We start from the raw sequence: 72,089 nt of genomic DNA, 5'->3' as shown, positions 1-72,089 counted from the left end.
ACCTTTATCTTCCCATGGGGTACGTTCGCATACAAGAAGCTCCCTTTAGGCCTAAAAAATGCTAGGGCCACATTTCAACATGCAATGTCCTATGCGTTTCATGATATTTGTAACATTGTCCAACCTTACTTGGATGACCTTCCTGCCCATTCTCGTAGGCACTACAACATCTGGTTAAATCCACATAAATGTGTTTTCTACATAGAATTAGGACAACTCCTTGGCTTCATCATTTCCAAGGACGGGATCTGCCTGGATCTACTAAAAGTCGATGCCATTGTAAACTTACCCCCTCCATCTTCACTGCACCAACTCCAGAACCTCTAGGGAAAGGCCAAATTTCTTCGTCATTTTATACCCAACTACGTTGGGCTAGCTACAGGATTTACCTGGTTGTTCAAACAAGGAACACCCTTTGCATGGGACGAGATAGCCCAAAAATCTTTCGATGATCTTAAGGTTGTCCCCATAAATGCTCCTCTGTTGCATCCATCGGATTATTATCGAGATTACCTCCTTTACCTAGCCGCAGCCCCTAGCACCATAGCTATGGTGTTGGTTTAAGACGACAACAAAGGCGTTGAACACGTCATCTACTACCTGAGTTGGAATCTCCTTAACACTAAAACACATTATGCACATGTCGAGAAGTTGGCTTTGGCCATCATCCAGGCTGTTCAACATTTTTCGCATTATATTCTCTTATGGACAACTATAGTGATTTATGAATGCAACCCTATGACCTACATCATGACTCATCAATTGATGGGGGGAAATATTCTAAATGGATCGCTATCCTACAAGAATTCGATTTTGTCTTCACTACGTCCAAATCTAAGAAGTCACTTGTTTTCGCAGAATTGATCTATTCCATTCCCTCCAAAGCTCTCCCTGCTGGTGCAGATGAACAACTCCTAGATGAGACCCTTTTTTTTATTAGCTCCCTTGATCCATGGTATGGTGATATCATCGTGTATCTCCAAACCTCCATGTTTTGGTCCGCGTTGACCAAAGATGATCTTCAAAGGATTCAGCATCATTCTCAACCCTACTGCATTATTGGTGATACTTTATACTGTGTTGGTGGTGATTCTGTTCTTCACCGATGCCTCACGATTGAGGAAGCTGAAAGATTTCTCAATGATTGCCACTCCAGGGCATGTGGTGGTCATATGTTTGGTTATGCTACAACTCAGAAAATCCTTCACACTGGTTATTTCTGGCCATCCATCTTCAAGGTTTGCATTCTTGCTATCCGCAAGTGTCACGAATGCCAAATCTACCAATGCAAGATGCGCGCCCCACCCGCTCACCTACACCCTGTCATTATCGTTAGTCCCTATGCCAAATGGGGCATCGATTATATAACATGTAACCCTCGTTCAGCTGGGGAGCATGGCTACATTATCTTTGATGTGGATTACTTCACCAAATGGGCTGAAGCGATGCCTACATATTTGGCAGATGGTAAGACGACAACTCAATTCCTTTTTAACCATGTTATTTCTAGGTTTGGTGTACCCCAAGCCATTGTCACAAATCATGGCTTCCATTTCAGAGACTACATGATGGAAGAACTAACATCCGCATTGGGCTTGCGCCATGATGGCTCGACCCCATATTACCCTTAGGCCAACAACCAAGTTGAAGCTATGAACAAAGTTTTGGTCACCATGCTTCAGCGTACTATTGGGATGTACAAGTCAAATTGGCATCTCATGCTTTTTTTATCTTTGTGGGCCTACCGAACTTCAACCAAAGACACCACTAGTTTCACACCATTCCAACTGGTCTATGGTTTGGAAGCAACATTACCAATCAAATGTGAGATTCCTTCAATTAAGTTAGCTGTTGAACTCCTCCCTGAAACATCACCTCAAGAAGAATGCCTCTTATATTTGGAACAATTGGACGAGATTCACCGTCTCGCTGCCTTGGTCATCAAAGCACAAAAGAAATGGGTAAATCCCATTTCAACCAGTCGGTCTCCCCTCGCAGTTTCTCTGAGGGTGATTTGGTCCTGCTATACGACCAAGCTAATGATAAGTTGGGAGCAAGCAAGTTCAAACTTGTGTGTCACAAGCCCTATATTGTAAAACTTGTTTTGTAGAAAGGAGCCTATGAACTTATTGATTATGAAGGAAATCCTCTTGATAAGCCCCGAAACGGGTTTTACCTCAAAAAGTACTATGCTTAGGTCATCTTTCATGGTTACTTATGTACATTACTATGTGATCCATTTCTGTATAGTGTGGTTTTGTGTGGAAGTTTTCAAACAACTCTCCTGTTTACTATGCTTTTCGTGCTTTGCAGATGTCTGCAGCTCCTCACATCGGTTTCGCCTATGGTGCTTGCCAAAGTACCCAGAACCTATCATCCGTGGCATGGGCTATATACAACCCTAACAGTGAGTTGATTGACCTTCAAGGTATCTGCCTAGGTCGTACAACCAACAACATTGTTGAATACAATGCGGTCATCGAACTATTATTAGAAGCCATCGCTCTGGGCATCAGAGAATTGGTTGTCAACCTAGATTCATAGCTTGTCGTCCTTCAACTCAAAGGGAAATATTTCGTTAGGAACCCTCAAATATTACAAATGTATCTATGTATCCGTCTGTTGGAAAGACATTTTGATTATATTACATATCATCATATTCTTAGACGCATGAATACATTAACATATGCATTAGCTAATTACGTGTTGGATAGAAATTTGTGAAACATTTAAAAGATAAGACAAATAATTTGTACCATAATTGACAGGAAAATATAACATATATACATATGTGAGAATGTTTGATACATCAAAAACCCCAAAAAAATATGTATTTCCACAATAACATCGGCGGCTCGCAGGCCTCATACATCCATGGCACGTAGGCCTAAAAAAATATGTAAGTAATAGACCTAGGAACTACTCAGCATGGTGGTCATGATAGCACAAGATAGCTCATACTATGTGACTCAATAATTGGCAGATTCGATCTGAGACTCCCACTGTGTGCCTCTGGTACTGCCAAGGCATGTCTCCTATCCGAGCATACTCAGGGATACCATGAGTCAACCCCTCAAGGTTCCTCGTTATCGCTCCCTTCTTGATAAGGGGCAACAACATCAAGAGGATGGGGATAGCACTTGGCTATCGGGGACATCCCGGTTGGCCGCTCTGGTCCAACATCTGCATACACAAGAAAATGTTATAAGCATGCATATACTAAAAACAATTAAAAAACATCAAAATCAAAATTTGTTTTGGTTTTTTACCTTCGTCATCGAAGTCCTCCCCATCTAGCAAAGGCATATTCGGGTCTCCATAGAAATCAGTGCCACTACATGACCAGTCCTCCATGACGATTTTCTATCATCGTAACCATAAAAGGAATGCTAGTCAATAGGACATCTGTTGACCCCTAGTGATCCTGGGCATCAAACAACTCCAGCAGGCCATTCGTGGATTACGTGGGGCAGGAGGATCAACCTCAGTCAACTGATACTGGAACAGTGGAACTTGTTCCAGGAAAAATGTCACAAGTACTTATCCAAAGCCAAATTTCTTCAGATTTCTTTCCTTCGCCTTGGACAATTGGCGCTTGATATTCATCTTCATGGCCTCAACCCAATTGAAGATTGTAGGAGTTGTGCAGTCAATAACGTAAAGGAACTTTGACTTATTAGTCTCATGTTCCACCTGGGACCCCGCCACTTTGTTGATGGTCAACAAAAGCACCCTCAGTGTCAAATCCCATACACTGGAAATCTCAATCTTCCCACTTCTGGATTTCAAGGCCTCAAGGAAGATATGCTTGCCCCGACCGGACGTGACCCATACAAATTCACTAGCTCACGTCTACGAGATAGCCGAGTGATGAAGTAAATGTCTGAAGTTGTCAACTCTAGCTCCTGCTCCCCAATGGAAAAAATCTTACGATTGATGTCCCAAAGGCTTATCAAATACCAAAGCAATTCGGGCTGGGCTCGCATCCCTAGTGTAAGGAAAAATTTGAGGAGCCCGCAAGCCCTCAAAGCCTCTAAGAAATTTGGATCATTCATTTCCTAGGTGTCCACATCTTCGTGTTCTCTTTCCTTCCAATCCACCATTTTTGGTGATTTCTCTCCTGCAAAAGCCATTTATTTGAGACAATCATCAATTTTGGTATATAAAAATCAAATTTCAATGGTCAGTTCTTGAGAAAACTTGTTTTTTACTATCCACGACACTGGCGCGCCTGTTTTAGAAACAGTCACACCGGTTGGTGTGGATGGCCATGCAAATAACCCTTGGCCAGTGTGATCCCATGCCCGGAAATTGCGCTGACTGAGAGCAAATTTTTTTCTCAAAAACCTCCCTAAAAATCCAAAAAAAATGGTTAAAAGCATAAATAAATAGCATGAAAATGGAGCTCAAGGCTTTGGCTGTTACCTGGAACTGACGGCTCGTCGATTTACCTCCAAGATCTCCCGTAATCCACTCTAAGGAAACAAGGGCAAAAGAGGGTAAAAGTCTTCACTACAAAGGTAAAATGGTAAATGGTAAAAATATATTTAAAATATTAGGTTTTGTATATATTTTTGACCTATTTTTCCTCAAGGACTCGGTAATACACTTTGCCTTGCTTGTGCAACAACATGTAATGTATGTTCGACGATGGCAATGAGTCATACTTCAGCTCTTTTCTTGGATCATTAAACACATATGAAAATATTGCTGAGTATTTTTCCCTTTTCGACTCGTTAAAGAGAATACAAATGGGGGGTCTAGTTTCAACTCTTTTCCAACCCTTTAAAAATGAAAAGATGGCAGAGCCCTTGTCGTTTCAAACTCATTAATGGATGTGAAACGTCATGTGCCCAATATAATTTTACCCCTTTTTCGGGCTCGGAGACACTATTTACGAAAAAGGAACTCCTTGACTGAAATGGTCAAGTGGTTCTCTCAAGTATTGTTTTCTACCTTTTTGAGCTTGAGAGACACAAATGTACGAACAAGGACCATGTGGAGTTTTCTTTTATGTGTCTTTTTCACTCTCTAAACATGAAAAACACTGAGTTACACCTTTGTCAGACTCGCTAAACTGTTAAACAACATCGGATTCGTCATCATGACGAACACAAGCTTCTCCTCCCTAGGGCTTGTTAAACTCACTAGGTCAGATTCATCCGAAGGATGAACTTACAGTACAAGCACATGCTATCCCCTTCAAGCTTGCGATAAAAAATAATTGGGGTACTTGCAAGAAATGGTGGGGGAAAATTTGGAAATCTATCGAGTAGTGTTGGCAGCTCACTCTTGAACATGACACTCTTTGCTTCGTGTCGGGTTGGGACATCCTCGTTTACATCATTGATCTTCCTAGGTTTGGGCCATTTATTTTTTGCCTTCCATCTGATCTTTGCTATGTCACCATGACCACCGATCCTATGGATCCAAAAGATACCAAACTTCCAGTTGTGTTGCCAATATGTTCAAGAGTTATCCTTCTATAGTTACACTTACCTCTGTTTCTCTATATCATCCAAAATCATTTTGCATCCTCTCGTCTCATGTCAATGATGTGGTATTCATTATGGCCCTCCTTCGACACGGTCACTTTCCATCGACATAAACTCATTATACGAGAAGTTGACCGAGAGACTACCTTCCAGTACCTTAGAGCTTGCATGCCTCAATGGCAAGTTCTTCACACTCAACGATAAGTTCACATCATTGGCTTTCAATCGAGTGATTTCACGGATGTTCGACTTCACTTCCTGTATTCACATTCCGTGAATTGTGCTAAGAATAACTTGAGGGACATTGTCATTATTGGTGGTTTCTCTCGTGCATGTTAACAATTTACGTGATTGACTGGTAATCAAGTGACTTTCTAGCATGTTCGACGTCAACACATCTACTCGCATGTTGGAATCTATACTTTGATCGGGTCGTTTTGGAGCACAAGACCCTGGACTCAGATTACAAATAGTCCAGGTTGCGAAGTGGTGTGACATGGTTATGATGATATGCATGTCTCTTTCAGATGGCTGGCTATTACCAGACCATGAGTTATCGTATGTGATCCTTCTCATTATTGGATGGTTGTGACCATACCTTAGTTTCATTATGATCCTATTTGATGGATGGCTGCACCTTGTTGTGCTATACAACAACCCTCGCCATTTCAAAATTTTCATAAAAAACTTTAATAAGAAATAGGTACCCTTTTATAAATATAAATAAAATCAATAAAACGTTTAAAATTAAATTTTTATAATAGGTCTTTTGATTTTAGGATAAGTTAAATAATAATCGCAATGTGCAAATCTATTCAACCCATGAAAGTCCTCTTGATAAGGTCTGATCCGATTTAAATTATAATAAAACCTTATCATAAAACAAATATAAAAGGAATATGTCGCATCGCGCAAATCCTTTGTTTCAATGGTGGACTTAAGGTGTTTCATTGACATTTTCCGATGCAATAAGCTGATCGCTATCACGCATCGCTGAAATCATAAAACACGTCCCAAAAGACCCTTTGAAATCTTCGGATGAGATTTCATTATTGAAAAGTGCGCTTTTCGATAAAGGTGAAATATGAGCTATTACAAAAATTTGCAGGTTAAAGTTATAAATCAATTATAAAGAAAAAAACAAACGATTTATCAATTTTAAAAGTCATCTCGCCTTCCCATGACAACTCACCATTAATCGCAATCGTAACTATGCAAAGGAAACATTTAAGCATAATGCTTGTACCTCCCAATCTGCGACATGTGATTATTGCTAATCAGTGATCAGGAAGTCACGATACTCATTTTAAAAGGACTGTTATAAATTTGTGATGTGACATGTCATTACAGCATTAAAGTGTCACGTTGGAAGTTACGGGAAATCATTAAGAAAGAAGTTATGGTTGAATCCTTCAAGGATTTCATCTATGGTAGCTTAATATATTAAAAATCCGTATCACCCATTTGCGCTTAATTGATGTTAGTCTTGTGTCCTGTGTATTAGCTTTGAACATGTTTTTTCCACTGTTACGTCCTTTTGTTTCATTTTACAGCACGCATCTGAACTCACCAATTCAGCAAAAATGACTAAGAAATCTCAGAAAGTGAAGGTCCCCATCATAAAAAAAGATAAACCAGTAAAATTGGCACTGATAGCTGATACTACCTGTGCAGGCCTCGACAAGAATTCATGGGAGAGTATATATAATTTACTCGAAGCCGAGGACCCAAGTGAAGTTGAAGAAGAAGGAGCAATGGCTGGTTCAACTGATAAATCAGAAAATACTCTATATGATTTAGCCAGCTCCTTCCTCCACAAAATAGCAGCTCGAGCGAAAGTGTTACCATACAATGACATGGTGATATGGGTTATAGAAAGTATCAACATAACCGACAGGGCCTTCTATACAGCGATGGAAGGATGTTCGAGACATTCAAGGCAGAAGATATCAAGAAGATGTATCAATTGTCGGACCCCCAGAAGCATTACAACAAGGCATTTTTAGAAGCTTTCGCCAAGGAAAATGATGTGGAGTTGGACCCTATCAAGTAGTGGAGGCATTTCCTGAACAAACATAAGCATGAATCTTCGGGTATGTACTCCATAGACTCCTTAGCATCTCCTTATTGCTATGCTAGCGCTATGATATGTAGACTCTTTGGAGTCTCTGATTCAGCTAGGTTTTCTATAGAAATGGTGCCCTTAATGGAAGTTGCAATTAATTCTTATATCATGGATTTGGCAACCATTTTATCAGATAAAATGGCCAACCAAATCCTTGATTATAGAAGAAACAGGTTTGTGACTACCCGGATAATACCCCCATTCTATATGAGCACCTACATCATGGATACCATCTGTTTCAATTCTGATTACCCCATTTTAGGATGGAAATGGACTCCTCAAGACCCAACTCCTATTCATATCTATCATAAGTATTTATGGAAGGCCCATTATAAAGATCATCTATATAGAATTTGCCATGGTTTTGTTTTACCAGTTCATCAGGCCATATTCGACAAACCTGCTCCTCGGTTATTCGATGAGGCCAGTATTGACCTAACATCAATCGATAGTTGGTTTGTTGAAGAAAAGTTCACCTAGATCAGACTTTTTTGCAACAGCACAGATCCACATGTTCTCCCCTTGTACATTCTTGATAATATATTGGCCAGAGAAATAGCTTATCATATAACATAAACATGGATGTCCAGGAACCTCAAGGATCCCAAGAAGCAAATGTGGCCTTCATTCCCCCTTCGATGTGGTACTTACACACTGCATGACTTCAAACATACAGAGAAAGAAATAGATAAGATAAAAATTTTAAAGTTAGCAGTCATTCCCAAGAGACAGTATTATCCAAAAGCAGTGGCTTACAACTTTACCTCTCATGTGAAACTTGCCAAGTTTGAACATGAGAAAGATGATTATGATGATCTGTTCACTTCAGCTGAATTATTTTCTCAAGTAAAACTTCTAGCAAATATCAAACTAGAATTAGAGGGTTTAGATAGATTTATGAAGTTCAGGACACAGAGGTTACAAACACTACCTCTAGACTTGTTAAACACTACCCCTATGGTGCAGAAAGAAGGTCACAATGAAGAACAAACTACTGAAAAGGAGAAGACTCTTGAAAATGAGAAGAGTCCTGAGAAGGAGCAGACAAACGAAAGGACCATTTAGATCCTAGATACTGATGTAAATATTGATGCCACCTTAATCAAAGAATGGGAGCAGTTAGATCAAATGATCAAGAACCAGAATGACTCCCAAAACCTCACTACACCAAAATCGCCCCCAACGCAGGAGCCCGTTGTTACTAATATTCCAATTGAAGGGGCAACCGGCACACCCAACATTCAGCAGGATATTGAAATAATTCCTGAGAATCCTATAGAAGAGATTGTATTAAAGGTAGAAGAAATACCACCCCTGGATGTATTCTACAGTCCAAAGCATAGGGATGTGATCAAAAGGCAAAGAAAAAGGAGGAAAATTGACCAAGGACCTCTCTCAACTCCTCATGATGAACTGATGAATGTGGTATGGAAAGACTCAAAAGTCAATCCTTCTGAGGATTTAACCAAGCTATCTCAGTATGTAGGTGCTTATACAGCCGCAACAATGGAAAAAGCCTCCGAATTCAGTCAACTAATTAGGGAAAAGGATCTAAGGATCACCCAACTCTAAGGGAAATCAGCAGAAGAACAACAAAGGATTAGTCAGCTTGAGTAATAGCTAGCAGAGCAAAGACAAAAAAATGAGCAACTAAAAGAACAGTTGAATTTGGAGAAGAAAAATATTGATCAGCAAGCTCTCTAGAAACAACAGAAGTTGTCTCAAGAACTCATCAAGCTTGAAATGGAAATTCAGCAGGAAAGGAAGGCTAAAGAAGATGAAATTGCACAGCTGCAATTACAGATAGAGAAATTCAAGGGTTATCCGAAGGTTAGTGAATTCAAGAAAGAAGCCCTAGAAGTAAACAAAGCCTTATCTCGGTAGCTAAACATCCTTTGCCATAAAATATCATTATTCGACCCATTGTGGGCTATCTCTGCATCAATTATTGAACAGGCAGTTGACACCAGACTAGAATTTGGAAAAGATGATGATAAGATAACAAATTTTCTCTCTTGGAAAAATTCGGAAGAAGGCATGGCTGCCAATTTACTGAAAATACAAGAATCACACAAGGAAATCTTGTTTTCAGAATGGGAATCACAGTTAATAAAAGCCGAAAGAGCGACTTCTAGAGCCAAGGCTACAATGAATGGTGTAATTGAGTTAGTAAATGACAACTTGTATATGGCTAACTTGATCTCTGATTGCTCTCTAGGAAAACGCCCAAAAGCAAAATCATTAGAAGATTAATGGAGACAGGAGCTGGCAAGCAGAGAAGAACAAATCGGCAAGGTGCAAAACTTGACATGGGATGAATTCTGGTTTTTCCTAGTCAAGCCGCATAGCCAATAGATGGCCATGAAATGCCTTTCCGACACAGTCAATCTCATGGTTCCCGAACTCTCCGATGCTACGTACACAACCCAACTACATTCCAGGATGAGTCACCCTCCGGAAATTCAGCCAATGCTCTCAATTTGTCAGCTGCAAGTGCAAGAGAAGAAGTAGATACAATGAATCAGTTCAAAGGCTATCGCACTATTATTTTCATGAATCAAATCCCAGATTTTCATGTTTGCAGTTTTAACAGTTCATAGTGATTTTTATTGACAATTAGTTTTTATTTTGAGTATTTAAACTCCTTCACGTCTTTTAAGAAAGGGTCCTCAATTTGTATAAGATTTGACTTAAGAAGTTTCACTTTTGTACTTCTAATTTTTTTTATCAATAGTGGATCAAGGTTCTACATTTTTGTGAAAGAAGCTTTTTCAAGACCTGCACTTCTGTATTTCCCTGGAAGTTTTCTCAAATAAGAAAGTGGAATCGAAGTGTTATTTACATTGGAAGGATTCAAATGCATGCAGTATTCCTATCACTATTTTTGTCTTATTTCCTTATGTGATGAAACATTTCTTTTAAAAGTTTCTATTGTTGATATATATGTATGTTTTTTCAAATAATTCTTTATCATATCATTTCTGAAGATTTAGAATTGTTATCCTTTGAATATATATATGTCAGCGATATACATTTTTATGAATGCGATATGATTTTATTATTACTTCATTTAACTTTTTAAATGAAGTAATCGTTATATGAGTGCACCTTTTCTATTGATAAGTAAGCCATCTATATGATTATTTGTCTATTAGAAATAATTAGAAATTGAATTGTTTAAAGAATACCCGAGTTATATAAATATATTTGTATATTTTGAATTATAGGTTGAAAAATTTACCCTCTCCATTATACAGTACAAAACAACCATCCATTAAACCATTTATTAAGGGAAACTGGTCCTGTAATTATCCAGTCGGAGCCACCACACCAAATGGAAAAGGAGTTGTACTAAGGTCCGGATCGGGTGGTTATCCCTAATGTTGGTGCTATGATTTTAGAGGCATCAACATTTTTGGCACTAGAAGGAGGGTCTGAGCTGTGAATGGTGAGTAAATCCAAATCCATAGGCCATTCTAAGATTAAAACCCCCTCACCATCTCCTCCAACTTCTCCTTCGCATTCTAAATCTCCTATTTTTAAACGAGAAGTTGAAAGGGAAAATACAACACCCACTGCTGAAAACTTAAACACACCTGACAATTCTTCTCTTGAACCCCCTGAAGTTCAGACCTTGATTCATAACTCCAAGGGTTTTCAATATCCCAAGAACAATTTGAGTTATCCCAAGGCAGGTGACTTCGCAATATATTCCATCCCAGCCTCTTACAAGATCCTAGAGTGAAAAGCTTGGTATTCCACCAATTGGATTCCCTCTGCCAAGTAGAAAAATAGCTAGGAAGACACCTTTAGATTCTGAGAGTGAGACTCTTTCTTCATCATCATCCATTCCATCTAAACCATTACAATGTCATCCATCTACTCCCCAACTCAAGATCATAGTCCATAAAGGTACAGGTACTCCGACATCCTCTACTCAATCACTTTTAACTACATCCTCACCTACTTCTGTTGTTAGTTCGACAATGGCACATAATCAACAACAACCAAGGCTGTGGACAAATCCAGGAGTAGTTGCAATTACCAGCCCATCCTGAAAGATGGTTGCCAAAGTTTAATCTTGACATTGGCATATTAGTAGAAGAACATATAAACAACTTTATGTTGTCAATAAAATTAAATGGGGTAATAGAAGAAGATGTCGTTGTTAGGCATTTCCCATACACTCTACAAGGAGCAGCTGGATCATAGTATTTTTCATTACCACTAGGATCCATTAATAGCTGGAATTCTTTTCAGGAGCTATTTCTAACCAAGTTTGGAGATGATAGGTCCACAACGACATTAATTAATGATCTCTCCAATCTGAAATCTGAGTCAAAGGAACCCATTAAAGACTTCAACTCGCGATTTAATAAGCTATTAAATAAAATGCCTGCTACATCCAAGCCTGGTGAAGAAGTTCGAAGCGAATGGTATATCTCTACTTTACCTTCAAACATAGCCATTTTCATTGATCGAGCTGCCAAACCCACATTAGTAGAAAATATGAAGGAAGAGATCGTTGTTGAAAAACATATCATTGCTTTGGAAAAGAAAAATGATCTTGAAGAAAGAAAGAAAAAAAGAAGTTACTTTCAAAGATGATTTAAAAAAAAAGCAGCTAAAGACCCATATGACATGGAAGGTTTACAAAAGGTTATGAAAACTATGTCTAATGAAATGGTGGAAATAAAAAAGCAGGTAGCTGAAACTTCTTCTAAAAAACCATTCAGGAACTTCAAAAGAAATCAATCGGCTGAACCAAAACCACCTAATGCTATATCTAATGCAGAATCAGATCTAGATGACAATGAATATGAAAACATAGTTTTATCATTGGAGGAAATAGAAGAAGATGAAATAGTTGAATGTCATGGGAGGTGGGACTTTATCTTGCCTAACTCTGATAATGAAAGTGAACAGGAAGCTCTCTCAGTAAATACTAGAAGTACAAATGTAGTAGAACCTATTCAAACAAATCCAAAGAAGAAAAATCCAAGCCCTGTTACCAAAGACAAGGCTCCCATGAAGAAAACTCCAATTGTGCCTACCCATAATCAACCATCACCTTCCAATCTGGCCTCATCATCTAAAACATTAGTAGTCTCTAACTCTATGGATTACAACATTGTGGAGGACATGAAGAAGACTCAAGCAAATATTTGTTTACACGAACTTAGCAAGCTAAAAAACCAACAAAAATTGTTACTTAAAGAGTCGAATGGGGTACCTTCTTTTCCTCTTCCAAATGTTGTATTATCCAAGGCAGATAAAGGGTTAGGTAAACCGCCATTGGATAAAGTCGATGCTACTGATGTTGTTTTGATCAGAGATAGGTCTAATTCTCATACTCCTCCTTTTCTCTTGACTTATGAGATCTATAACATAAAATTGCATAACTACCTAATAGATTCAGGGGCTTCATCAAATATAATGCCAGCCTCAATTTTCTCTAAATTAAACATTGAGCCCCCAAAATCTGCACTCCATATCATTCAGTTAGATCGGACTAAAGTGCAAGTTTTAGGAGAGATTAACTCAGTTACCATTAGGCTATAGACTGATCCCAGAGTAGTTCAAAGAATTGATATATTGATTGCTGACATCCCTGAGTTCTATGGTTTAATTCTAAGCATGGATTGGTCTGAGAAACTCCATGGTTACATTTCCATTGATTGGTCTCACATGTGGCTTCCTTATAAAGGGAAACCAAATAAAATCAAAATAGATCAGGGAAAACACATGACTCATACAATAATGGAGTTTGAACAAGAAAACCAACCTATAGCTTTCAATAACAACATTCTTGGAAATTACTCAACTCAGTCGTTCTTTGGAAATTTTAATTCTCAACCATCGCCTTTTCCTGTTAATAGTATCACATCACAAATTGAAAACTTCTCTCATACTGATACCTCAAGATGTGTTAGTATTGGATTTAAGACATCTGTGGTTTATATCTTCTGACTTAGTTACCAGAGAATCCACAGTAAAAACCATTTTGATGGATCAAAATCCAATGATGGTGCAGGAGCAGGATGTATTTTAGTTAGTCCAGAAGGGGAAAAACTATGCTATCATGTAGACTAGAATTTGAGTGTACCAATAACACTGCAGAATATGAGGCATTGATTAAAGGGCTCTATAAAGTAATAGGCCTGAATATTCAATATCTAAAAGTATTTGGTGATTCTGAGATGTCATCAAACATGTAAGAAACACTATCCATTGCCTTTCAAGACATCTTAACATTATCAATCCCTTTTTCAAGACCTCATAACTCATTTTCTGGCATTTAAAATTTCTCCTATTCCTAAATCTCAGAATGCAACAAATGATTTATTGGCTAATGTTGCTTCTAAGCTCCTTCCATCAGAGGATTATAGTCCAGATAGGTTTTCAATTGAATTAATTTTTTGGCCATCTATCCTAGACAATGTCACCAATTGGCGGGTATTTAATCATGATGAAGACATTTTAAATTTCTTGACTTCTGAAAAATCTTATGATGATTAGATTATTGATGAAATCGATCATGATCTTCAGTTAAAACAAAGACCAAATGAGAATTCTATTCCTAAATATGTGGTCAAGCTAGAAGATCTCTATGACATCAAAGATAGATTCAAAAAGGTCACTAATGCAAAACTTCAAAGTTTTACTTTAAAGTTTGAACTAGTAAACCTTGGCACTGAGGCCAAACCACAAAATGTCAATCTAGGACTTGAACTCACATCAGAAGAAATATTTGTTTTCATCAAATTATTGAACAAATACAAAAATGTTTTTTCTTGGAATTAAGAAGATCTGAGAACTTATGATACTTCTATCATTCAACACACAATTCCAATGATTTATGATGAGAAACCCGTACAACAAAAGTTAAGGAAAATTCACCCAAATCTGGAAAGCCAAATCAAAGCAGAGTTGAATAAACTTCTGAAAGCTAAGATAATTTTCCCGGTTAGACATTCTAAATGGGTTTCAAACTTGGTACCTGTAAGGAAAAAGAATGGTGATATTAGGATTTGCATTGATTTTAGAAATCTCAATAAGGCATGTCAAAAAGATAATTTCCCATTACCAACCATGGAGCAGATACTTCGATCAGTAGCTGGTTCAGAGTTAATGTCCTTTCTTGATGGATTTTTAGGTTATAATCAAACACTGGTGCATCCAGATAATAAACTAAAAACTACATTCGGGACTAAATGGGGAACATATGCTTATCAGAAAATGCCTTTTGGTCTGATAAATGCTAGAGCTACTTTCCAACGAGCCATGGATATAGCCTTCAAAGGTTTGATCAATAGGTCAGTTGTTGTCTACTTAGGTGACATAACTATTTTTTCCAAGAAAAGGGCCAATCATTTACATGATTTAAAACAGATCTTTAAAGGATGTAAAAGGTATGGGATTTCTCTAAATCCCAAGAAATCATTCTTTGCTCTTAATAAAGGTAAACTCTTAGGGTTTATTGTATGCAAAGATGGTATATATATTGATCCTGACAGGATAAAAGAGATTTTGATATTCCTTTGCCACATAACAAGAAATCAATGCAATCATTTTTGGGACAGATAAATTTTGTAAAAAGATTTGTTACTGATTTTTCTTATATAGTCTTACCTTTACTAACTATGATTAAGAAAAATTCATTTTTCAAATGGGGACATAACAAAAAAGAAGCCTTTGACTCAATCAAACAGAAAATTATTAGTGCTCTAGCATTGAATACTCCCAATTTTTCTAATCATTTTATTTTGCATATTTTGGCCACTGAAACATCTTATGTTGTTGTTTTAACACAAATCAATGATCAACAATAGAAGCACCTATATCTTTCTTTAGTTCCAATTTTCAAGGTGTTGAACTCAACTATTCGGAAGTAGAAAAACAAGCTTTTGCTATGTTTACATCTATCAAACACTTTAGACCATTTCTCCTAAAATCACACACAACAGTAATAGTCCCATTCTCTGCAATGAGACAATTGCTAGTGCAAAGGGAAGTAGGAGAAAAGAGAACTAATTGGGTAACAACTTTACAGGAGTATGATATTGATATTAAACCAGCGAAAATTGTGAGGGCAAGGTTTTTGCAGGTTATTAGCAGGAGCTTCTAATATTCCAGAACATGAAGATTCAAATAAGACTTTTCAAGTGAACGAGATAAGTTCATAAACTATGTATTTCAGTATGTTGATTTGATCTTCTAAATGAAAAATGGATATGATCCCCCTAATTTTAGTTACAAAAACAAATGTGCCTTAAGATTAAAAGAAAAACACTTCGAGATCATTGCTGATGTGTTATTCAGAAGAAATTATGATTCAATTTTATTAAGATGCCTAGAAAAAATTGAAGCACAAAAGGCTTTGCAGGAATTACATGATGGTCCAGCAGGTGGACATTTTGGAGGAGATACTACAGCTCACAAAATCATACATGCTGGATATTGTTGGCCCACTTTCTTTAAATATGCCCATGATTATGTCAGGAAATGCAAGATATGTCAAATTGCTAGTGGGAGACAAAGGAAACCAACCTTTCCTTTACACCCAGTAAATATTGAGCAACCATTTGAACAGTCGGGGCTCGATATTATAGGAGAGATTGTTCCACATTCTTCCAAGCAACACAGATACATCCTTACAGCCCCAGATTACTTCACAAAGTGGGTAGAAGAAAATCCATTAAAGGTAGCTAACTCGGATGCAATCATTGAGTTCATTGATCAATTCATCATTACCAGGTTTGGTGTAACTAATGCCCTTATTTTTGATAATGCATCTTATTTTCTAGGAGTAGTATAGTTGAATTTTCTCTTACGAGAGGTTTTAAATTAAAATATTCTGGAAATTACTACCCTCAAGGTAATGGTTTGGCAGAATCAACTAATAAGAATCTCATTAAGATTATTAAAAGAAATGTTGATCAAAATCAAAAGAATTGGCATAAATCTTTAATATTTGCATTATGGGCATATCGCATAACTCAGAAGGCCTCATAGGTACTTCTCCTTTTAACCTAGTCTATGGGAAAGAAGTTGTAATACCTTCAAACTTAGCACTCCCATCTCTAGCCCTAGTACAATTTATTGAAGAAAATCCTTCTTCCTCTATTCAATTAAGATTTGGTCAAATCCTAAAATTGGAGGAAGAAAGAGAGAAGGCCAAAATCACTCATGCTAAACATCAACAAGTCATTAAATCTTCTTTTGATGCAAGTTATACCAGCACAAAAACATTGCAAATTGGTGTTCTCGTGTTGAAATGGGACAAAGCACATGAAGACAAAGGTAAACATACCAAATTTCAAAAAATGTGGCTTGGACCATTTCAAATCATTGAGAAGATAGGCTCATCAACGTTCATACTGCAAGATTTATCACGAAAGAGAGATTCTTTTCTTGTGAATGGGATTATCTTAAAGAAATTCTTTTCTTAAGGAGGTAACCCCTCCTTGCCTATAAATATTCTTTATTGCAAGTTTGTTTATTTTATAGAAAATAATGTTGTAAATAGTCTTCCATTGGCCTTTTACTATTGGAAAGCTCTTTGAGAGAATACTGTGAATACTTTCTTTCAAATGCTGGAAACTTTTAAGGAAATGATTACAGTTTTGGAAAGTTGAATGAAACATTAAATTCTGAAGACCTCTTTAAAGTTTGCAAAATCTTCCAAAACCTTGAAAATGCTGTAAAGCATTCTAAGTTTTATTAAAGTTAAGAGAGGTTATTTGTAAAAATTAAATACTTTTCCAAAATTAGCATTTACAACTCTAAAATTTTCGTCCATAAATTCTTAAGGAGAAAGTCATTCACCCCATCCACTAAGTTTATGATTTTTCAGAGTGTAATTCTAAAATATGTCTGATATAAAAGATAAGAGGTCTCATCATGAGTCTGCTTACCATGATCATATGGAACTAATTAAACTGACATTACCAATAATGAATATCAAAACAGGGTAATGGCTTATAATCATAAGAGAAGGGGTCATATCAAGAGCCAGCTTGTTCAATTCAATTTCAACTAGTGAATGGCATTGTCATTAGCTGGCTCCTGTTGGCATTATGGCACAGGTTTGGAGCTATGGCACAGGTGTTGTCCTTGATGGCAACTCACTCTGGTGACAGATCTCAGTTCAGGCTCTCAGAATGAAGAAAAAGATATATACGCAGGTTCATCTAGACGAAGATGCGTATATACGCGGGTTATATGTTTCAAAGGCGCGTATGCATATTCACGCACTTTCACGCAAGGAAAAGCGCGTACATGTTGGAGAACTTACTTTTGGTCCGTGGTATTTAGTCCTTGGTAATTGAACCTATGGTTTTGGGCCATGGTATCTCGTCAGAAGTGTTGATCCCATGTATTGGGTCCATGGTATTGTTCTGTTATGGTTTTGGATCGTGGTATTGTGAAAGTTCTAAGACTATAAAAGAGGAAGGAGATCATTTGGCAAAGTATGATATGAATTATTGAATATCTGATAAAGTGATAGATCTGAAATATTGGTGATTGGGTTGTGGTACAAATCTGGATCTGAATGAAGAAGGAACCTAAGCGAAAAGATAAGGATAAGTTCTATTGATGGGTCATAATCTTAAGGCTTGAATAGTAGTATCTTTGTATGATTTCTATCCGTTATATGTGGCGCTTTCTTGATCTATAAATCTGGTAATTTGGGTTAATTAATTTCTGAATATTTGAAAGAGTGAATTATCCTTTATATATCTGTACGCAGGTTCAATGAAGCGAAGACGCATATACACGCTTGTTTTGTGAGTAAAACAACGTATATGCAGGTTGGTCCAAACACAGAAGCATATGCATGCAGGTTTCTGGGTATTGAAGTAGCGTACATCTGTTGAGTTGTGTTCTAGTTGCTTCTGTTTGTTGCTGCAGTGATCTGGGTTCAGAATTTGGTGTGTGGTTACTGTTATTGTGTTTTAGGTACAGCTATCAGAGAAGTGTCTACTTGATTCAGCTCTAATTGGTGAAAAGGAGATTGTTTGATGCAGGAATTCTTGATGATTGATTGATGTTTGTGGATCTAGTCTAAAAATTTATGAAACGTGGTCCCTGGAAGAAAGAGAAGGTTGTAGCCTTCTGTAGGCCAACACCTACGTACTAGTATCTTGGCTAGTGCAAGAGCTAAGGGGGTTGTAGCTCCCTTCTAGGAGAAGCTGGAGAACGAGAGAGGGTTTTAACTCTCTGCAGGTTGCAGTCTGCATATTGGTAAAGGATTACACTAGTACAAAATCATTGTAAAAAGAAGTTTCTAATTAAAGAAGATAGATACAAATTGCAGCAGGTGGTTTTCACCCACATTGGGTTTCCACCTTATATCTTGTGTTCTTGTGTGTGATTGTCTTCTGCTCTGTTTCATTGTTTCTGGTTACTGTTTATTTGATTCTGATACAGAGATTAATGATCAACATCTGTAAGATAAATTAAATTAGAAGTTTGCATGGTATACGTGGGTTTCCTTATATGTAGTTGCGTATATATGCGGTTTTCTCTAACTGAAGTAGCGTATATGATCTGGGTTTGAAAAAGGAAATAATTGACTTAATAATACTGATTCACCCCCCCCCCCCCAGTATTATTTCCAACAATTGGTATCAAAGCAGGTCCTTCTGAAGAAGCTTGATCGCTTGAAGGAAGATCCATCATCATGAGCAACTATGAGAGAGAAGCATCTATCAGGCCACCAATTTTTGATGGGACCAACTTCGTCTATTGGAAGGTAAGAGTCACAACCTATCTTCAATCTCTTGGTACAGAAGTCTGGGATATCATAGATACAGGGTACACTTTTCCATCCACAACTCCTACAGATTCGGCTAGTAAGAAGCAATATGAAAGAAATGCAAAGGTTTTCAATACTCTATTAGGATGTCTATCTCAATTAGAATTCATCAAAGTTATGCAGTATAAATCTGCAAAAGAAATATGGGACAAGATTGTTCTGAGCTATGAAGGAGATGAACAGGTAAAACGAGCAAAACTTCAAACCCTCAGAATTCAGTATGAAAATCTCAGAATGCATAATGATGAAAGTGTGGCTAACTATTTCCTTCATGTAGATGAGATTGTTAATTGAATGAAAAACTTGGGTGAAGACATAAAAGAGACTGTTGTGGTTGAAAAGGTTCTAAGATCTTTGTCCTCTAAGTTTGAATCTAAAGTTTCCGCAATAGAAGAAAAGGAGAATCTACGGAACCTTACCATGTCACAGCTGCACGGAATTCTAACTGCTTACGAAATGAGGAAAGGAGGACCATCAGACAGGAGAGAAGCTGCATTCAAGGCTTCAGGAAAAGGAGAATACTATGAGTCAGAACATATGTCAGAGGAAGAGGAAGAATCAAATTTTGTCAAGAACCTTCAACGGGTTGCTGGAAGATTCAGAGGTAAGTTACCTTTAAAATGCTTTGCTTGTGGAAGAGTCGGTCACTATGATGCCAAATGTCCTCATAAAGATAAGATTGACAAGGGTAAGGAACCTGTTAGATGGAACAAGAAACAAAATGTAAATAAGAAAAGCTATTACACTCATGAAGATAGTGATGGACTTTCAAATAGTGACGAAGATGAACAAGGTAATAAATATAGACTTTTAATGGCTTTTGAAGATGATGATTTCATGGATACTATAGATGAAGAAGGTATTTATGAAGAGATTTCTAAACTCAAAATTTGTTTAGAAGAGAAAAATATGATTATTGATACTCTGCAATTCCAACTGGCTGAAAGGGAAAAACACCATGAAAAGTTAGAATGTGAAATTGTGGGACTTAGAAAAGAGATTGAGAAATCTAAAGCTCTTAATCTTAGATTTGTTAAAGGATCTGAAGCATTAGATGAGATTATCAAAGTGCAGCGTTCTCCACTAATCAAGACAAGTCTGGGATATAATGAAGAAACAACTCAAGCACAGGAACCATCTACCTCCAAAAGTTATCTTGATGCAACAAAGAAAAGTGAACAAAGGCCAAATGGAAATCACCAGGTAAATCAGGGACAATTCACCTCAAGAATGAGCAAAGACTATCAGATAAATTGGGGGCAATCTACTTTTAGAATGAACAGAAGATACAACTAACCACAGGTAAAACCTTCTCAATCTGCCTCAAGAATGGATGTCAATAGGAACTACAATCATTTGGCTGGTAGATTTGATAATCACAGGAGTTTCTTCAATGGCCAATGTTTTTCTTGTCATAACTTTGGTCACAAAGCAACTCAATGTGTTGCCTATAAGACAATCATGACTAGAGAAGCTCATAAACAGAGGAGTATGACTGGGATCATGAAAAGGACCTACAATAACTTCTCTTCTCTAGAAAATGAAATAGAATGTTCTATTTGTAACAATTTCGGTCATGAAGATTCTGAATGCAGGAGCAGGTTTCGGCAGACAACACAGAAGGAGCAAGCCTCAAGTGCCAAATCATAGAGAATAAAAGAACCACAACCAGAAAGATGTGGTATAGCCTTATATGCAGAAGGGCGGGAAAATCAATGGTACATCGACAGTGGATGCTCAAAACATATGACAGGTGATAAAGAAAAACTTCAGTCATATAGTGCCTTAGAGAAGGAGAAGAAGGTCTCTTTTGGAAATGACACCCCTGCTCTCATAAAAGGAAAAGGTTTTGTTCAGTTGAAAGAAAGGGTCGAATCTGGAAATGTCATGTATGTTGATGGCTTAAAGCATAATCTATTAAGTGTTAGTCAGATGTGTGATCAAGGAACTGAGGTAATATTTCGATCAAATGGATGTAGTGTTCGTGATCTTAATACAAGAAAAACAGTGATCAAAGGCGTAAGAACTCCAAATAATTTATACATATTCAAATAAGGACAACATCAATGCTATCTAAGCAAGAATGATGAACACTAGCTATGGCACAGAAGATTGGGGCATCTTAGCTTCTCACAGATAAGGAAAGCATGCAAATACCAGCCAGTTCATGGTCTTCCAAACATCAGAATTCTAGACAATACTATATGCAAATCGTGTTAGTTTGGTAAGCAAACCAGAACTAACTTCCCTAAGAAGGAAGGATCAGCTAGTAGGCCACTTGAACTTATCCATACTGATGTATGTGGTCCATCTAGGAAAAGGTCACCCCGAGGAGAAGAATACTTTATATTATTCATTGATGATTTTTCCAGGATGTGTTGGATAGGACTTATGAAGCACAAAGACGAAGCCTTTGAAAAATTCAAATCATTCAAAGCCTTGGTGGAGAATGAATCAGATCACAGAATCAAATGCCTCAGGTCTGATCAAGGAGGAGAATTTACCTCGAATGAATTTTTCGATTTTTGTGAAGAACATGGAATAAGAAGGGAATTCTCTACAGCTAGGACTCCTCAGCAAAATGGAGTAGTGGAAAGGATGAACAGAAAAGTTCAACAAATGGCTTGTGCTATGCTTCATGATTCTGGAACTCCTGCAACCTTCTGGGGTGAAGCCGCATTTGCTGTAGTTGTTATTCTCAACAAAACAAATGTCCGAGTGAACAGCACTCAAACACCTCATGAGCTCTGGTATGGTGAGACTCCCTCGGTAAAATATTTCAAAATGTTTGGAAGAAAATGATATATCAAAAATACTGATGAAAATCTTGGCAAGTTTGAACCTAGAGCAGATGAAGGAATTCTCCTTGGTTACTCTCCCCACAACAAAGCTTACAAGTGTTACAATAAAAGGCTTGGAAAAATTGTTGAAAGTATTGATGTAGTAGTTGATGAAGAAGAAACACTCCTAGGCAGGTAAGATCTGAAGATTTCGAAGATGATGAGGACTATCCTTCAACATCAAATCAGACTTATGATGAAGAATAAGCCAAGATGCACCAAAGAATAGATAAGGATAGAAGATAAGACTCCATCCAGGTACGTTCAGAAGAATCATCCAGAATCTCAAATTTTGGGGCAAAAAGAGGCAGGTATACAAACAAGAAGAACTATTGCAGAAGCCTCAAGCTATTTGGCATTGCTCTCCTCCACTAAACCACAAAATGTAAAAGAGGCATGCCAAGATGAATGCTGGGTCAAGGAAATGGATGAAGAACTTGAGCAGATCGAAAAGAATAACACTTGGGAGTTGGTTCCTAGACCAAAAGATAAGAATGTCATAGGGACAAAATTGATCTTTAAAAACAAGTTGAATGAAAATGGGGAAGTTATTAGAAACAAGGCCAGACTTGTTTGTAAGGGGTATGCTCAACAAGAAGGGATAGACTTTGAAGAAACTTTTGCTCCAGTTGCTAGACTTGAGGCCATCTGAATGTTCCTTGCTCTCTCAAGCTTTCAGAAGTTCAAAGTATTTCAAATGGATGTGAAATCAGCTTTTATGAATGGAGACTTAGAAGAAGAAGTGTATATTGAGCAACCAAATGGATTCATCCTTGGAAATGATCCAAAACTTGTATGCAAACTTAAGAAGGCTCTCTATGGTCTTAAACAAGCTCCAAGGGCTTGGTATTATTGTCTGGACAAATATCTTCATCAACAAGGTTTCTCAAAAGGATCAGCAAATAGCAATCTTTATATAAAAATTGAAAATAACAAATTGCTAATACTTGTGGTGTATATTGATGATATCATTTTTTGCAACAATGAAGAAGCTATGAGTCAAAACTTTTCCTTGGTGATGCATAAAGAATTCGAAATGTCCTTGCTTGGAGAACTGACATATTTTCTTGGATTACAAATCCAACAAAATGAAGGCGGTATCTTTTTATCTCAAACCAAGTACCTCAAGCATATTTTGAAGAAGTATGGCATGGAAGATTCAAAACCAATATGTACCCCTATGGTTACAGGATGCAACCTCAATGCAAATGATGAATCAGCAGCAGTGCATCAACCAACTTATAGATCCATGATTGGAAGTTTGCTCTATTTACAGGTACCCGACTAGACATCATGCATGCAGTGGGAATGGTTGGAATATTTCAAGCAAATCCTAAGGAAACCCATCTTCAGGCAGTAAAGAGAATTTTCAAGTATCTTCAAGGAACTCAAAACTATGGCCTGTGGTATCCAAGAGATACAGATCTCATTCTTCATGCTTATACAGACGCAGATTGGGCTGGAAGCGTGGATGACAGAAAAATCACAAGTGGTGGTGCATTCTTTATGGGTTCCAAATTAGTATCTTGGTTCAGTAAGAAACATAGTTCGATTGCTCTATCTACAGCTGAAGCAGAATATGTGGTTGCCGCATCTTGTTGCACACAACTCCTTTGGATGATGCAAACTTTGCAGGACTTTCAAATCACTTGTACTCCACCTATCTCCATCTTATGTGATAATACAAGTGTTATCAGTATCTCAAAGAATCCTGTCATGCATTCAAAGACTAAGCACATACCGATCAAGTATCATTTTCTCTGAGAACAAGTGTTGGAACAAAAGGTCAAATTGGAGTATGTTCCCTCTAAGGAACAAGTTGTTGATATTCTCACCAAACCACTACCCAGGGAAACTTTTGAATACCTCAAATAGAAGTTGGGAGTAGTTGATGCATCATCTTTCTGTTGAAACTTGTCTGTTTCAGAGAAAAATGGGTGTACGCAAGTTGCCTGAGGAGGATCCGCGTACATACGCCGGTTTATGCAGAGACAGTTGCGTATGTCGTAGTTTGAAAGAAATCAGTGGGGACAGACTCTGATTGAAGAGATTCTGATATGGGTCTAACAGAGACCATCTGGCACAGGTTCAGGGGGAGCAGATAATCTTCTAATAATGCATTGTTGGCATTATCTTAGAAGCTTTTGGTTCTAGTACTCAGCTGTTGTTGGTTTCAAGTGGAACAAATGCAGAGGGAGAACAAAAAGAAAACATGGTTGCTGATCTGAATAGTAATTGACAGATGTTGCTGATATAAGTTATTGGTGACTTTCATAAGTCTTTCTCTAGATATTTCGTCTCTATGTCATGTATCTCTTTTATGGTGTCAAGGTCATGTAACGACCTATTTTGGTTTCCCCACTATGCTTGGGATGAATGATGTAATGTACTTGGTTGTCATATGTAAATTTCTGTTGTATCCCCACTTGGTTGGGTGATGGATGTATGTATAGAGTCTTTTGGTGATAGGAAGGTCTTTTTATGATGTATAAGTCATAGTTCTTCTTGAAGAACATCTTTTTGCAGATCTTGCCTACAGTCAGGGGAGCATGGTTAGCACAACAGAGCAAAGATTTCAGCATGTACTCAAGGGGAGCACAACACTTTGCCCTTGATGACAAAGGGGGAGAATGACTTTGAGGATCTTGGGGTTGCCATCAAGTCCAAAGGGGGAGATTGTTGGCATTATGGCATAGTTTGGAGCTATGGCACAGGTGTTGTCCTTGATGGCAACTCACTCTGATGACAAAACTCAATTCATGCTCTCAGAATGAAGAAAAAGATATATACGCAGGTTCATCTAGACGAAGACGCGTATATACATGAGTTATACGTTTCAAAGGCGCGTATGCGTATACACGCACTTTCATGCAAGGAAAAGCGCGTACATGTTGGAGAACTTACTTTTGGTCCATGGTATTTAGTCCTTGGTAATTGAACCTATGGTTTTGGGCCATGTATCTCGTCAGAAGTGTTGATCCCATGTATTGAGTCTAGGGTATTGTTTTTTAATGGTTTTGGACCGCAGTATTGTGAAAGGTCTAAGACTATAAAAGAGGAAGGAGATCATTTGGCAAAGTATGATCTGAATTATTGAATATCTGATAAAGTGCTAGATCTGAAATATTGGTGATTGGGTTATGGTACAGACCTGGATCTGAATGAAGAAGGAACCTAAGCGTAAAGATAAGGATAAGTTCTATTGATGGGTCATAATCTTAAGGCTTGAATAGTAGTATCTTTGTATGATTTCGATCCGTTATATGTGGCGCTTGCTTGATCTATAAATCTGGTAATCTGGGTTAACTAATGTCTGAATATTTGAAAGAGTGAATTATCCTTTATAGATCTGTACGCAGGTTCAGTGAAGCGAAGACGCGTATACACGCTTGTTTTGTGAGTAAAAACAACATATACGCAGGTTGGTCCAAATACACAAGTGTATGCACGCAGTTTTCTAGGTATTGAAGTAGCATACATCTGTTGAGTTGTGTTCTAGTTGCTTTTGTTTGTTGCTGCAATGTTCTGGGTTCAGAATTTGGTGTGTGGTTACTGTTACTGTGTTTTGGGTACAGCTATCAGAGAAGTGTCTACTTGATTCAGTTCTAATTGGTGAAAAGGAGATTGTTTGATGCAGAAATTCTTGATGATTGATTGATGTTTGTGGATCCAATCTGAAAATTTATGAAATGTGGTCCCTGGAAGAAAGAGAAGGTTGTAGCCTTCTGTAGGCCAGCACCTATGTACTAGTATCTTGGCTAGTGCAAGAGCTAAGGGGGTTGTAGCTCCCTTCTAGGAGAAGCTGAAGAACGAGAGAGGGTTGTAGCTCTCTGCAGGTTGCAGCCTGCGTATTGGTAAAGGACTGCACCAGTACATAATCATTGTAAAAAGAAGTTTCTAATTAAAGAAGATAGAGACGAATTGCAGCAAGTGGTTTTCACCCACATTGGGTTTCCACCTTATATCTTGTGTTCTTGTGTGTGATTGTCTTCTGCTCTATTTCACTGTTTCTGGTTACTATTTATTTGATTCTGATACACAGATTAATGATCAACATCTGTAAGATAAATTAAATTATAAGTCTTCATGGTATACGGGGGTTTCCTTATACGTAGTTGCGTATATACACGGTTTTCTCTAACTAAAGTAGCATATATGATCTGGGTTTGAAAAAGGAAATAATTGACTTAATAATACTGATTCACCCCCCCAGTATTATTTCCAACAGCTCCCAAACCAAGACAATGGCTTTTTATCATTTAAAAAAAAATAAAAATTAAAAGAATATAAAATAAAAAAATATATGTAAACATATCCTTTTGAATTTATCTTTCAAAAGTTATGCTCTTAGATGGATGGGACAATGTATGATTTATGGTTAAAAGGTAATCCTGCCAAGACTATAGATGTTTGCTGGCAGCAGAGGCACTACCTGTGACAAAAGAGTAAATTTAAAAGCTAAGTTGGAATAACCCCCTACTTTATCTTTATCAACCAATTAAAACTTGAAAAAACCAAAATGTTTTTATTTTTACGGGATTGCAAAAGAAAGTGCAAAAATTTGTATTTTATTCAGAGTTAATTTTTGTTTAGCTATTCTTAGATGGGTTTCTTTATCCTCAATTGTTTCAAAACTAAGAAATTTTAGATATTGTGTTATTTTTCAGAGATAACTATTTCTCCTAGTGAATCGCCAATTGTTGTGCTATACAACAACCCTCCCCATTTCAAATTTTTCATAAAAAACTTTAATAAGAAATGGGTGCCCTTTTAGAAATATAAATAAAATCAATAAAACGTTTAAAAATAAATTTTTATAATAGGTCTTCTTCTTTTAGGATAAGTTAAATAACAATCGCAATGTGCAAATATATTCAACCCATGAAATTCCTCTTGATAAGGTCCGATCCGATTTAAATTATAATAAAACCTTATCATAAAACAATTATAAAAGGAATATGTCGCATTATGCAAGTCCTTTGTTCCAATGGTGGACTTAAGGTGTTTCATTGACATTTTCCGATGCGATAAGCCGATCGCAATCATGCATCACTAAAATCATAAAACACATCACAAAATCCCCTTTGAAATCTTCCGATGCAATTTCATTATTGAAAAGTGTGCTTTTTGATAAAGGTGAAATATGAGCTATTACGAACATTTGCGGGTTAAATTCATAAATCAATTATAATGGAAAAAACAAACGATTTATCAATATTAAAAGTCATCCCGCCTTCCCATGACAACTCACCATTAATCGCAATCGCAACTATGTAAAGGAAACATTTAAGCATAACGCTTGTACCTCCCGATCTGCGATATGTGATTATCGCTAATCAGCAATCGGGAAGTCACGATACTCATTTTAAAAGGACCGTTATAAATTTGTGATGCGACATGTCATTACGACATTAAAGTGTCATGTTGGAAGTTATGGGAAATCATTAAGAAAGAAGTTATGGTTGAATCCTTCGAGGATTTCATCCGTGGTAGCTTAATATATTAAAAATCCATATCACCCATTTACGCTTAATTGATGTTAGTATTGTGTGTTGTGCATTAGATTTGAACAAGCTTTTTTCCACTGTTACATCTTTTTGTTTCATTTTTCAAAACAACTCTGAACTCACCAATTCAGCAAAAATGACTAAGACATCTCGAAAAGTGAAGGTCCCCGTCATAACAAAAGATGAACCAGTAAAATTGTCATTGATGGTTGATACTATCTATGCAGGCCTTGACAAGACTTCATGGGAGAGTATATATAATTTACTCAAAGCCGAGGACCCAAGTGAAGTTGAAGAAGGAGGAGCAACCACTGGTTCAACTAATAAATCAAAAAATACTCTATACAATTTAGCAAGCTCCTTCCTCCACAAAATAGTAGTCCAAGCGAAAGTGCTATCATACAATGACATGGTGAGATGGGTTATAAAGGAGGATGGGGGGGGGAGAGAGAGAGGGGGGGAGAGAGAACGAGAGGGGAGGGAGAGATGGGGGGGGAGAGAGATAGAGAGAGAGGGAGGGGTAGTTGGAGGGGGAGAGAGGGGGGAGGAGAGAGAGAGAGCGAGGGGGGAAAGGGGGAGAGAGAGAGTGATGGGGAGAGAGGGAGAGAGAGAGAGTGGTGGGGGAGGTGGAGAGAGAGAGCGGGGAGAGAGAGGGGGGAAGGGGGGAGAGAGAGAGAGAGAGGGGAAAGGGGGAGGAGGGAGGGAGAGAGAAAGAGAGAGAGATGGGAGAGGGGGGGGAAGAGAGAGGGGAGAGTGGGGGGAGGAAGAGAGAGAGAGAGAGGGAGGGAGAGAGGAGAGAGAGAGGGGGGAGGGGGAACGGGGACAAAGGTATGGAGAGAGAAAGGGGAGAGGGATATGGGAGAGGGGAGAAGGGGGAGAGAGAGAGAGGGGGGGGAGAGAGATAGAGAGAGTGGGTGAGAGGGAGAGAGAGAGGGGTAGAAGGAGAGAGAGAGAAGGGAATAGAGAGAGAGAGAGAGAGAGAGAGAGAGAGAGAGAGAGAGAGAGAGAGGAGAGAGAGAGAGAGAGAGTAACATTAGAGAAGCCTTTGAGAGATATTAGAGAGATTTTATGGACCAATATCATTGATTCCATCAATGATATTTGGTCCTTCTCTAATGTTTTGATTCTCTCAGTCATCCTTCTTTTTTTCTCTCTTCTTCAGTGTAATTAATCTGTGATAGCTCATAATTATTTTCCAAGATAGTAACCATTTCTTTTAGTTTCTTTATTTCAGTTGCTTGGATTTTCATTTCCTCCATGGACTTTATTAAGTCCTCTGTTTGCCTTGTTGAAGTTGCTACTGCTTTTGATGTACTTGCTGTTGTTGTTACTGGTAGAGGTGTTGCTAAGGGAATGTTGGGTGCCAAGGATGATGCAATAGTAGATGGAACTGCTGTAGAGATTATGGGTACTACAGTCTTAGGAATGGTGGTTGGATCACCCTGTTTGGACTGCAAAGCTATTTCTAGTTCTTGCTCTGTTTCTTTCAGCTGTTCATTCAACTTAAGGACCAAGTCCATAAGTTCTTCCTCATTTTGTTTCTCAATTACTTCTGCAGTTTGTGGATGTAGGAGGGGAGGGAGTTTGAGTTGTTTCCTGAGTGCAACAATGTCTTCATTCTTTTTCTTTATCAATATTTTAGCTGCTTTAACATCTTTGGGATCATGTCCCAACTCAATCACCAAATCTTCCAATGTTTTTATCCTGGTGTCCTTAGCCTAAGAAGAGGTTTTTTCCAACTGTAATTGTGTTGTAGTATTACTCAGAGAACTCTGCAACTGATGTGCAGTGATGGCTTTACTGGTCAATGTGGAATAGACTATCTCACCTGTTTGCTTATGGAGCTCAATCTGATCAATTGGGTAGATGTCTCTGGCAAGAACTTCAAAATTTGTTTTTAAATAATTAGCCATGGACTTTGGCTACTGTACTATTGGCTTCAAAAATCTCATCTGCATCTTTCCCTCTTTGATGTCGAAGGCTGACATCGACCTTGTTTGATTTGTAGGAGCCATTTTCAGATATTGGGCATAGGTTTGAGCTTTGAGCTTCTCATTCCTAGCTTTATTCTCTTTTTACTTTTCTTTCAAATCTTGGCTCTACCCTCAAGCTATCCTTAGTGATGACACTTATACACTTTACTGCCTGCTTAGTGCCTGTGTTTGGGAGGTAGATGGTGTCTTCCCTGCTAGTGTTGTCTGCACTGTGTCACTTCTTGTCTCTTCATATTCCTGTTCGAATAGAGGATTCAATCTCTGCGTCTTTACATATACTTGGTCCAATGGAACTATAGAGGGGCTAGCCTCATTCTGACTTCTTTTTTTATTTTTCTCCTCATTAAGACGGGTCTGCAATACTGGAGGGTTGCCCATATTTGTATCAGTCTAGGTCAATTCCTCAGAAATGCTCTGTGACCTTAAATATTTTCCCTGTCTTGAAGTCTCTGGTTGAACTGATGTTTGTGCACTATGCTCCTATGTTGGTCTCTGTGAAGATTCTCCAAGCACATGTACAAAGGAATCTAGATCAAGTCTTCTTTCCAAATTTTTCATAACATTTTCTACTTCAACTTGTGTACTATCCTGATATACAAGTGTTCGCTCCACCCATTCATCTTGGTTTTCATACTGTTCTATCTTTGGAATTCTATGATGGATGTAGGGGGATAGCTTATGCTTTTGCCTTCGGTCACAGATGAAGCTATGAGGATCATAAGGCCAGATGAAACTCTTTTTCAATCTCAATCTCTCAAGTCTTTCCGCTACCTCCTTCCTTGCTTTTCTATTGTTGCAAATAAATGGGCCTAGGTGATCCTTTATCCTTAGCTGAGCTTTATTCTTAGTCTTCATAAAGTGGATTTCATCAGAATTGATCATTTTCCTGTATTACTCCAGGGCAAATAATTGCATGGGGAGGTATTTGGGTATTTTAAAGGGAGGTAGCTCACACCCATAAATTTTGATCTCGGTATGGTTTTTGCACAAGTACCAGTCCCGAACCTTGTACTGTTTGGATAACTGAAGAATTCTTTTAATATCATCACTGATTCTGGGAGGGGGACTTCCTATCAACATAGTAGTCACTGGATGTACAAATTGGTCAATGAAAGTTGTATAAGGATGGGGAGAAGAAGGTGAATAGTGAAAAATGGAAGTCCAGAAGATGACTGACCTAGGGTTCCCTCTGGTGTCAAGCTTTTGTACAGAGAAAGGTAATTCATTAGTTTGGTAGTGGAGGAAAAGATGATACAAGACTGAAGAATATTTAAACACTCTCTCATTCTCTAATCTCATGAATTGGTCATGCATCTTATCAGCAATGAATGTAGCATAGTCAAATTTGGCTGCAGAAGGTTGGCCAGGGGTGAAAATAGACATGTAGGCAAAGGTGATTTCATCTACATACTCATTAGTGGTAAAACTCAAAATGCAAGCAAACATGGTGACAATATCCCTACCCAGACTAGTAAAGGCACATGACATGTAAGGAGGGGGGTCTTTTGATATGTATTTTTCTTCCATGAAAGTCTGACAGACTCGAGTGATTTATGAACTGGACAAATCTGAAGATTTTTCAAGTACATCGGCAATGGACAGGGGAGTGAGGTCCCAGCCAGGCTATAATTGCAACATTTCATTTATAGACTCGGCTGTAATGGTGAAAAGGATTTGTTGGTCAGGGGACATTACAGCTCTCATATTGGGGTTGTAGTTTGCATGGCATTGGTGGACAATATCTAGGAAAATATGGATAGTGGGGAATTGATATATAGGTAGGTTTGATTCCTAAAGACCTATTTTATCAGCGTTATTCAGATAATTGTCTCGATACTTGCAATGTAACTTCAAGTGGGTTTCATCAAAAGTAAGGTCCTTGATTTGAAAATCTTTATCGACCAAGGGAAGGTGGTCCAAATCCCTGTGGGGAGTAGTGATTGGTGTAACATTTAGGGCGACAGGAGCTTCCATCCTTGGTTCTTGTTATTTAAGGAAGAAAGTTGGGGGTTTCAAGGATTTTAGATAAAAAAGGTGCTTGGGGAAGCCTTGGGGTTGAGAAACAGCTTAATTGTATTGGATCACTTGAGTTTAGAGTAATTTGGTGGAGGTTTCAGTACAAAAAATAGGGTTTCTGAGAAGGAAATGCAGTAAATACCTGGTTATTTTTTACTAAAGGGACAAATGGTTGTGGTGAATGCTTTGCTGGGCACGCACAGTAGTCTACAGTGGTCTAGAGTTCATCAATTGATGGCGGTTGACGGTTGGGAGTAAGTTGTTGGTCTAGACGTACTCTGTGTGTGCATGGAAGGCAGAAGTTTCTTTTCTCGGTAAAAAGGGAAAACAATGATTTCTTTTGTTTTTATGTGCAAAGTCAATAATTTTGGCGGGTGAATGGGAAAATGACAGTTGGCATCAACTAACCGATGGAACACTTTGTCGTCTAGTGGAGGTGGTAAGCGGGATCTATCGAACCGATTTTGGGAGGTTGGTGGTTTTGGTAGAGGGTCGCGCGATGCCACAAATCGGATGACACGTAGCATCGGCGAAAAGTCAAAACAGCTTGCATCAGGTGATTAACGTTTATCCAAAAGGCCCGCGTGATATGAGCGAGATTTTTTGGATGAGGGAAGGCAGATCGAACGGTAATTGATAGCGGAAAGTGTTAGGGAGTTAATGGAGGGGCCCGATCATAATTAAAATGACTTTAATTATATCGGGGATGATATGATTGGACGAATAAAGGATTAATAACTTTAATGATATCAGGGGTGATTGTATTGGCAGAGAGGCTATTAATTAATCAGGTGATTAATTAATCCCTTTCTAACACATCGGGGGGTTTTGGCTCTTCATTAATCGTGTTTCGATTAATTAATCCAACTTTAATTAAATTTATTATAGTTTATTTTCCAAGCCATCGGGAAGGGATATTTATTTATTTTGGGATTTTTATTAATTATATGGGAAAGGTAATTTGTTTCGGGAGTTAAATAAATAATAAAAATTAAGAGTTAATATGACCATGGAAAAAGAAAATGCGCTAAGTAAATGTTTCTGAAAATACATTCATCATCCAAAATTATAACTTAGGCTAAAATGCATTTGGGGGGGGTTTATAATGAACCATGTATTTTTCCTAAGTAAAAGAGTGATTTTACCTCAGGAAAAGGGTTTGAAGGAAATGAATGAATTATGAAAGGGGGTGAATTTTGATGAAGGGGCTTTAGCACTTAGGCCTTACAAGTTATTGGGTCGATGGTCCGGTCCCTCCAGAAGTCAGAAAAATGCTCTAAGCCCCTTTAACTTTCAAGTTGTTGGTTCCTTTATTACTTAAGGGAAATTAGTAAAATTTAGGGAAAAATGAGTGAGGAGGTTAATTAGTTTTGACTTTTGTCTATGATGTAAATGTCTTCATTGTCATCCATATCTTTAAGTGCTTTTGATGATGAGAGTATATGACTTGATCTCTGGATAATCATTCATCATACACAATTCTGCAACCAATCATCTACTTACCCACCTACACATCCTACCATTTTTTCTTCTTTTATTAGGGTGCACTTAAACTGGCAAACCCTTATCAAACTTTCTTTTCTTTTACATATAGCACTCTGTCTAAGTCTAATCTTATTACATCCAAGGGCTTAGATTAAATTGTTGAGCTCCTTTTATTTACTCTACCTATCTGCTTATCTGCCAAGATTAAACAATTTGATCAAATTTTTGTTCTCTATCTCTATACATGAAATTGAAAATATGAACTAGTCAAGCTTAAACTATTTGACTACTCATGGATTGTGGCATAAGTGACAAGATGCACACAAACTTTATTATACAAAAAGTAAATAGTAGTGGCATTTGGACTTGCACACTTTCATGGTATTTTCCTTTTTTCTTTGGGGTTCATTTTTCATATTTTTTGACCTTTTCATTCTTTTTGTCCTTTTATTCTTTTTCTAGGACCTACCCTCTCTACATTTTTTAATTTTTGATTTTTTTGAATATGGAAAACATTTGAAACAAGCAAAGGTATGTACATATTTCAAAGCTAAACCAAGTCAATCATGATATATGACACCTATTAGTATAGGAACATAACAGGACACACGTTCATGGTTTGACCAAAGATCCCCTTACAGACAAATCGTATTTTCCATCAAGACTTCATCGGCCAGAGGTTATAACCAAGTACAGAGAAGACGGACACATGACTGGCCAAGCGCTATAGTGTCACAAGACTCTTTGACTTCAGCCACATACTCATTCAAAAACCAGAACATAGTGTAGGCACAACACTTATTCACGCAGTGCAAACAAACAGAAAATTCAACACGAAAGGAAAAAAAAGTTGAGAGGAAAGGCATACACAACAAGCAAATAAAACTAAAGGACAAAAAAGTAAAATTGTCAAGGCAAACAGGATGTAAAACCAGAATAAGAAAGCCATGATAGACTATGAGTGCAAAATGAGTGCAAGGAAAGGAAAAGTAAGATGCAACTAATCCTACTCCTATCCTAACAGCTAAATAGTAGGGGTTACGTGAAATGAAATTTCCAATGAAGCCACCGTAGTTGCTGCTGGCCTGTATCCACAAATATACAAACAATTAAAATAGATAAAAAGTAGTCAACAACAAAAAAATACAAAAAATTGAACAAGATGCACATGGAAATGAAGGTCATTCCTGTGGGCATAAAAATGTGTCACAACCACACAATACACATCCTTACCTCTATGATGGATACCATTATTCAACAAACCTCTGAAGCCTCTTGTGAGTGTGTCTTCATCTATGCCAAGCTTCTTAGCAAGCGTGAGGAAGGATTGAAGCTTTTTACCTGCAACATGGCTTGCCAAGTAAGATTTTGCCAGCCATTGAGCGATTAGATCATAAAATTCATGATGGTTGTTTGGACAGCCTCGTGATTTGTGAAAGGGTGAATTTTTTATTTGACAGACGGGATCACGATGGGAATCATGTAAGGAAAAATATTTCTGATCATTCTCAACAAGCATACCAAGACAATGAGGACCTGTCATAACCATTAGCACAGGATGAAGCACCTCTTCTGCTTGACGAAAATCTGAAGAGAGAGATGTCAAACGGTGAAGATCATAGAGTGCAAAGCAACTATCATTGGATTTGTTATTGGGAAAATGATAAGTTGAATGGTAGTCACCCAAGATAGAGGGATGATCAGATGAGCTGGTTGAAATATCATATTCCTAGTTTGAAATGAACAAAGGTAAATTCATTTGAACAATCTTGCGAATGCTCTGAATAATGGAACCAAGTTCGTTGTGAGATAGACATGATGGACCATCATCCTACAACTAGTGAAAAATTGTGTATGAACCATGGTCATCACAAGAATGTAAAAAGGATGCCAGAACTATGAATGCAACAAACTAGTTGGGGCATGGCGAATGAAGAGGAACTTGATTCGTGTGATAGCTTCTACATTCGTCATCACCCAGAGAAATTTTTGGTGTGACGAGTGGAAAAATTTGTAGTAAAAGGGTTGCAAGAAGACTAAGGAGCTGATCATGGAAGGGAAAATTCAATAAGTGTGATTGCGGGAAAAGACAGTATTTGAGACGATCAACTTCACAATTTCATTGAGGGACGGTCACTCCCAACCCAAGTTTGATGCAAGAGATGTGCATGAAGATGGATGTGCCATGACAGATTTGTGAATTTGATCATAAGTGACATTTTGAAAATTGGAGAGATCACATCCATAATACCACACCCTTTTTACACGTGAATTCACATCGATTGCAACCATGTGGATATATGGATTGTGCGCAAGAAACCATATCCCATTGGGTCTTACCAGAGTCGCAAAGTCGTGACATAACCATCAACAGACGTTGACGTGCCTCGACTCCCTGACACGTCCCAAAACTTTCAAGAATTGTAGAATCATATTTTGAAGCTTGAACCAGATCATGCATGGCTTGAGGATGGTTGTTGTTGTTGATTCAAAATTTCTCTCAAGATGGCATCCATCTCTATCACAAGTTGCACTAGATTTTTTAGCTTCAACAAGATGACTTGAAGAGTTGTCTTCATGCAAGAGAAGAGATGATGGGGAATGGGAAGTACACTTTGTGATTAAATTGTTTTCAACTTCATCATGGGCAGCCTCACTGCCTTGCATCAATTGAGGAGATAACTCATAGGATGAACAAGTAAGAGAACATGGAGTATCTTTGACGCATGTGGATGCATTGTGAATGGTAGGACACACATGAAAGTGAGGTGAAGAGGAGGTTTCAATATGAATGTCTTCTTTGACCGGAGCACATTCCAGATCTGAGTTAGAGTCTTCACGAGAAAACAAAAGATCATATGATGTGCTTGGTCATTTGTCACAACATATGGAAGTATGAGAGTGATGACTGCCCAAGACTGGGGGTTGATCAAAAGAATTAATTTTACAATATATTCCGCCGAGATTAGAAGATTGAGAATGGTTCAAGAATGGAATATCATTGTTTTGATGTGAAAAAGTTTGAACCAGAGATGGAAGATTGATAGTGTCCTCGCCTTTCTTCTCCTCGACCTTTGTGATGTGACTGCCTTGCACCTGATAGTAATTTGAGCTAGCATCTTTAGAATCAAGAGAATGCGAACAACTGGCTGGTGAAGTGGGTTGATCAAGTGAGTAATGGTACAAGGAGTCATGGTTTGTAGATGATGGAGGATGGAAGAGATGTAGATCATATTCGAGACTTGAGTTATGAACGATGACATCCTCTTACAGAATGGAGGAGTGATTCTTCGATATAGGCTTCCTGGGCCATTCTTGAACTTCCTCCATATAAGCTGGTGATAGGTGAGAAGATGGACTGAGGACATGTTGTGCAGATTTCTCATATTTTCAATCACCGCAAGGGGGCACCCACTGTGCATATTTCTTAGCTTTGTAATCACTGGAATGCAGCACCCACTACACAAATTTCTCAGTTTTGCAATCACCGAAAGGAGGCACCCACCTCAGGATCAAAAAGGGAAGAGGACAAGGAACAAATGAGGTGTTGAGCTCCTCCTCTGCAATATGAGGTGCCTCATGATACGCAAGAGTTGGGGAGGAAGAGAAAACAGGAGGTTCACCATATTAAGAAATATGAACCAAGCATTTAAACTCTTCACTCAAGAATTCAAAGTTCACAGGTTGTTCAGAAATTTTGTAACAGAGGCGAAGGAAATGACCAACAAAGTCCTCAACTAACTCATTAGGATCCATATTTAAACAAAATATTTTTTCACGGAAATCTGGTGGCTATACTCATCAAACTTTTTAATCATCTTTTCAACAAGTTGACCAAATGAATCGATAGATTGTATTTTCTTTCTGGTTTTCATGTTTTATTTCTTGTTGACTTGGTTTGGTTTGTTTGCTTGCTCGCTTTGTTTGCTTGTTGTATTTTAACTTTAGTTTACTATTTTTTCTTCGATTTGTTTTATTTTATTAATATCATGCTATTTTTGGGTTTGTCAATAAGTACTGTCCTCTACTGAGTTCTGGCTTTTAAATGAGTATGTGGATGAGATACAAGGAGTCTTGTGACACTTCAGCACTTGGGCGGTCATGTGTCCATCTTCTCTATGCTTGGTTTTAACCTTCGACCAATGGATTCTTGATGGAAAAGAGTCGTCTACAAGGGAATCTTGGGTCCAACCATGAACCTATGTCCACACTGGGAAACCCCGTGCTTATACTCAACCTTCTACTCTGTGTATTCAAGCTCATGCAACTAGTAGAAACAAAGAAGGGGAAAATCTAAACGAGAAAACCTATGCCAAAGGTCTTACATGCTTCTCTGAAGGAAAACCCTCTTCTTCTCTCAATAATTTGGGATCCGTCTTCCACCCCAAAAATAAATAAGTGCCTATGCACATTCCTCTTAAAAAATACAAAGGCGAAAGAGGAGAAAGGCTTCATGCGCAGAGAGGTGAAGCATGCAACTCCATTGGGGTACTGACTAGGCTCGCTAGCAGTGGAGCAATGCATGTGTTCCTACGTGACTCTGTTGGGGTAATGTTTAGACCTGTTGGCAGCAAAGCAACACCCAAAATGAAAAATTATACTCTGAATTTTTTTTAACTCGCGAGCCAAACTACCCTTCCCAATTTTGAAACATTGTGATCAAGCTAAAACTTGTTGTTGTGTTTGACTAAGTTGGCAAAAGGTGAATCATGTCTTTCCATGGGGTAATTTGGGAAGCCAAAGTAACCCACACAATGATTCAATAATCCCTGAAAGACCAAGGCCATGTGCTGTTAATGGACCAAAACAGAGAAGCTAGAGTTCAACTAGTGTGTCGCCAAGTGTTGTAGCGGCTGCAACACCCTCCAAAATTTTGGCCTGCATCCAATTTCGGATCCTTCCTTAAGTTTTTCCTTAATGTTTGCAAGCACTCGAGCTCATCCTATGAGCTCATGTTGAGTCTTTGCACCCTCCTCGCTTGACCATTCATCAGACATCTTTTCACATGTTGGTCACAATTTCATGCTCACATCCATGTTCTGGCTATGCACAAGGTCTGTCTTCGTGTGTACAAGTTGTATTCACTATGTAAGAATTTGTCACACTCACACACGAAGTTGTATGCACTATCGTGCAAGAGTTATCATGGTCATTCAACGATCTGTCACAAGTGTCACGCTTATCACTTGCACCGTTGGTCAGTCACACTGAGTGCATGTTGTCTTAATGGTTCGAGGTGCCTTGTCGTCAAGTCATGTTGAGCGTGTGTTCGCAAGGTCATGCATGAACAAAGTCACTCATTCACACACTTAGTCATTTTGCTAAAACTCGGTCGACCGGACCACCCTCCAACAACTGGACCTCTGCTCAGCTGCACTGCGCAGTTTCAACCCTCAGTGTACATGTACTACTGCCCAAAATTGTGCAGAGCTTTAGGTTGCCTCCAAGGCAGTCTACACTGCACAATCCTAGAATCGACTCGACTAACTGTCACCCAAAACAACACAAAATTTTCTCAGCAAGACATCTCATTTTGTGCTTCCTGTAAAGAAAAACCACCAAGTCTCCAGTTGGTCAACCGAAGAGTTTGACCGAGCAGTGACCTCGGGCCTCACTCCTCCAAAAAATTGCGCAGAAGATGCCAAGCATGTCCACTTTCATTGAATGAAGAAACTGCACAGATGTATTGAACATGCATCTACTTCCTGTCGTTGTACTACCCTAAAAAAGTTATGTAGTTTTCCCAACAAGTCACCCTATAAGCCGAACTGTTGCTCCTCCTGAAAATTGCACAGTTTTATAAGAAGTCTCTCAGCTACCCAACATCTCGCTCAACTCAAAACCTACGCAGGGATGTCCAGCAGGCCAGCCTCCCAGCTCTACGCAGATTTTTCCAACAACCTCCCACAGCCCACTTCCAACTCCCTGGAAAAATTGCGCAATTTTTACCAGCATCCTCCCATAGCCCAGTGCCAGCTCCATGGAGAAGTTGCGCAGTTTTCACTTCCAATATCCTTCTGCTTCGTTTGTTGTCTCCCCGAAAAAGATTGTGCACATCTTCCCTCCAACTAAGCCAGATCCCGCAGATAGTCACTGTTGATCTAGATTTCCCATCTCAACCTCCGAGTGACCGCTACGTAGTTCTCATGGACAGTGCCCGAAGCCTGCATCCCGTCTTGAAATCTTCCTTGCATAGTTGTAGAGCCTTGTCGTCTCTCCCAGTCACCTGCATCCAAAAGCAAAATACAATGCATCATGGTAGACTAGGATGTTTCTAGATTTGATGTCGTCTCATCATGAGTGATTTTAGATACATGTACATGGATGAGACATGGCATGAAGACGATCGGGATGAACAAGGAGTGCATGCAAGGAGACTTGTTCATGAACAGACGAACACATGAAGCATGCCAAAGTATAAGAGAAGGAGCGACATGCACATGGAATATCAAGTAGACACCAAGACCATCAAAGACTCCACACACCTTGCCATGCAAAGGTGAAGCTATGATACACCAAGAGCACATCCATCATTCAGCAGCACTGCAGCTCGACATGCACACCATGAACAACATGGAAATACCAGCTCTGTCGTATTGAGTCATGTCATGAGTCATCTGAGCCACATCACTATTGTGGGCCACACTATTGTAATCAATGTAATGTAACGTGGAAGTCCAAGAAACCCACATGTAAATCTGAAGATTCATGTACGTCAAATAGTCATGAGGGAAGTTGAGCAATCACAAGGGCCAGTTTTACCCTTGGCTATAAATACCCCTCATTTATACATGCAAAGGACTTTTCACCTTGGTTCCTCCCACATAGCCTTGAGAGTCTGTAATCTTTTCTTTGAGAAGCGAGCAGTGGCTCCAATGCGCCACTATCAGGGTTAGTGATGTAATGGTGTACTGATGTGTCTTACAACTTTCGCTTAATTCAGAAGCCTAATAACAGGCCATCACATTTTTACACATGTATTGTATTTGTTTGTAAGACTATCCTTTGGACACTTGTAATTCATATTGCTTTAGCCTATGTTAAAATAGTTGAACTATCTCGGTTGTTCTAATACATATGATTACGAAAATTTGTTTTATAATTTGTTAATGTTGTCTCACGCATGTGGGCTATCCCGCCAGACACTTGAGAGAACCATTACCATAACTTGTTATAATGACCATTGCACTCATGTGGACTACTCCGCTGGGTGTTGTACGTGTTATCCATTCATTGTGTGTTTGTGACTGCTGCATCCGTGTGGACTACTCCGCCGGAAGCTTTGCATGTCCTATTGTGTTGTGTGTCTCTGACAAAGTTGGGAACATTCCTTTTCGACTTGAGACTCACTTCCACCATCTCCCTTTGCAGTGAAAGAACCTTGACACAAGTAACACTAAGCACTCACCAGGCATGCAAACCTCATTGTTTGAAGACAAAGCAAACCACTCTCACATGCTAACAAGCAAGATATAAGGCAAATCTTTAAGACAATGGCAACCGGGCCATCGTACCAGATGGGACTCCTACACCAAATGGTGTGAGGTCTAGTTGGGACTTCATACCGAGGAGATCCCCTGAATGTTCGTGGGTCCAGCATCATCAAATGATACTTACCTACAGGTGTTCTCTGTAATCATGACAAAAGAGGTTTGAGGAGATATATCAAAAGAAGTTTTGCAAGAAGGCATTCTTGAATATAAATGCACCATGTTGTGATAGTTGAAGGAACGTTGGATTGTGACAATCAAAGTGACCCATGAAGACTCCATAAAATGTCTAGACCCTTTGCTGGGTAGAAAGCAAGCATAATGCAAGATTTGTACAAAGTATCAAAGACATAGTGGCAGTGTCAAAACTTCTCAAAGAACTTCATGTTACAAGTCACCGAATTCTAAGTCATCATTTCAATGACTTATCTTATTGTCGCCATAGTATGATGATGTGGAATTATTGTATTTTGGAAAATATTGTAAATGTAAATATTTGGAAAGTCTAAGTGTCACATATGGACAAAAGAGTCACTAGGAAAGGTCCAAAAGTATTGTGGAAGTCCAAATATCATATTAGAAGTCCAAGAGTCATGAGAGTAGTTCAAGAGTCATGGGGATATGAAGGGTCATCCCTCTTGTTATAAGAGAAACCTTATTACTCAAGCAAAGGAATTTTCACCTTGGCTTCTCAAAGTAGGAAATAGAGGGAAGATCATCCTTTTGAGGAGCAAGTAATGCTTAATTCTCCACTGTTGGGGCTAGTGGTGCCTCATAATAACCCTGTATCTTGGAACTTTCTCTTAATAATTGAAGCTATTTGAGCCAACACACTTTCATGCATGTATCATGAATATTGTAAGACTATTATTTAGATGTTTGTGGTATGTGTTCATGTTCTTATGTACCAAATAAATTGAGAAAATTCATTGGATTTGGTGCTTATCATGTTGAATCTATGTTGCATTTGCTTTAATGATCATCATCTCTATGTGAACTATTTCATGAGATGGTTAGAAATTCTTTCATATGTATGTGTGTGTCTTTATTAGGATGACACTACTACTTTTCTTCTAAAGACTCACTTTGTCTTCCCTCTTGATGAAAGAACCTTGATACGTATTGAAATTGAACATTTCACAAGGCTTACTTACTTGCTCATTTGAAAGTACATGTGTGTTTCTCTCTTATGCTAACTATTGCAGCCAAGGAAAATATTTAAGATTGTTGCAGCCAACCCATATTCTAGATGTGGTTCTAGGACTTAAAGTTATTATCCAAGGTAAATGGTTGTAACAACTCCTGGAAGCTTCTGGAAGAGGAAGCTTCAAGATTCTTTTTATTTTTCCCAAATTTCTAGAATCAGCGCACCCCTAGCAAGGGTCAACATGCTCTGATCAGATCAGGCACATAAATGAACAACCTGTTGCTAAACACAGGTCCCTAAATTGCTAAGTTGCATTGGGCCTTAAAATCACTAGAATGAAGTAGTCAAGGTCAGAAACTCAGGGATTTGAGAGAGTCATTCTTAGGTATTTATGTAGATATGATGACAAGGTGTTCATGGATGTTGATTGATCCAGTTTGTAGGCCTATTGACCAAATGTGACAAAATGGCATATAACATATTTCCTCCTAAAGGGAAAAGTCAAAGATGGAAACTGATGAGTGAAGTGCTTCACCTTGTGAGAAGTTCGGATCAAGAAAAACTGGTTGGATCATCATCTGTTACAATAAATTTTCATCATGATATATTTTCTTAGGGAGGCATACCCATGCTTAACACATAAGATAACATTACATGTACAATGATTAAGAAGGTGCATTCAATGATGACAAAGGGTGGACCCATAATTGGATGATTTTGTGTATGATCATAGCCATCATGCTTTGTAATCTCTCATTAATCCTGAAATCGTAGCCCAGATGGATGGAACTAAATTTGGGGTCTTCTATCTCATTCACTCGATCGTCCAACGTACGAGTATAACCATGTGAATAAGGGGGTTGGAGTTGAACGTGGTAAACACCATCTGATTATCAGCTAATGATGTAAGTCATTAACAAATGCAAGAGAAACTATTGATGAACTTAATGGATCTCAAGGTACGGTAGTACAACCTGTATGGTGTCAATAAATGAATTAAAGTTGAACACCATACAAAATATATCGGTCAAAGGCCAATGATGAAAACCTGTCGTTGAGAGAGGAAAATTTCCATTGATATATGCAAGCCCCAAGGTACTGAAGGGAGATTTTCTCAGTCAACTTCCTGGATAATGAGCCAATGTCGATAGGAAGAAACTTGTCGCAGGAGGGCCTTGATGCATCTCCCATCAAAAATAGGAAACAAATATCATGATTCAAAACATAATGAATTTAGTGTGGAACTGGTCCAAGAACAACAGACATGGACTGAAGGCTTAAGAGTATCGTAGAAGATATCAACTAAATGAATTCTCTTGAACACATCAGCGACACTGAATGGAATTGGTAGCATTGAACCAAAACTGAAAGCGAAGGCTCTAAAATGATGTGATGAACCAAAAGAGAAACATATTTCCCAACCCAATAGCCACAGAGATGAAGTGGAAAAGTGTCATGTTCAAGAGAGACTCACTGCACATAAGAGGTAGAATATTGTTGAAAAATGTGCAACAAGTTCTAAAAATAGCATTTCTGGGTCCCTTCCTATTTATAACAGTCCCTAGTCTATCTGTAGGAAGTAAATTCGAATTTGGTCTTACCAACAATTTGGAATATTAATTAATTAATTCTCCATGAGTTAATTAGTTAATGAAAAGCAAACTTGAAGTCTTTGTGAGAACATGCAATTATTTCTCCACTAATTGGGGAATGCGTCCTTGATTTGCTCCACTGGTTGAGGAATTAAGGATGAGTTCTATATTGAGAGGATCAATTGGCTTAGTTTAACTTAGTCAATTTCAGTTAGATTAATTTAACAAGTTGTTAAATTAATGAGATATAGTTTGTTGATGCTTGCATGCATGTGACAACTATTATTTTCAGATAACTATGTATTCACTCATGGATAAGTGATGCACGTCAGTTCTCTCAGAGACTCAGTTGAGATCAGATGTGGGACAATGTACTATCAGATGCTAGGATATTTTTAGTAAGTATTCCTTGCATGGGGAAGGGAAATAGGAGCTTGGACCTGAGGTGCAGCCTTTATATACAAGGCTAGGTAGTCCATGAGCTACATCATCAGAGTACAGAGAGAGTAGGATAGCTTTTGAGCTGATTCTTTTTGTATGTTGTTGAGGATTTCCACTTGATTGATAATACAGAGATGGGGTTTTAGGTTGGTTCTTTCCCCAGGTTATATCTTCTGTGTTATGGTTGATTACTTCTCATTCTCAATTATATTTGTTCATGCTTGATTGCTCATGTTGAATTAAGCTTCCACAAATTTTATGGTAGATGTAGATCTAGTCTTATGCTTTAGTACATTGCATATATCATTTTGATCTGCAGGTGAAATTTCTACATGATATGAGTGAGCTAGCTGATTTGTAGAGAAAATTCTACATGGTATCGAAGCACAGGTGATCAAGGAAGAACAGTGTACAAGAAGGGAGAAGTTGAAGTTTGTGGTTTCTGAATATTGAATTGAGTTCTTATCACATCTATTTCACCGATGGCGTTCTATGGTTTGAGACTCAAATATGCCCTTAATGGCAGTTCGAATAATATAGCCTAGAAGGATCGCATGGAGGCAGTATTAGAAGATAATGGTCTAAAGGACTTCATTGATCAGGAAGTCCAGAAGCCAACTGATGCTACTCAACTGGCGGAATGGAATAAGTGTGTGGCTAGAGCTAGGAGAATCCTCTTGGAGGGAGTTCAAGATCACATTGTCTCGATCCTCCATGGGAAGGAGGCTCCGTTTTCGATGTGGAAAACATTAAAAGATCTTTATCAGAATAGCAGTGATCAGAGGAAGATGACACTGAAGGACAAACTTCGAAAGATCGTGTGAAAGTGGGGACACGATCTCTATGTATCTGAACAAGCTCACCTCATGCAAGGATGAGCTTGGAAGTGTAGGGATCGTGACCTCTGATGATGACATGGTGAGTCCTACACTCCTCGGTCTTCCTAAAAGCTAGCATAGCTACCAGGACTCGGTTAATGGAAGAGAGAAACTTCCAAATTGGGAACGACTTTGGTCAGATTTGATGTAGGAGGAGATAAGAAGAAGCACTAGAGATGGTTCTTCATCCATGGAGGATGAAGAGAACTGTGCCTTAGCGAGTAAGGCGAAGAAGGGGAAGGAGAAGGTTTCTCTTTCCGAGTCCAATTATTCCCATGGTGAGAAGAAGTTTGACAAATCGAAAGTGCGATGCTTTCATTTCCATGAGGTGGGCCATTTTGTTACAACTTGTCCACTGAGGAAATCCAAGAAGGGATACTAGGAAGGATCTGAAGGTGAGGCACTTTCTTCACAGTTCAAGTTGGATTTCACACTATTTGCATGCATGGTTTCATCCATGGTGGGAAGTGGTTGGTTTCTTGACAGTGGAGCTTCTTTCCACATGATCGATGACAAGATTTTATTCAGTACTTTGGAGCAGAAAGGTCTCCAGATACTCATAGTGATGGGTAATGATGAAAAGTATATTGTCTCAGGTGTAAGCACGTTTATTTTTCAGAGGGAACAGGGAGCTCGCCTTACCTTGACCGATGTCAAGTATGTACCAGGACTAAAGAGAAACTTGGTGTCGATTGCGATGCTGGAAGACAGAGGCTATGATGTAGTCTTCAGTAAGGGAAAGGTTTTCCTTAGACACATCATCACTAGACAAGTGAAGCAGATTGGTTCACGGGTCAAGAACCTGTATGCTCTTGAGTTTCTAGATGCATGCAAAGCCTTGAGCAGCAAGGAAACTGATGGAGACTTGGTGGTTGAGAGGGAGGGTATATTACCTCTCAACATGCAACGCGAGAATAAGTCTCAGATGATTGTGGAGGAGCCATGATTGGTGCAGCAGCTTCAGGAGGTTGTGGAGCATCCACAATAGGAGAAGCTGAGTGGAGATCAAGTAGAGACATCTACTCATGCAGAGACCTCCGGTAGGGAGAAACTTCAATCCAGGTGGGCTGAGGGATCACATGCAGCCATACCTCTAGGTAGGAGGTGGGGCGATGTAGAGTGATCATCCAAAGGAGGAGGAGCAGGATCCTTGAGGTACCCAACCTCTTTGATTCGACTTTGCTACGAGAGCCCCGATGAGGAGTAGTAAGAACTGACTGATTGGGTAGAGACAGATGCAAATGGAGCGGCAGAGAGAGCTACAATGCAGGGAATCCCAGGACAGCACAGAGCATGCAGGCTATAGCAATGCAAGAGGCACACGTGTGTTGCACAGTGCAAGGTAGCACAGAGAAGGGTGCAATGGTGCGAGATGCATGGAGATGTTGCAGTAGTGCAGAGGTCAGAAAAGGAGCACTTGTCAACAACAAGTAGAGCTTTAGAATCAGAGTATGTTTCTAGCCCAACAGAGTGATCAGTTGGGAGTTTTTTTGTTCTGAGTGTTGCTAGGGCAACCACACTTGGTAGATATGTTGCATGCATAAAATTCCAAAGTTACAGGATCGGGTTCGAGAGGATGCCTTTCTTGTTGAGAGGGAGTGTTGAAAAATGTGCAACAAGAAATGCTAAATTTAGAAAGTGCTAAAAATAGAACTGCTAAAAATAGCACTTCTAAAAATAGCAGTTTGGCCAATGAGCATTTTGGCCACCTTGGGTGAGAGGTGAAATTGCTAAAAATAGCTTCTAAAAATAGCAATTCTAGGTCCCTTCCTATTTATAGTAGTCCCTGGTCTATCTATAGGAAGTAAATTCGAATTTGGTCTTACCAGCAGTTTGGAATATTAATTAATTAATTCTCCATGAGTTAATTAGTTAAGAAAAAGCAAACTTGAAGTCTTTGTGAGAACATGCAATTATTTCTCCACTAATTGGGGAATGTGTCCCTGATTTGCTCCATTAATTGAGGAATTAAGGATGAGTTCTATATTGAGAGGATCAGTTGACTTAGTTTAACTTAGTCAAGTTCAGTTAGATTAATTTAACAAGTTGTTAAATTAATGAGATATAGTTTGTTGATGCTTGCATGCATGTGACAACTATTATTTTTAGATAACTGTGTATTCACTCATGGATAACTGATGCATGTTAGTTCTGTCAAAGACCCAGTTAAGATCAGATGTGGGATAGTGTACTATCAGATGCTAGGATATTTCTAGTAAGTATTCCTTGCATGGGGAAGGGAAATAGGAGCATGGACCTGACGTGTAGCTTTTATATACAGGGCTGGGTAGTCCATGAGCTACATCATCAGAGTATGGAAAGAGCAGGATAGCTTTTGAGTTTTGTATGTTGTTGAGGATTTCCACTTGATTGATAATACAGAGATGGGGTTTTAGGCTGGTGCTTTCCCCGGGTTATATCTTCTATGTTATGGTTGATTACTTCTCATTCTCAATTATATCTATTCATGCTTGATGTTACTCATGTTCAATTAAGCTTCTGCAAAGTTTATGGTAGATGTAGATCTAGTATTATGCTTTAGTACATTGCATATATCAATTTGATCTGCATGTGAAATTTCTACATGATACCAGTGAGCTAGCTGATTTGTAGAGAAAATTCTACAAATATCCCATTTTCCCAATTTACCCAACCATTTCTGGTCAATACCTCTTTATTTTTAAATAAGCTTGAGGAGGATAACATATGTTTATTCTGTAAGTTCATCCTTCGGATGAATCTCTCCGAGTATGTATAACGAACCCTGAGAAGGAGTGGTTTGTTCTCATCATATTCGATGAGTCCAACATTTTTTGATGTTTTACGAGTCTACGAAGGTTTAAGTCCACATCTTTTTCATGTTTAGAGAGTTTGAAAAAGAGGTGAAAAACAAAACTCCAAAGGTTAATTTTCGTAGATAGTCTCTTGAGTCTGAAAAGGTAGAAAACAATACTCAAGAGAACCTATTATCCATGTCTAACTAAGGTATTCCTTTTTCTTAATTAGTCTATCTTAGTCTAGAAAAGGGTTAAAATTGTACTAAGTAGACGTCTTTTCATTTACTTTAACGAGTTTGAAAAGACAAGTGCTTGACAATATTTTCATGTTTAGGGAGTCTGAAAAGAGCTAAAAGAAGACTCCACCTAGAGGAACGAGTCGTATAAGAGCATAGAAACTAGTTTCGTTCATGATGGAATTGCTCAAAACACGTAGATGTCAAGAGGAAATCTAATAATACCACTCATCGTAGCGGTTCCCCATGAAAGGGTAAAATAACCAAGTCAAGCAGAGAAAACCAAGGCTCATCTAGTAGAAATAGGATGATAAAAAATGGAAATCACGAGGGATAACATGAAAATGGTGTCATTTTTACACAAGATTGAAATATGGGAAATTATGCTGGAAATTGGTTTCATTTTTATACAAGCTTGAAACAGAGAAAAACTAAGCTTGAAATAATTTTGCATGCCCCCAACATAATGACTCAATTCAAGGTACATGCCCCCTAAGCTTCATTTCATTCACCTAAGTAGACTATGGGTTAATGGGTGGATGGAATTAAGGTTAATTTATGAGATCAAGTTAAAGACTCGACTCAGAATTTACGATATCTAATGAAAGACTTGAATTGGAAGTGGATTTGTTTCATTTTTTAATGAGCTTGACACAATAAAAGAACTATGCTCAGAGACCTTGTTTCATTTTTTAACGAGCTTGACACAGGAAAAGGAACTCTTCTCATGAAAGCTTGTTTCATTTTTTAAGGAGCTTGACACAAGATAAGGAACTCTGCTCCAGGATCTTGATCATGACCTCCAAAAGGCCATGGCTTCCAAGAGGTTCTCATCATATGGGAGAATAACACTCTAGAAGATATCAAAGGATCCAATGGAAAGATAAGACTCCAATTCCCCCACTAAATGATGCATCGCAACACCTACTATATCATCAATAGTTTTGAGCATGAAATAGGTTGCCTCATAATTAATCTGTGGCAAGGGAAATACCACTTGCATATAAGGACCATTTAGGGAAGATGGTTGATTGGGATTCAAATTAGGACTAACAAATGAAAGTTGGTCAATGGTCATGATTCTTCCTTCATGCAAGTAACACATCACATGTAAGAGTAAAGAGACAAGAGCTCCCATGTCATCAACATAGTCGTGCCCAAGGAGTAAATTAAAATCCAAAGGGCCTTGGATGACCATCACAATGATATAGACAATATTTCCTCCCAAAGTAATAGGAAACTGAGGAGGGATCCCTAACAGTTTATTGGTTCCTCTGTTAAAGGCCAACAAATTATGGGTAATGGGCACAAGTTGTAGAGAACCTAAATCTTTCAAAGTAGTTGAGGAAAAATACTAACATATGTGCCTTCATCTATAACTATGCTAGGTACGGGCATATTATAAGCATGTACTATGATTTGGAAGGGCACATAAGGAGGAAGACGATATCCTGTCAGTGAAATCCAATCAAAGGAAGTGACCATACTACTTGGAGGGGGTGTCGTGGGAATGGGAGAACCGTCCTCTTGTGCTATGGGAATGGGAGGATTTCCCCCCTATGTTGTGGGAATGAGAGGATTATTCCCTATGTCGTTGTAACAAGATGATTTATCTCCAGTTCATTGGAACCTGAAGAAACAAGAAGAACTTGAGGGGTATGAGACTCACTCTCTACAAGAAAGGTATGATAAACTGAAGGGGGAATCAAGTCAAATATTTTATCTACCAATCATTGGTCGAGAATGGACTCGTGGGATTCACATTCAAAGAGAGTGAGATTGACTGGATATGGATTATGATTAATCATTGCATCAAATAGTGGAGGATTAGCAGAAAGCTTCTGGTAGCTAGTCATAAGTTGCGGTTGAGAAACAGTAAGGTTGTCCAACACTTTTGAGGCTTCATCCATATAAGGAAAAAGATGAATATGATGATTCCCTTCACATAAAATATAGGGAAACTTAACTTTACCCTTCTTTCTGTGAACCTTATTATCACTAGTTGAAGGTTTGTCATCAACATGATCTCCAGAAGCTGACGACAAAGGCTGATGTGAGCCTATGGACCACACTTCTAATACCTTAGGAATACCAGGACAATATCTAAGAAGGTGGTCACCCTTACATAAATTGCAAGGGAATTTAACTTTGAAGGGTTGATTGGAATATTTTTCCATACTAGTTGCATCAATAGCAACGGTTTCTTGGTTGCCCCCTACTTATTTCGCTTTTTTCTCTTCATCCCTTTCTTCTTCTTCTTCTTCTTAGCTTCCTAGTTACTAGAATCAAGAATTTCACCAAGTGAGGAGGAAGAAAGGGATGAAGAAACAACAAATGAAGAAGGAAAAGAGTCAACTTTAGGATCAACTTGAGTTTGATGTTTTTGAGGTGGAGGAGAACTTGGTTGAGGAGCATTTTGGACATTCAGAACCATAGTTGTAGAAAACAGCCAAATTGGAAAATCAATGGTGATTTCGAGAAGGGACAACATTTCATATAAGGAGCACCAATATTTCCAAAAGGAGGACAAGGACTAGGATTCCCGTCAGATGGGTTTCTGTGATTGGTAGACACGAGACTTGTCGCCATTAATCTCAACCTAAGATCCACTAAGGATTTTTTCCATGGGGAGGATGTTGTTCTGTGGTCAGTTAATTGATTTTAGAAATTAAAGACACAAAATAGAACAGAACAAGGGTAACTAGGTAAAAGCGTTTAACAAGCAACCATGAACTGCAATATACCACCTTGGAGAACCAAGGGTTTACGTATGGGCAGGAACTCTCCCCGAATGTTGTGTTCGGTGAATCACAGTGTCCAAGGCGATCGACTCAGTTACCTATAGCAAGGATAGCAACCTATGGTAGACTTCCAAATTATACGTGATGGTAAATGGAAGTGCAATATGTGGTAGTGTTATCTAATGCGTAACCATTCGATGATATTTTTCCCATATAATTATCATGCGTGGAGCACTATTTCATATACCCGGAGCTATGTGGAGAGCAATCTGATACACTTACATACGTGGAATGAGTTATCACCCCCATAATACAATGTTGTAAAAAATGCTAGCACCTACGTTTGAAGACGATGGAACACGTCTCTAGCCTAGAAAAGACCCCTAGATATATATATATATATATATATATATATATATATAAAGTCTAAATATATCATGAGATTGTGATTTCCATTTCTAGGAACTGGTTCTTGAACCACCCTTCTATAGCTCAAGTATGTAGAACCGAGCCTCTCTACTCTAGTCAAGGTCTATAGTTGAAGCTGGAAAGCGTTGTTGGAATGGAAAGGAGGAATTGGAGAAAAAATCATATTCTCCTCTATGTGTTTTGTTAAGTTTCAAATGATCCTTAGGTTAATTGAATGAATTTTACAGTTTATCTTGAATTATGTTTTGATTTCAAGACTCAAAACTCGATGTCACATGAACACACCTATAATGCAACTAATATGACAAAAATAACTCTTTTCATTTTCCTTTTACAATGAAAGGCCTAACTAAGTAGGGGAAGACGAAATCAATCAATAATGCATGAAACAAGTGATGCAACAATCTATCTCATCAATGCCACTATTCCAATCAAAATCAAAGCCCTATATGCAATGCAAATAATTGTTTTTCTTTTATTTTATTTTAATGTCTCAAATGCAAAGAAACATATGAATGCAACTTGATTTTCGACACAAATAAACGACACAGACTTTAACTGTAATGTAAAATTTAATTTTCAAACTCAGCAATCAATCTATGCATGCAAGCCCAAATTGACAAGAAGAAATAAAGAATGAAACAAAATCTTATAAAAAACGTGATGATACTCAGAGGTGATTAACACTCATACATAATTTAGCACCCCCCAACCCCACCCCCCTCCAGCAATTGAGGGAGGGAAATTTTACAAAAATTAAAGAAGCAACACTAAAAAATTGTTAAGAAATTGAAACAACCTATGAATAATGACAGAAGGCAAGTTCACTCAATTTCACACATAATCAAGTGTTTTTTTGGCTTCAAAGATAAAAGGGCACACTCAGAGACACAAGGAAAACAAGCTGGACCAAAGAAAATCAGAGAGCAAGGCAAGAAAAGCAATTTTTTGCATCTAACAAGGGTCATCGCAGGTGCAGAAAGGCTATCAGTGCTCTTTATGTAGGTGCAGAGAAAAGGGAGTTTTCGACACAAAAATCAAATGCAGCTCAATGAAAGGTCTTCCTAGGTTCAATTAAGACTGAGTGAGGCACTGTAGGTCTGTTTAAGAGGTGTAACAAGGGAAAAATTCAAGGAAACCACTAAGGGAATGAATCGATCCCCAATGGAGTCGCAATTTTTTTATACATAATCTATAATTACAGACATAAGTATCTTCCCTAGACCTAGTGGCCTGTTCTAGAACAATAAAAATCAAAGACTACAAAGTTCTCGTTAGAGAAATTCGAGAATAGAAAGATGCGTACTTGTGATCCGTCACAAGATCTTCTATCCTCTTCGCTTGTAAGCTCTAACTGTAACTTTGATCACTATAATTAGAACATGCACAAAAAAACAACACAAGCCAAATATCTATGACATCTATGTAGCATTATCCAATCACTCTATTCAATGGATCAACATAGCATTGAAATATATGAATGTAAACATAACATAACACATATAGGAAAACAATATACTATTTGTATTAATATTAAAGGAAGAGAGTTTACAACCAAAGTGGAAGTTGATCTTGTAGAGATCCTCCAAAGTTGACTTGTCCTTCCTTGCCACAATGTACACCTCAAAGCCACCTTAATGCATGGGAATGATAAATACCTTATGATCAAAGCAGCAACATAAGGGTATGATTGGTCTCCAAAAGCCAACCTCTAGCTTGTGGATGGTAGTAAATATATAGGAGAGGATGGTAGTTTATGAATTCTTATCCATTTACCAATATAGGCTTGAGATCCACTCTTGATGGGAGGATGAGCTCAAGGGATAAGAGGTGAAAACTCCAAGGTAGGATGTGATAGGATTCAAAGTTATTATCCAAGGTAAATGGTTGTAAAAAATCCTCAAAGCTTCTAGAAGAGGAAGCTTTGGGATTATTTTTATTTTTCTTGAAATTATAGAATCAGTGCACCCCCAGCAAGGGCTAACCTACTCTGAATGGAGCAGATGCATAATTGAGTAGCCTTTTGTTGAATGGAGGTCCCTAAAGGTCCAGTGTGCGCTGGGCCTTAAAATCACTAGAACGAAGAAGTCAAGGTCATAAACTTAGGGATTTGTGAGAGTCGTGCTTAGGGCTTTGTGTAGGGATGATGACAAGGTGTTCATGGTTGTTCATTGATCCAGTTTGTAGGCCTATTGAACAGTTGTGAAAAAATGGCCTATAATAAATTCCCCTTCCTCTTATGATAGTGGAAGCTTAGTAGAAGTGACTACATGTTATCCCAGGTCCTTTCCAAGGCTAGAAGCATGGAAAAATTTGTGAATCTTACGTCCCTCTTGGAGCTCTATCTCATAGGCCACCTCCCCTACATGCCTCACAATCTTGTAGGGTCCATAGAATCTAGGTTTTAGCTTCTCTACCCATTTCATTTTGAGTGTAGACTTCCTATAGGGCTGCAAACGGAGATACAAAAGGTCCCCAACCTTAAACATACACTCTACCCGATACATGTCTGCATAAAAATTTTGTTGGTTCTGAGCCATGTGAAAATTGTCTTTGAGGACCCATACTATGCCTTAGCTCTCCTAAACCCAATCCTTAGCTAGAGTGGCTTGGTTATCCCAAAATACCTGATCCATGAATATTGGATATCAATATCCATATAGGGCCTTGAAAGGTGTCATTTTGATTGATTCATGATAAGTGGTGTTATAACAATGCTCTCTGACGTGTAACCACTTTACTCACTCTTCTTGTTGGTCAGATACATAGTTTATGAGATAGTCCTCTATCTGTTTGTTGACTATTTTGGTTTTCCCATCAATATGTGGGTGGTAACCAGTACTAGGCGATAGCTTCATCCCAACTAGCTTGAACAATTCTTGCCAGAACCCTCCCATGAACTTATTGTCCTTATCACTCATAATGGTCTTCGACAACCCATGCAATTCAAATACCTCCTTGAAGAACAACTCTACCACTTGTAATTTTGAATATTTGGAAGGTATGGGAAAGAATTGTGCAAACTTCATGAGTCTCTCCATCAACACATAAATATAGTCCTTCCCTTGTTCCTGGGGTAATATTGTGATGAAATCCATGGAAATTTTCTCCCATTTTTGTTTCGAGATGGGAACCAACAAAAGAAACTCTACTAGATGAGTATGATTATTTTTTTGTTGGCAGATGTTGCATTCTCTCACAAAACTCAACACATCCATCTTGAGACCCTTCCACATGAACCTCTCCCTAATATTCCTATAGGTATTCAAGTACACCGGGTGCCCTACTAGGGATGAGTTGTGTGCTTCCTGCATGATCTTTTCCTTGAGTTGAGACTCCATTACCATGTAGATATGACCTTTGTAGTAAATAATGTCATCAACAACAAGGTACCTATCATCCTAGATTAGCCCATCGACAATCTTGCAAGAAAAATTGTTTTTAGAGTACTCCACCAGCATGAGGTATTTCCATTCACCCATAATCTCCTTGAGAGAGAGGGTGGATGGCATTCGATAAATGACATATACTACCACATTGTTCTTTCCCTTCACATACTCAATCTCAAAATCATATGCATGTAGTTTTCTAATCCATTTATGTTGCCTCTTGCTCAACTCTTTTTGCTCCATGAGGAATAGTAAGATATTATGACTACTCTTCACTTTAATCTTGTTCCCCACTAGGTACTATTTAAACTTTGTTAGTGCATGCATAATGGCTAACATCTCTTTATCATATATAGAGTAATGCCACTCATAATCCTTGAGTTTTGGCTCTCAAACACAATGGGGTGGTTATTTTGCATTAACACTGGTCCTATCCCTGTCCTCAAATCATCACACTCAATGAGGAATGGTTTAGTGAAGTTTGGTAGTGCTAGTATAAGGCATGAAAGCATTACCTGCTTCATTCTCTCAACGGTTGCATGTGCCTTGTCAGGCCAACTAAAAAATCCTTTCTTTGTGAGGTCTGTAAGAGGTGTTATCAACTCTGAGAACCCCTTAACAAAATTCTTATAATATGTACAAAGGCTCAAGAAGCTCTTTAGTTCAATCATGTTATTTGGGGTAGGACACTCAATAAATGCCATGATCTTATCCTGGTGGACCTTAACCCTATTTTCCTCGATCACATGCCCCAAATAGAGCATCTCAAGCATACCAATCTTTCACTTGTACTCCTTTTCATAGAACTCCTACTCCTCCAAAATTTCCAACACTTCATCCAAATTCCTAAGGTGATCCTCCCAAGTTTTGTTGTAGACGAGAATGTTTCCAAAGAAAACCCAAAAATACTTCCCCAACTATTTTTTGAACACATGGTTCATGCAAAACTGAAATGTTGCAGGACCATTGGTTAGCCAAAATGGCATAACCATAAAATCATAGTGCCCATAGTGGCACTTAAAAGCCGTTTTCAAGATATCTTGCTCTTGAACTTAGATCTGATTGTAGCCCAAGAAAAGATCTATCTTTGAAAAATACTTTTGTTACACAAAAATATCGTCACCATGATTATTTGCAGTCAGTATGGGTCTATCATCACTTGTACCGTCCTCCTAAGCAAGTCTCAGACCTCAGCTCTTCAAGTCAAGCTTTGAAAATGAGAGAAAGACATTGAAAATCAACAAAGCTCTGGTTCCGCACTTTCTCTCACTCTTGCCTGCGGTCCCGCACCCCCTGTTCACAATACCTGCAGACCTGCCCGCCCTGTCCCTAAAGGAGTGGGTGCAGACCCCTGTGAAAGTCAAAAAGGCGCAAGTTTATTCTAAAAAATTCACTTTGGGTTAATTCTAGATGATTCTAGAAGGAATTTTGACGTGGATTGTTCGCTCTTAGGTGGTTCATGCATCCCAAAAGAGAAGGAGCTAATCCCTTGATGAGAAGAGCTATCCATTTGAAGGAGGAATTTATCCCTTTGAAGGAGGACCTAGTAACTTCCCTCCATTGCACTATAAATTAAAGCATTGGGCTGGTTGCTGGAGAGGTTAGAAGCTGAACATTTTTTAGGGTAAATGCTGGTGGAATTGAGACTTCCTAGTTAAGCTTGAGAGGAGAGATCACATACCTTTTTGGCTTCATTGGGAAGAGAGTGAAACTTGTCAAACTAGAGGAGACTTCTTGTTGGACCCTGGGAGGAGCTTGTACAGCATCAAGGCACAGGTTGTAAAGTTCTTCTTTGATTTGAATTAATACAATTAGATTCATTTTTCTCAACAAATTATCTTATGTCATTTGTTTCATGAATTCCTTGATCATCATGATAAGTATGCTTTATGATATTGGCTTTTCAGGTGCTATTTAATTTGTTTGCTTGTTTTTGTTTGTAGATTCGCTACAAGGGAGCTCATTTGGATCAAAGGAGCGAGGTTTCCACAAACTTGCATTGGACCCAAGGTAGGCCTAAAACACTTGTTTGCCTTTGTTTATGAATTGCATATTTAGAGAAAGATAGTTTTTGATTGGCTTGCTTGTCACTAGATATCGTTAGATACTAGGGAGGTCTATCTTGTCCGCAAGATCGACTCATTCCATGTGACAAAATGGTGACTCCGCTGGGGACTTGATTTCTTTATTTGCTTTACTTTGACCTGAGAAACTGTGTTTTTGTTTCTGTTTTTGGCTTGTTGTGTGTGGAATTGGGTAGATTTAGTAGATCTAGGATTATTTTTTGTTTTTCATAACTTTGGGAGAGGACCGCACCCTCGGCTTGCAACACAGTGCGGACCTATCCGCACTTTTGCTTTTAGCACAGAGCGGTACCGCACCTGTGTGAACTGTGGGCCTGCGGACCCTGCTAAAATTTTGAAAAACTTAAGATTTTCTCTTTCAGTCAGTTTAGTTTTTGTTTAGATGTTGTTATCCCCTACCCAGACCTACATATGACTTGTTAAGAACTTTTCTTAGGTTAATTCCATTGGTGTTAGGGTTTTAGGTGAAATTCCTAGAAGTTTTGGTTGCCGGGCTTGATTTTTATTTTGGTCTTGTAGTAGCTCAGAGCTTAGAAGCTGTAGAAGCCTCAGATCACCTTGGTTTTTACTGGCCTTCTTATGAGTCTGACCATTTGCAAAATTTGCCTTTGTTGAGGAATCCATATTGTATTTTCTCTTTGCGAAACTTCGAAAAGGCTTGTGTTAAAAGTTTGGATTTCATTTTTAGAAAAGAAAACAAAAATTGGTTGTTTTTTGACTGATTTGTGAATCTGGACAAATTAGTCCTTAGTTTGCTTATAGCTAAGTAAAACATCCTTGAAAAAGACATCTTGTAAGCTTTGACTTCAAATAGTTTTTTATAGTTTATAGATCTCGAGATTAGTTATTCCCATAGTTTTGAGTGTTTTATAAAAAATATAAAAAAATCTCTTTTGGAAAAAGTCTGTTTTTGTAGTGTTTGAATGTTTGAAAGAAAAGGGAAATTTTTGTGAAAATAACTAGTTGTCTCTTTTGAGTGCATTGGAAAAGACAAAAAGCTCTTCTTTTAATTTGTTGGTTAAGAAATATTTGTGTTTACAAGCATTTGCATTCTCAAACTCTTTCCTAGCTAGAAGTTCATTGAAGGGAAAAGATTGCTTAATCATCTTAAGTGCATTTTTTAGTGATTTCGAGTCGAGTCTTCACACCACAAGTTTCATCTCTGCACCTCTTGACTTAAACAAAAACCAATAAAAATAACGCTTAAAGTAAAATCTATCTAGTAATATTTTTGTTTCTAGGGCTCTAATACACCAACATAGCTTAGGCTAGTGTCTTGGAGTAGGGAGTAATTAACTCTCCAAGACAGTAAAAAAAGCAAGTAGCTATATCTTGCGGTAGGAGAAAAATCCAATTGTTGCATCTATGCTCTGGGAAAGCTCCTCTTAAAGGAGAAGCACGAGATCGTGTCCGAACCAGTGTGGGAATCAATCCTTCCTCATTGGGAACGACACCAGATATTCACGTATTAAAAACAGTAAACCTCGGATTAACCATTGTCGAGGAGCCTGGGGTCACTTGTTGGTAAACCTTGGATTATGTCAAGGAGCCTTCAAGGGGATTGAGCTTGTTACTCTACCCTTGCGTCCGTATCGGATCGTAGACTGTTCCCCCAGGTATATTTGTTTCTGTTGGTAACCATAGTGACCATATTCTACAGGATTCTTCCTAAGGTGACAGTGGTGGGAAGATCCCACTATACCTGGAGTAGACATCGGCTAGACTCACTCGGATTTTCTGGGGGGTTCTCTTCACTCGAGATGGTTTAGTGGAGGAACTTGTGCTAGTCTATTCATTAAGCAGGTTGTCGGGGTAACTGTTCCAACCGCCATTTCTGTATTGAACTCTGCGATGTTGGATTTCATCACCAACTAGTGTTTTCAGTACGGAAAGTTATTGTTTGTGTGTGGTTTGATCTCCTAGATTCTTTAGGCGTGTGATTCAAATTTGTTTGGTTCTTTAGAGGCTTTAGGTGGTTTTCATTGAGATTTTACTTTGTTTGCCTGTGAAGTAGTTAAAATATTTAATCGTGGCTGAATTACCAAGGAAGTCCTGTAGAATTCGGGGCCAACCTCCTGAGTTTTCACCGAGCCAGCCTGAAGGGTTAAGAGCCCTCATAACTCCTAGAGACAGTAGAGTCGGGTCACCTGAAGAAGGAGAGTCTTCTTTGGTGGTATATCCTGATTTTCAAGCTTTAGTAGCGGATTATAATCCACAATCTGTGTCTGTTTCCGAAATTACTGGTAGCTTTTCATCTACTAGTGATATAGGTGAGGAACCTGAAATATCTGAACCTGAAAGTGAATTTGCTGCTACTCCGACATCGGGATTTACCTCTCCAACTTCTAGTGGTCCTGGTTCACCCAGGGTAGAAAGAATAATTACCCAAAATCTTCCTTCTGGACTTATAGCTATTGAAGAACTTTCTACTCCGGAAGAAGAAGTAGGCATCCCCATCCCTGAAAATCAACCTGTTATAGAACTTAGGGAGCGTGAATCAATCTTTTACAGTCCACCTAGGATCAGTGCTTGGTATCTTTCATTGACTAACTTTTTGTAAAACCCGGGACTAAGTTTTTCACCACCTCGTATTCCTTATCACCCAACACCTAGAGGTTATTATCCTCCGTTAAATATGTCAAGACAGTCGTCCATGTTTTCTCAATCTCCAGAATCCTTTTTGTACGGCGGTCCTTCTGTTCCCTCTGGGTATCAGTCACTTACTGGTACATTTTCGGGAGCATCTCCTCAACCCATTTAACAAGGGTTATTAACTGGAAATAATGGTACTAAGCCGTTGAGTGTAGAAGATATTCTCATGATGTCAGGTACTATTCCTAATCCTCAACCTCAAGGTGGCCAGTTACCGCCTGGGGGGCAGCCTCAAAATCCTCAATTATCGCTTGGGGGGCAACCTCAAGGTACCCAATTTGCGCCTGGGGTGCAACCTCAAGGACAGTACATACCTACGGGACAGTACGTTCCTCAAGGCCAACCCCAGACTCAATATGTACCTCAAGGTCAACCCCAGTATCAATATGTACCTCAAGGTCAACCCCAAGGTCAGTACTCGAACCAAGGTTTCCAACCATCTTCCGGTCAATCATATGTTCAAGGAACTAGAAATGTACCTCTGAATTATCAACCCTACCCTCAACCTGGTTATGGTCCTCAATATTCTCAACCTGTTATGGGTCCGTACCCCGGAATGAACTTAGTGTAGGATCCATCGCAAACTCAACAGGTCTTGCAACCGAATGTAGAGTTGTCATCTCAAACTGGACAACCCTTAGTTTCTGGTTCACCCCAGCAACCTGTCCAGTCTACTATTCAAACTTCTGTACCTTCGATAGTTTCTCATCCTGGGCCTAGTACGCCTCGTACTCCGCCTCAAACGACTATTGCAATTGCTACAACATCTGTTCAATCAACCCCACCTACTTCTGGAGTATCGACAGCTCCGGTTTCTACTATTCCTGTATCAACTCCTCAGACATCTTTACCTCAGTCTGGATTCACAATTCAAACTTCAGTTCAGATGCCTGTAGGACAACCTGGTTCAAGTACGGTTGTCAAAGTCAACCTCAATTTACTTATCAACCGTACCAGGGACAGTACCAATTCGGTCCAGCTGTGCAGCAGCCAGTCTATCAGTATCAACCATACCCTGGGTATACATATCAACAACTTCAACAACCCCAGTACGGTCTGGTTAATCCTGGCTTTCCGGGAGGATACAATATCCCAAATGCAATCCCAATTCCTAGTTATCCTGGATATCCTCCTCCTGGGGTTGGTCTCATGACCCAGAGTTTTAGGGACCCTAATCGTCAGTTACCGTTTATCGCAACTTTGGACTTGCCTGACTTGTCGCACCTAGCGAACGATCCCATTAACTATCTTCCATTTTGGCCGCCAATGCCGAATAAGTTGCCTAGTGATATTCCTAAGTTTGAAGGCAAATCAGGAGAGGACCCGTCGAACCATGTGATGACTTATCACCTTTGGTGTGTGTCTAACTACATTTCAGATGATTCAATCCGTTTAAGGCTTTTCCAGCGCACTCTAATTGGTCTTGCGGCCAAGTGGTACATTGAGTTACCGCGAGCCACTTTTTATAATTTTAGAAAGTTAGCTACTTCGTTTTTAACTCATTTTCAGTTGCCTGTCATATATGATAATGACACGGAATTATTAACGTCAGCAAAGCAGTCAACGTCCACTTACATTTCAGATCACATTCATGAATGGAGACATTGACGGCGTTTAGTGAAGGTTTTTATTTTGGATCAGATCTTAGCTGAATGGTTTGTAAAATCTTTATTGCCAAAGATCAATAAGGATGTAGCTAAGGTTGGAGTCGTTACTGAAGAGCAAGTAATTGGTCAAGCACAATACCTTGACTTAGTTTATACGCAGTCAGGTACGTTACACGAGAAAATCCCCGATCTTCCTAAGAAAAATCAAATCGCTGCAGCTCCTTCAGGGTCTCATGCCGCTGATGGTATGATTGGTATGGTTAATACCAAAAGTAAGAAGAAGTCTTCCAAGAATTCTTCTCCTATCATAACCTTGCCAGATTCCCCGACAAGAGATTCTTCCGCAGAAATTTCCGCCGATATTCATGTTGTAGAGTCATCTACAGCCAAATCAAAATCCGATGGTAAGAAGAAATGGAAGAAGAAAAATAAAATACATAAAAATTCGAAAGAGAAACCAGAAAAAGTGAAATCAAATGATGAGAAACGCAAACCTCGTTATCCTTGTCTCATTTGTGACGAAGAGCATTTTACAAGAGACTGCCCTCATTGTGCAGAGGTTGGGAAGACTGTCAAAGGTTCCCAAACACCTGCTGTTTTGAAGGATCCTTTTCCAAGTCAACACAGTAAGATGATAGGTTCTTCCTCAAATGCCAATGAAGAACCCATACTGATGATGTCCCATGTTAGGATTGCGACTCGATCGCATGATTATGGAAGTAAAAGTCCTGTTGATGGTAAAGAAGCAGAATGTTCTTATTCTAACCCATCAACCTCAACTCCCAGTTCTGATCCACTACAGATCGAGAAACCTAATCCAGACTTAGTAATCAAACCGCCCGCCAAGGGTATACTTCGAAAGTCAGCTTTCAATCCACATGCGAGAGTGGCTCAGAACTATAACATTGTTGAAGATTTAGCTGTTTCACCTTCAGTAATGTCGGCTTTGGAAGTGCTGCAATCATGTCCAGCACAACGTAAATTACTATTGTCGGCTATAGGAGTTGTTGACGTTCAGGACTCGAACCTTATAATTTTCGATCTAGAAAATAGTACACCGCACTTACCTCATCAAATGGCTTTCCAGATCCCAGTGTTAGTAAAAAACAGACTTATTTACAGGACTGTGATTACTGAGGGAGCCTCAACGTGTATTATGTCGATACAGTGTTGGAGATCGCTTGGTTCTCCTTCACTAAATCAATCCCCGACGATTCTAAAGGCCTTTGATGGCCGTGGGTTTCATCCTCTTGGCATTCTACAGGATCTACCTATAGGGGTTGAAGGAAAAACTGTTAATCTAGATGTGGAGGTGGTTGATGCCCCTCTAGATTACAACCTTCTCTTGGGTCGTAGTTGGTCTTACGCTATGATAGTTGTCGTTTCATCGGTCTTTCGGCTTATAAATTTCCCTCATAATGGAAAGATCGTAACTATAGACCAGCTGACTTACTTTTCATCCGACCCAGCCTCTTTTGAAAGTATTCAGCATGTCGGTAAAACGACTATCCCATATAAGGATGTTGGAGTAGGACTAGTTAAAGATGTCGGGTTACTGGGAACTTTTCCTTTTCCTCCTATCAACGCATCGTCTTCTACTGCAGCCATTCATATGATTTCGTCAGACACCATTTTTTATGATGATCCTTGGATCGTACCTTCTGAATCTGAGATAGACTCATTTGGTGATGTTATGCCTTTGAGTCCATATGAAATTGCTTATCAGGCCGTGCAGTCGTTTTCCGACCCATCTTCAACCAAAATTGACTTAATGAATGTGTTCCATGAGGAATCACTTTTCACATCAAACTCGGATTCAACAACGTTTTCCGAACTTGTTCACACTAATGAGAAAATTCGTGAAATCCTATGTGTCGATGATTTACCATGGGAAGATCTCCATCATAGATCTTCATTTTTACCTGAGAGTGATCATTTTGAAATTGATTTTTCATCATTTTTTACGGCTGAATATGTCAAGGAACCTCAGAATCCAATGAAAAATCCTAATTCAGAGTTAAATTTGGCAAACATTTCTCGAACTATTCCTATTGATATTTCGGTTAAGCCTGGAATTATTGAAAACATTCATATAGGTGCCTCGTGTACGAAAGATGAAATTCAAATATATAAGGCCCTATTTCAAGAATTTCCCGATGTGTTTGCCTGGTCATATGAGGAAATGCCAGGAATTGACCCCGCAATTGTGTTTCATGAAATCAAAACTTACCCGGATGCTAAACCCGTCCGGCAACGTTTGCGTCAGATTCACCTAAGAAAAGCTAATACTATTAAAGCAGAAGTTGAAAAATTACTTAAAGCAGGTTTCATTTATCTGATTCCGTTAACGGATTGGGTATTGAATATTGTTTCGGTTAACAAAAAGCAAGGGACAATAAGAATATGTATCGATTATAGGGATATTAATCGAGCCTGTCCAAAAGACAATTACCCAACTCCCTATATCGATCAAATCATTGATGATTGTGCCAGCAGTGAAATATTTTCCTTCATGGATGGTTTTTCCGGATACAATCAAATCAATATTCTACCTGTCGATCAACCAAAAACGACTTTCATTTGTCCATGGGGGACATTTTCTTATTGAAAATTATCTTTTGGGCTCAAGAATGCCGAGGCAACTTTTCAAAGGGCCATGTCTTATGCGTTTCATGACATCAAGCACATTGTGCAACCCTATCTCGATGATTTGCCTGCTCATTCATTATATCGAGCTGATCATCTCATCCATTTACGAGCAATATTTATGAGGTGTAGGCATTATCGGATTAGGTTGAATCCACACAAGTGTGTTTTCTGTATAGAAATGGGTTGGTTACTGGGGTTTGTTGTTTCAAAAGCCGGCATTCGCGTCGATCCCTTGAAGGTTGAAGCTATTGTCAAATCGCCTCCTCCTTCGAGTCTTCACCAACTCCAAAGTTTGCAAGGGAAAGAAAACTTTTCACGTCGATTCATTCCTAACTACACCGAGATTACAAAGGGTTTTACCCGGTTGTTGAAACAGAATACTCCATTCTTTTTGGATGAGATAGTTGAGAAATCTTTTGATGCACTAAAACACGCGTTGACCCATGCACCGTTATTGCATCCTCCCAACTACAACCAGGACTACTTCTTGTATCTCGTCGCCTCCCATTCCACCATTGGAATGGTGTTATTTCAGGAAGATGAATTTGGTACTGAACATGTGATATATTACCTTAGTCGAACTTTAAATCCAACTGAGCTAAAATACTCACATGTGGAGAAATTGGCATTGGCAGCTGTTCAAGCTGTCCAACGTTTTCGTCATTACATTTTATTACATAAAACTACAGTAATTTCTGATTGCAACCCTATGATCTATATTTTGACCAAGCAATTGCTAGGGGGCAAGTACTCCAAATGGATTTTCATCCTACAGGAGTTTGACTTGGAATTTGAAAAGTCTAAGTCGAAGAAATCTTTAGTTTTTCCGGAGTTAATGTGTGACTTCCCGTGTGCTGACACGGAAACTGTGGCGGAGGAGCCCATTACGGATGAATCCTTGTTTCTAATTAGTACTTTAGATCCATGGTATGGGGATATCATCGTTTATCTCTAGACCCAATCCTTTCGGCCAGAAATATTAAGGTCAGAACGTCGCAAAATACGATTCCAGTCCCAACAATTCAGAATTATTGGAGATACTCTTTATCACCGTGGGGCGGACTTTGTTTTTCAACATTGTTTAACTCACGAGGAAGCTGAAAGGGTTCTAAATGACTGTCACTCTGGAGCGTGTGGCGGTCATATGTCTGGGTACGCCACAGCCCAAAAGATATTGCGCGCTGGCTACTTCTGGCCGTCCTTGTTTAAATATTGTATTAACGCGGTCCGAAAATGCCACAACTGCCAAATGTTTGATCGAAAGATGCGCACTCCACCTGCTCCTCTCCACCCTATAATTTCCGTCGGTCCGTTTTCAAAATGGGGTATCGATTTTATTACATGTAACCCTCACTCGGCCGGGGGGCATGCGTATATCATCCTTGCGGTAGATTATTTTACCAAGTGGGCCGAGGCGATGCCTACATTTGAGGCAGATGGAAAAACAGCTGATTACTAGGTTTGGTGTTTCACAAACGATTATCACTGATCATGGGCGTCATTTTCGAAACGTTATGATGACTAAACTTACAGGCCAGCTTGGCTTGCATCACGATAGTTCAACTCCTTATTATCCACAAGCTAATGGTCTGGTTGAAGCCATCAAAAAATTTCTAGTCATCATGATCCGACGAATCATTAGGATTCATCGGTCGAATTGGCATAACATGCTATTTTCAGCGCTTTGGGCGTATCGAACCTCAGTAAAAACGTCAACAGGGTTCACTCCTTTCCAACTAGTTTATGGTCTAGAAGTTGCATTACCCATTGAATATGAAATCCCGTCATTGCAAATGGCCATCGAGTTACTTACAGCCACTTCCGAAGAGGAAAGACGTTTGTTATACTTGGCTTAGCTAGATGAGAATCGACGTGATGCTGCATTGGCGATCAAAACTCATGCAAAACGTATTAAAGCTCAGTATGATCGAAATGTGACCCCTCGAAATTTTTCGGAAGGAGACCTAGTCTTATTGTACGATCAAGCTAATGATAAATTAGGCATTGGAAAATTCGTTCCTATGTGGCATGGTCCCTATGCTGTCAAGCGAAAGCTAGGAAAAGGGGCCTATGAATTGGTAGAATTTTGACGGGGACTCTTTAGGTAAACCCAGAAATGGTCTTTATCTGAAGAGGTATTATGCTTAAAAATGGGTGTGGAGATTTTTAGTTAGGTTAGTTTGCTTTCTAGCTGGTGTGTTTTAGTTTAAAAAGTGTGCTTAGCTTAGAGATTTTTTTTCGTCATTATTCCTACTTATCTTGGTTTTACTCTTGATATTGCAGATGTCGATGCCTCTCCAAACATACATTGGTTTTGCTGATGGTGCTTGTCGTAATACACGGAACATTTCTTTCGCAGCTTGGGTTATCTATTCGCCCTCTGACGAATTGGTATTTATGCATAGGGTAAGCCTCGGTCAAACAACGAACAACATTGCAAAGTATAGTGCAGTGATTGAGTTATTATCTGAATCTATTTCATTTGGGATTCGGAGTTTGATAGTGAGGTTAGATTCTGAACTCGTTGTATTACAGCTTAATAGAGTATATGCCATTAGAAATCCAGTGTTATCGAGATTATTTTTGAGAGTGCGTCTCTTGGAATGTGAATTTGATTATATTGAATATCAGCATATTCCAAGATCTTTAAATACATTAGCAGATGCAATTGCTTCTCGAATGTTAAGTAGACATTTGCAATAATCATACAAATAAATTTAAAAACATTCCATAACATGTTTTACAAGATAAGCCGGTAATAGTGATATAGTATAATATAGGAGTGTGTCAAAATATACATCGTCCTCGATCATAGGTTGAAAAACACCTTATGATCAGCAAAAATGATATACAAAAAGAAAAAATGTCATATGTATGTCTACAATAGGTGATCATCCTATCACTGGTGATGATCTTGATAAGAAACCACTATACGGGCCACCTTACAAAGGAACCTTCTAAAAGGTCCTGGGACCCCAATCACATAGCACTGTAGTCAATGAGGAATGTCATCTATGCCGGTCTCTGGAATGTCTCCTGTCAAATGCTCTAGATGGCTCTCCAATTCGGCTAACGTCTCTGTTGATTCGTCCTGTGGGGCTGGTGCCGCTGCAGCTGGTTGTTTCCTATCGTAAGGCCGGAGAGCGGCTGGTCACTGTGGACCCACATCTACATTTGAAACTTTTACTATTAGTTTTGGGACGAGATAAAAACGAAAAAAAATTAAAATAGGAAAATGTTGAAAATGATTTTACCTGAGTCATCCCATTGCTCTCCTGGTGGAAGAGCCATGTCTGGGTCACCGCGAAAATCTACCCCAACGTAAGGGAAGTCCTGAATAGAAAAAACCTAGTTTTCCAACCAATGGAAATACTCAGGTTTGAATCGAACAACCTTTGTCCCCTCATCAAGATGATGGGCCATAACTGCAACCCATCGCATCTGTTTGGGCTCTCGAGGAAGTCCATCTCCAACAGTAAGGTGCTGCAGGACCAACATTGGGACCCTCTCCAGACCAAAGCTCACAACTAAAGCACCATATCCAAAGGTCTTCAGTTGTCCATTCTTGGCTCTGGTCAGTTGGCCTTTTACATTAGCCAACATAACATCGCACCATTTGAAGATGGTGCCTCGAAAGCAGTCAATTGCCATCCGCGTCTGGGATCCAGTGGCTATATGTAGTGCAGCGCTCCCACAGAGCCTGGTAACAGTAAATGCGATCACCATGAGTTCAGGATGGGATATGGTTTTGATGTCTATCCCTTTATCTCTAGTCTAGTTGTTACAGAACTCTAGCCGAAGGCTATTGACAGACTGGCCACCTGGCCTAGTCCCGAATAGAGTCAAGTCTTCACCTCTCTTAGGCAAACCAGTCAAAAAGTATATGTCTTCTGGCTCCATTTCGAGCTGGTGACCACCAATGAAGAAGCACTGGTCCTGTATGCTCCACCTGTCTACCATCCATTCCAAGAAGTCCACCTGGGACCTCATGCCAGGTATGGCCCAGAATTTGTACAAGCCGCATGCCTTCAATGCATCGATTGAAGGTTGGTGATTTAACGCGGCAAGATCTACGTCCTCATGATCCTGTTCTCGCCAATCAAGCATGATGTATACTCTACATCCAACAAAAAGGCGAATTAGAATGCAAAAAATTGAATTATTTGGGTGAATTTTGAGAAATTTAGGGTTAAAAACCCTTGTTGCGGGGACAACACCCTCTCTATTAGAGACAGTCTATGGGTCTACACCTTGCCTTCACGGCAGGTGCAGACCCCTGACTTTTTCCCCATTGAGAAAAAGTCGGGGTTCGCAGGCTGCCTGTGTTATGCCTGCGGGCCCCGCATGCAGGTTTCTAGCCTAAAAATCCTCTAAAAAATGAAATGAAACCCTAAAAAACAAATTGAAATGGATGAAATTGAAGAGTAGGATGATGTGGATTACCTGGAGGAGACGACGCTCGATTCCGACGGACGGATTTTCCGCAATCTTCACGGGAATTTTCTGACCAAAAGCTCTATTTTCTCACCCAAATCTCAAACGGTAAAAATGAATTGACGAAAGCCCTTTTTATAAGTTTTTTGAATAAATGAATTGTAAATTTGTTTATGTTTCACTTTAGAAAGGTAACTTTTTCAGCATTTTTATCCATTTTAAACAGGTATGAGTAATGTTTGAGTTTTTGTTTAGGATAACGGATTTTTCAGGCAAAATCGGTCATTTTCGACGAAAAAACATTAGAGTCACTGTTAAGCTCTTTTCTGACTCCTAAAACATGAAAAGATCGCCGAGTTTTTCTTTTTAAACTCGTTAAAATGGAACTAAAAAGACGGTCCACTTAAAACTCTTTTTCTGACCGTAAAAACATGAAAAGATTGTCGGATTTTTGTCGTTTCAAATTTGATATTGGTTATAAAACGACGTGTCATTGATCGCTTTTTTACTTTTTCGGATCAGAGACACAAATTACGACTCTCTAAAATTGAAAAACGTTGAGTTTCTCCTATACTGGACTCATTAAAATTTAACAGTAAAGGACCTGTTCAATTACAAACAGGAACAGACCACTCCTTCTTAGGGTTTGAATTTAAACTAAGTTGGACTCATCCGAAGGATGAGCTTATAATCAAGCAAATGTTATCCTCCTCAAGCTTGTCAAAAATAAAGAGGTACTTGCCAGAAATGGTGGGGGAAAAGAGAGAAAAATGAGCCTGTTTGTCATACTTTTTAACCACTCTTGAACACGACACTTTCATTCACCTGGGTTGGGAAATCCTTTGCCTAACAATTGATCAAACCACATTGAAAGTCTTCAGCCGGTTTCTGGGTATTAACTTTGGGTCAATTGTCACCAAACCATCTGTTGTGTCGTTATGCGTTCAAGAGGTCAGTGCCAATAAGCCATTCATCTACAAAATATCTGTCATCCATCTTGACCATCCCTGAGTCAGTCCTTGCAACTAAATTTCTTCAACTTGATCTATGATTTCATGTTGTGGGCTTGCCTACGACGGATCGCTTTCTATCGACTTCAGCTCATTATCTAGAAAGATGATCTAGAAATCGTCAGTACCTTGGGATCTGCATGCCTCAATGGCAGGTTTCTCGCCTTCGACGATAGGTTGCATCATTGACCTTCGATCAAAGGACTCCGTGACATGTTCGACATCAACACATCTATTCACATCTCATGGATTGTACTGAGTACTTTGAGAGCCATTGACATTACTGGTGGTTTCTCTCACACTTGTTAACAGTTTACATCATTGACTGGTAATCAAGTGGTTTCTACCATGTTCGACTTCAACACATTCATTCGCATGGATAGAATCGTACTGTTTCGGGAAGTAGAAATGAAGACCCTGGATCTAGTTTTTACCATCCAGGCTACGAGGAATTTTTTATTCATTCATAAACAGATGGTTGTGTCCATACTGTGTCTACATGTGTCTATACTTGTGATGTATTACAAGATCATTCCTATATCAGAGCAGTAGTTAGTTTTCTAGTCAGTTTTGATCTGAGTATGGGAATGCCTACCTCAGCGATGATATGATCTCATATATATATATATATATATATATATATATATATATATATATATATATATATATATGCATTGAATGTTTTTACAAGTTCCAACCAGGCTCTCCACAAGATGATCCTTGAAATGATAAAGTACTTCACTCTTCCTAAATGATAAATGAAATCCTCATCTACTACAGACTTCGCACTTTAGGGGGCAATCTGTTACACAAAAATATTGTCACCATGATTATTTGTAGTTAGTATGGGTCTATCATCACTTGTACCGTCCTCCTAAGCAAGTCTCAGACCTCAGCTCTTCAAGTCAAGCTTTGAAAATGAGAGAAAGACATTGAAAATCAACAAAGCTCTGGTTCCGCACTTTCTCTCACTCTTGCCTGCGGTCCCGCACCCCTTGTTCACAATACCTGCGGACCTGCCCGCCCTGTCCCTAAAGGAGTGGGTGCGGACCCCTGTGAAAGTCAAAAAGGTGCAAGTTTATTCTAAAAAACTCACTTTGGGTTAATTCTATATGATTCTAGAAGGAATTTTGACGTGGATTGTTCGCTCTTAGGTGGTTCATGCGTCCCAAAAGAGAAGGATCTAATCCCTTGATGAGAGGAGCTATCCCTTTGAAGGAGGACTTTATCCCTTTGAAGGAGGACCTAGTAACTTCCCTCCATTGCACTATAAATTAAAGCATTGGGCTGGTTGCTCGAGAGGTTAGAAGCTGAACATTTTTTAGGGTAAATGCTAGTGGAATTGAGACTTCCTAGTTAAGATTGAGAGGAGAGATCACATACCTTTTTGGCTTCATTGGGAAGAGAGTGAAACTTGTCAAACTAGAGGAGACTTCTTGTTGGACCCTGGGAGGAGCTTCTACAGCATCAAGGCACAGGTTGTAAAGTTCTTCTTTGATTTGAATTAATACAATCAGATTCATTTTTCTCAACAAATTGTCTTATGTCATTTGTTTCATGAATTCCTTGATCATCATGATAAGTATGCTTTATGATATTGGCTTTTCAGGTGCTATTTAATTTGTTTGCTTGTTTGTGTTTGCAGATTTGCTACAAGGGAGCTTATTTGGATCAAAGGAGCGAGGCTTCCACAAACTTGCATTGGACCCAAGGTAGGCCTAAAACACTTGTTTTCCTTTGTTTATGAATTGCATATTTAGAGAAATATAGTTTTTTATTGGCTTGCTTGTTACTAGATATCATTAGATACTAGGGAGGTCTATCTTGTCCGCAAGATCGACTCATTCCGTGTGACAACTTTCATCCCTTCATTTCATCCATTAACTCATCAATCATTGGAATGGGGTACTGGTTTTTTATTGTTCTTTTATTTAGTGCCCGGTAATCAATGCACATCCTCAAGGTGTCATCCTTTTTCTTGTCCATCACCACTAAAGAAGCAAAGTGGTTAAAACTTGGATGAATGTGGCCCTGCTCAGTAAATTTCATCCTTATAAACCTTGGGATCATGATATGTGTTAGTTATGACATCCTGCACCCCCTCTTTCAACTCTATCACAAGCTCAAATCCTCTATTGGGAGTTCAACCTAGAGGAATGTCAACATTTTTTTTTATGTTTGTTGGGTAATACCTGAATGTCATATGTATACTATTAAGGTGGTTTTGGATGCATTTTTCATAAATATAGCACTCTACTACCCATTCTATGTCCCCATTCCGCAAATATTTCCTCGATACTCTGACATGATACTACCTTGGGTGGATACTGATGCATGGCCTACAAAATAGCTTCTTTTTGTTATAATTTGTGAACTCCATCTCCATCCTTGTTTGATTAGTAGTGTATCTCTATATGGGGTAAAGCCACTAAACACTGAGTACCACATTGGTATATGGTATTTCCACCACAAAGAAGTCATCCATTAATGTGTAGTTCCCCATGATTATTTTTAGTTTTGGGATCCATATAGTGCACTCCATCTGATGACCATCTGGTCCGACCACTGTGAATCCATCCTTAATTGTAATCTCCCTCCTATCCACCATCATTGCATTTATAAATTTGTGGGATTCCCCACCATGAATCAATACTGTCACTTTTTGTCCCAACATGACCCCCATAACACTGAACATGGTACCTGGGAAGTGATGACATGGATGCAATAACATTGCCTTTAGCTCTAGTCTTTGATGAATCCTCATCTACTACAATATGTCCTTGTTCCTATATTTTTCCCTACCTTGATTATTCATCCTTATCATCACTATCACTATCTGATTATAATTCAATATAGTGTTCCTTTCCTGACTTTTCCTTCCCTACACATCTATGTCCTAGTGCCCAATGTTGGAAATACTGAGAGCGGGGTGAATTAGTATTTCTTAGCAATTAGTACCTTATTAATATTTTCAGAGAATAAATTAATCTTTATTAAAACAAAAGTAATTAATAGATAGTACTCACCAAAATGTTTAGATGGAAACCCCTCCAGGACAAAAACCACCGAACACTTTTCTAATATTTTGCGAGCACATCAAATGCTTCAGATCAAACTAAAAGGGAAGCCCAAACTCCCTAGTACTACATAAAAGTGTTCAATTTTCCAATCTAGTTGGAAGGATGATCCAATGCCCTAGTTTTATCAGTAGTTGCTGAAGGGATTCTATAACACCCTAGAAAGATCCAAC

Source organism: Pinus tabuliformis, chromosome 4_2, assembly GCF_031772625.1.
Source record: "Pinus tabuliformis cultivar Carrire ecotype Pingquan chromosome 4_2, CPIR1, whole genome shotgun sequence".
In the NCBI taxonomy this organism is placed as follows: Eukaryota; Viridiplantae; Streptophyta; class Pinopsida; order Pinales; family Pinaceae; genus Pinus; species Pinus tabuliformis.
The sequence above is the reverse complement of the archived record's forward strand: the minus strand, read 5'-3'. Positions refer to the sequence as shown.